We start from the raw sequence: 66482 nt of genomic DNA on the forward strand, positions 1-66482 counted from the left end.
GACAGAAGGTAGAGAATTAGATCTTTTACTTACACGTGAAATTTCATTTATCTATCTGAAATAGTACTCAAGTTATAGGCTTTTTAAAATTTCAAAGTAGAAAAAGTAGCACTTTCGGTTATCGGAAATCGCTCAAAAGTTGATACGGATCTACGATTTTGATAAAATACTTATATATGAAATTTCATCAACCTAGCTGTAATGGTACTCAAGTTATCGTGTTTACACACAGACAGACACACACACAGACATACGGACAAGATTGCAAAATTATGTTTTTCCGTATCAGTGAGATGTAAAACGTCGAGATTTGTAAAAATCAAATCTCGATTTTTTTTTTGCACGATTACAATACTTTCTCTATACTTCGTATATACAAGAAAGTAAAAATAGCAAAATGTGTATTCTGTTCCAGACAAAATAAGAATAAAGATACAATGTATATTGCATGGCAGCTGATTTTGTAATAAAAAAAAGAATCCACTGTTACCTTGAGGTCTATGGAGAAAAACTGGTAATGTAGATTCACTCCAGCCAAAATCATTAACAGCTCTAACTCTAAATGCATAGTCTATGTGGGGATTTAGCCCTTTTATTTCTGTTGTAAGACCTGAAATATGTGTAGCTTTCTCCATCCATTCAAAAGAGTCTTCATGACGAACCTGGAAATTTCATAGCAGTTGATTCAACATTTTTAATTTTTTTTTCAGAAAGATCACTTGGTAACTGAATAAGCATTAAATGATTGACAAAATGACAGCTTAAAAGAAATGTATGTAACTATTTTACCTCCACCCTATAAGTTGTAGGTGACATGGAAGCGGTGGAAGATGGAACTCGAGCAGCTTTCCAAGTTAATCGCACACTTTCTGGAGTGATTACTGTCATTGTTGGCTTTTCTATAGACATCCTTGGTGGAACTGTGAAAGTTAAAAAATGTAAAATCAATATTAGGAGAAAATTCATTATTTCCATACCTAATTTTTTAAAAGTAAGTAAAAGTGTATGCCATTTTATTTGAATTCAAAATGAAACAAAAAAACAACTCTCCAACTCATAATACTAATTGTCAACAGGTAAAATAAATGTAATTTAGAGGAAGTACAATAAAAGGAAATTATAAGTTTTTTTCTTATATTATCAAACTTTTCAACCACTTATTTCCCCTTCTTCAGTAATGTACTGCTATGTAAAAAATTTTTTCTTTTGATAATTTGAGAATTAAAAATGTTTATCGTAAGACTAAAACTAAAAACTATAAGACTAAAAAGTAAATCAGATTTAATTAACTACTAAGCCTGCTGGCACACTCTTAAGTAGCCAAAGTTAAGGAACCGATTCAAGAAATTTAGATAGTGAAAAAAAATCAAATGTTAGATTTCCTAAAATTATATAGAGCTAACCATAGATCAATTTAGTGAAATTTTCCTAAAGACCAGTTTCAGGGCAGTTGTACTTACAATTAAACATGGCTCAAGTCATAAAACTGTTTAATTGCAGATAAGAAGGAAATATATTTTTAGAATTATTTATATTTACCTCGAAGAATGAGTGTTTCTATATATGGTCTATTTAAAGGAAAATACTCTTCTGTTGGATAAGTCAAAGCAGGGATCTGGTTTATGGCAGAAGCTGGAAAATTATTAATATTTCATGAGTTTCTGTAAGTAAAGATAATTAATGTTTGTAAGGTAAGAATTAATTTGAATCTAGTAGTACTTGTTTAATGGGATATACCATTTGTTAAAAATAATTTCAATAGACCCCCCCCCCCCCCCCAAAGACTACAACATCACACTTCCCCCAAATATCATTACATAACTTTTTATATTTTATCTGTGATATTACTGATATTTAAATTAACTTATGACAACCAATCAAATTAATTAAAAAAAAAACGTTTGCCACATCTTTGCCAAAAAAGTTGTAAAGTGAAATTATGTATTAAAAAGATAAAAATGTGAGCAAGTCGAGTCAGCCTATTTGAAAAACAAAACAAACCAAAAGCAGTGTTATATAATTGCTCTCTATACCATCATTTAGCCTGTTATAGCAAAGTAATAATAAACAACCTGTTACCCATTTATTTTATATAATAGTAATAAGTAATAAGTAATATAAACATGAGTTTACCATTTCTGGTATTTATTACATTTAATGCTGAGCATAATAAAAAATATTCAGAAGCTGGACTGATAAAGCCAGTCTAAAAAGATTTCAAATTTTGCCATTCTCAAACCACCCGTGTTAGGCATAGGGTTGATCTTTGATTTCATGCAGTAGAACCCCGACATACTAAGAGATAAATAAGAGATTTTTGAGATATGACCAGTGAAAAGAAAAGCAGTGATGAAAATTAGGCGATAGTAATAAAACATTATCCAATAACATTGAGATTCAATTGTGCTTGGTGATGTTAAAGTTCTGTTAAGTTATGGAATAAAGTGTAGCATTAAGAGTGAAACAAGTAAGTGAATTAAAGTGACAGAAAGAGCTTTACAGGGAACAAAATGATTCTCCTCTTCCTTACACTAGGCCTATATCTACTCCATAAGCTCAAGTTGGCTGATTTTCAAGGTAAATACACTTTATAAAACCCCCTTTTTTTGCACTATCCTTGACTGTTATTAAATAATACTTGTCATGTATAAAAACACTTATCTTATTAACTAAACAACTGGGGTGGCATTTTAGGGGGTGGAACGGATTAACGGCACTTCAATTAATTTCAAGGGAGAAAATTGCTTTGAGATACAAGTAATATTATGGAACAAATTAAAGCGATAGATCTAGAGGTACCACTGCACTAATAAAAATTGTGCAACTTTATTCAGATCTTTTCAAAAGAAAAAACACGACAACCCACTATGCTTTTTTTTAGGGTAAAATTTGATTTGAATTAAAGCATTAATTTCATGTGTTTTAACTTTAGTCATCAAAAACAAAGGAAAATAAAATGATATACTTGGAGTTCTGTAAAATGGAATAGGAGCAGTTGGTGGGCTGTATTCTCCTGATCCTTTTTGGGCCTTGATTCTGAAAAGGTAGTCTTTTCTTGGGCTTAGATCTGGCACAACATAGCTTGTATTGGTAATGTCATGGGCTAGTAAATACCATTCATTGCTTGGTGGCTCTTGAACCTGTTGGATATACATTTTAGGGATGCAAGTTTTTATGCTTGATTTTATAGGGTCATTTTGTGATGAGTGTGCCTAGTTATTTGTTGTACATTCCAATTTTAGCTCTTCTTGAACTTAACATAATTTTTTTTTTACATTTACCTCAATGGTATACTTTAAACCTTTTGATGTTGAATAGGGATGGGAATAAACTGGATTCCATTGAAGATTAGCAGAATAAGGATGAACTGTATCAATAGTCACATTAGCAATAGGAACTCCTGATTGAACTGTAAATATGGTTACATAGAAAAATATTCTTACTAAATAAAATAATCAACAATATTTATAAATTAAATGATTAAGTTATAAATAATTTATGATAAATAAATTACTATTTATTTTAATCTTGTTAGTTGATGTCATATTCACTTACTGGGTCGCCTGTACAGTGGGGTAGGGGGAGAAGGTTGTGTCACCCCTAGTGATGTTTCACCACGCAAACGAAAGTTGTAGTCATGACTGGGATCCAAACCAGCTACCTAAGAATGTGTTATTTTACTCAAAAAAATTGTAATACAGTATGTTTTCTTCAAATAGCTGACATATAACCTTGGAATTAATAAGTTAAATGAATATTAATAATATTATTTATACTCAATGCATTAGAACTATGACGTGATAATACAAATAAAGTCAGCCGAAGCCAAGTTAATAATTCAACTTATAAGTCATACACCAGGAGAATTTCTTTTATACCACTCATATTGCATTATAAATTGTAAATAAACCTGACCATTGAAATACATGTGATATATAGTGAAATACACCAAAATACTTTAAAAAGTGATATTATTTTGTTTTAATGAACCCATTGTGTATCTCATAAATAATTCTAATATGAAAATGATCTCAAGACTAAGATTTATTAGCACTTTAAGTCAATGTTGTTCAAGAGTATTTTGCTATGATTTTCTGTTTTAAAATTTTAATAATTCATAACATTTAAAAAAAAAGTAGTAGTAAGAATACAATAGTAAAATGTGGTCACTCATTATAGGCTAAAATTATAGGCTATTAACTTCTGGAAAAGATTTTTATGCTACTGCTTATAACTAAATGATCTATAAATGGCTTACAAAAATATAAATTAATATTATACACCATCTTTAGAAAAAAATTAACCATAAAGCTTTTACACAAGCATTTTTTAACATAGAAATTGAAATTACTGCTGAACTTGAACTTTATAATAGTTGACATGTTAAACTAACTACTAAAAACAAAGACCTTATGTGACATTCCAGTTAGCCCTCTAGCTACAGGTTGCCAGTTATAATCTGGTAGCCGTTGAGCCTCTATCATAAAAGATAATGGAGTCTCATCTACATCAAATGCAGGGATATCAACAAGCTTCCAGCGTAGGCCAATATAATCATCACCAACATCAGATATTTCAGGTGGTGGTAGTGGAAAATTGGGAGTTGCTTAAAATAAATCAATGTTAAGCTCATGATTAAAAAGTTATGCAAATAAATAATTAATTAACAAATAAAAAGAAATCTTTTTAGTAAGGTTACAACTTTAATCAAGAATTTTAAAAATGCTATTAATTAATAATATTTACAAACAATAAAATTTTCTAATAATTAATAAAAGATATTTTTGTTCACCAGCTTTTCTGTACAAGTATACTGGCAATGAGGGCTCAGACATTCCACTTTGAGTTACTGTCCTAACTCTAAAGGCATAGTCTTGATTGGGTCTCAGATCTGTCACTTCATAACTCCACTGATCAGTGTGTGCTACAAGGGTTCGCCAGTAGCCATCTGGTAGTTCTTTTACCTTATTATATGTTATATTCCACATTTTTTGTATTTATAGAGAGATATTTACAATCATCATAAAGAATTATCATTTGAATAAATATCTTTTAAAATTTCATCATCTAAGATATCTAATACCCAAGGTGTTATTTCCAACATATATGAATAATAAGAAAACAATTGATTAGAATCTAATATCATGAGAGACATAATTATTTGCATTGCTTATTAAAGTTGTCATCGTTATACTTTATTATTGCACAGAAATTTTTTATTTTGTCTGATTTCAAATTGAGCACTTAGTGTTACTTTTATAGAGTTTTGGCAAAAAATAATATAAAAAAACAACCAACCTCCAATCTATAACTTTGAGGTAATTTCATAACATGGCCATAAAATGGTGTTGTATGCCAGTTGACACGAACTGAGTCATCATAAATATCAGAAAGTGTTGGTCGTTCCACTGGTACAGTTGGCAATGCTGCAAAGTTGAAAATTAAATCAAATAGAATTTTATTTCACAGTGCCAAGAAAAATATAAAAACAAAACAACCAACAAAATAGAATTTTATTTTACAGCGCCAAGAAAAATATATAAAAAAAAACAACAATCCACAACAACAGAAACATTGAGCCACCTGCATTGTTGCATATTACATTTCCATAGGCCACCACCCCTCATATGATGGACCATATTATATAACATATCTAGGACCTGCCTTACCTTAAAGCCACATTCAAAGTGACATACTTTATTTTATCACACTTTGTTATTTTTAGAGAAAAATAGCTTACTAGGGGTTGTTCATAAATGACAGTAAAGGGCAGAGGGTGGTTTAGACTTTTAAGATGATGTATGATGATGGGGAGATGTTCAGAAGGTGTGATGATATATGTTTGCATTTTTTAAAAGTATTTTTAGAAATTGAAATTTGCACTTATTTATAGAGGACTTTTGTGGTTTATAAAAACAAGTTGATTAACAACTTATTGTTGGCTGAGCCCAGAAAACTTTTTTAGAAAGTAATTGCTTGTACTGCAATTTGAGGAGGGGGGGGGGGGGGTGTTGTGACGATTTTTGATAATGGGGAGGGAAGAGATACATTTAGTTTTAAAAGGTTTAAAACGTTTTTATTATCTTTAAATTGTAATAATTAGAAAGATTATATTTAAACACTGCGAGTAAGTTATTATTTGTAGTGCTTTCTTTGAGAAACTTAAAATTAATTACTGAGAAATAAATATTGTTATCACATCCAGTTGGTGCAATATTGTAGAATCCCAGCAACTCTGTAACTGTGCAAGCAAAATGATTTACTGAACTTAAAAAGCATCTTTTTAAAAAAAATCCATCTCCATTTTGAGAATGTAAGTGAAAAAAAAACATTTTTCATACTTTTCTATTAATTAAGATTAAATCCATAAAAACACACATTTCAATGAATATTTATAATAAAATATATAATCAGCTGAAGAATTTAAAGACATGAAAAAGGGGAGGAGAGGTTCGGACCTGAAATTTTTGCCTAAAAATGCTAATTAAAAACATAAGTTTTTGGCATAAAATTAAATTTTAAATGGTGAATTTTACTGAGTAAATTGTTGGATGATGTAGATTATTTTAGTTCCAGGTTATTCTTTGCTATTAACTTAATAATAATGGCTTTTAAAAATATTTTAGAATGTATTCTAAATAATAATAAATATATTGACTATAACTACTAATTACATTTAAAATTATCATTTTTCAAAACAGAAAATGCAAGTTTTTAAATAAACCAAATGAATATTATTATTTTTAAAAAAAGGTAATTCAAAATGTTAATACAATTATATTTGTGTATCACTGGTTTAACATTAGTATAAGCATAATAAATTACTGTTTTAGTCAGTGTCATAGAAATGGTGAAGGAGTGTGAGGTAGGTGTTAAAACAAATGACACATATATTTAAACATATTTATATATTCATGTATATTTATATATATATATATATATATATATATATATATATATATATATATATATATATATATATATAGATATATATAGATATATATAGATATATATATGTTTATACACAACATAAATATATTTCTATACACAGGGGCAAATATATATGGATGAATATATATATATATATATATATATATATATATATATATATATATATATATATATATATATATATTTATATATATATATATATATATATATGAATATATATATATATATATATATATATATATATATATATATATATATATATATATATATATATATATATATATATATATATATATATATATATCTGTCATGGACAAACAGGGAACATCACCAAAAGCTTGGACCAACAGATGGATAGAAACACTCTGAAGAACTCCTAAATAGACCCATACCTCTGAACCTACCATTATGCAGCTTGGAGAATCAAACTAGACAGGAGGAAATCCTTCTTTTCAGATGTTACATCCACTCTTTGAGAGGATATGGGAGGAGGAACAAATACCAACAGACTAGAAGGAAGGCTACTTGATAAAGATCACCAAGAAAGGTGACCTTAGTAAATGTATTAACTACATTGGAATCATACTCTTCTCACTACCTTGGACAGTTTTTAATAGGGTCATTTGAATAGGATGAGTAATGCTCTTGACACAGAGCTAAGAGATGAGCAAGCAGTATTCTGACATAATAGATCCTGCAGGAACAAGATCCCAACCCTCTACATCATAATTGAGCAGTCAATATAGTGGAACTCATTAATGTTTGTAAATTCATTGATTAGGAAACTTTTGACAATGTGGATTGAGATATCTTCTGGAAGCACTTAAGCCACTATGGCATTTCAAAGAAAATAGTAAATCTCATTAAAACACACAGAATGTGGTGCCCTGTAGAGTTGTCTATGGAGGGCAACTTACAAACAATTTTCAGGTGCAAAATGGAGTCAGTCAATGATGCATGTTGTCACAAATCTTCTTCCTTCTTACCTTCAAATGGAACATGAAGACAACAGCTAGAGAACACAGAAATGGAATCCAGTGGACTCAATGTGAACAACTTGATGTGTTAAAGCAAGGATCAATAAATAGCATCCTTTGCACAGCTAAGAAACATCTGGACTTCCAGTGAGGTTTCCTTGACCAACAAGGTATGCCTTTATAACTCTGTTGCTCAATGGGGCAGAAGCTTGGAGGATGACTAAGATCTCCATTGAAAGTGTCCAGATCTTTATCAATAGTTGGCTCAGACAAATACTCAGGATCTGCTGGCCTGACACAATGAGCATCACAACCCTATGGGAAATGACAGGACAACTTTCCATTGATGAAGGAATAAGGAAAAAAAGGTAGAGTTGGATTGGGCACACACTGCGCAGACTGTTGCCAACCAGGATCACCAGGCACGCTTTAAGGTGGAACCCACAATCAAACTGCAAAAGAGGTCAACCAAGAAACACCTGGCAACTACAAACCTGAAGGCCTTAGTCAGGTTGAGAAAATGGCACTGAATAGAGGTTGGTGATTCATACCCCAGTAGGAGTGACAGGCAGTTATGAGGATGATATGAACATAAAGATAAACATATGTATTTATATATAAATATATAGGCCCTATATATAATTCCCACGCGCGCACACACACGCACGCACACACACATAAAATAAATTGCTGGCTTGTGCAGTGTAGTGAATAATATAACACAAATGTACAATACAGATTTGAAATTTTAAAACATAATAACTTTGTTAGCACAGAGGTTAATAGAATAATTTAGTTGAAAACTTGAACATGAAAATTCATTTGTCATAATAAGCATTTCCTATTTAATGATATAAAATTCTGAAAAATAAATTAAAAAGGTCTATGCTTCTTTTAGGAGAAATTGTGCATACTAAATAAGCAGATGGATCTAGGAAGCTAAACATCTCTTGTTTGCCCCTAGCTACACAAATGTATATTCAGAAATATTAAAACTTAACCTACATCAAAATATTGTCTGACAGGTCTACATTTTTCTCATTTTTACCTGAAAAACATTTTGGTGGCTCTCTCAAAGAACTATCTTAACACATACTTAAATACTACGGAATTTATGTATTGACTGGTAAGATAGTAGTATCAAAATTTTTCAGTACTTTTTCTTTAAAAATTTAGACCTCATAGCTATACTTATTCCCTTAGAAGAATTATCTTATAAATTGTGTGCATTGGTTAAATTTATTAATATGTGACATTGAATAAAAATGCAAAACTTGACATTGACTTAAATAAGTAAAGTGCAAGATGTGCTTGATACAAGTGCAATTTAAGCTACACAAATTATTATTAAATCTAAACCCTTACATTTCAAATTTGATTCAGTTTTTCCTGAAAGTAAAATATATAGTACAACAAATTGTTAAGAGTTATTTCAATTATATTTTTCATTTTCTACAAAGCTAAGAGATTTTGTTATTTTCATTTTTTTTTACTTCGGGACAATACAAAAGTGATCTTTTTAATAGCACTATTATTAGTTGGTTGTGTGAAAATAATTTAGACCATTTAAGAGACAGTAAAATTTATTTTAAAATCCATAAAACCAAATGGAACACAGTTACAAATCACTAGGTCTTTTTTCCTTAAGTAAGAAATAAGTCAACTTAGCATTTGTACAGACACTATGAAAACATTATTTTAAAAAATCACCAGAATGAGTACTCAACTACAAAAGAAAAAGTAAATTAAATGAAAGAAAATAGATTTTTGGAGAACATAAAAAAAAGAGTAAAACAGATTATGAAAAAAGGTGTGTGAATATATTTAACAATTGATGTAATTTACAATTGTGAAAATCCAAATTTTGATAACTTAATTTATTAAATGACTAAGATAACTTTAGTCTTTAGTTATTGGAAAAATGCTGTTGAACTGAAACAATTTTAAAATGGATAATATTTTGTAAAAAATTTTTATGTTCACCTCTTCGACTTGAAAATGAAATGGGTAAAGAAGGTTCACTGATGATAGAGTCAACTTCAGCTCTAACTCTAAATGCATAATCTTTTGCTGGTTGAATGTTGGTTATTCGATAACTGGGATGGGGTAATCGAGAAACTAGAGGTCGCCATTTCCAGGTTGATGGCTCAAGAGTCTCCACTGAATAAGTTGTTTTCTTAGACATAGGAGGCTGCTTCCAGGAAAGTCGAAATGCAGAAGCCTCCACATCTTCTATCTCAGGTGAGTAAATAGGACCTAAAACAATTCAAAAATATAACTAAAGCATTAAAAATCCTATTGATCGACTACTTTCAAACAGAAAATAAAACTCATTCAAAAAATTAAATCCTTTAAAATTTTTTAAAAATTTTATAATTACAAAGTTTTATATTTCTGTGTACCTTTTGTTTGACGATGAAGGCGTGTTGAAAAACTAGGTAGACTGGTACCAAAATTATTTTCAGCCTGAACTCTAAATGAATAATCACAGTCAGGTGACAATCCTGTTACATAATAGCTTGTGCCAGCTACACGCCTGGCTATTGGCTGCCAAGAAGTGTCTCCACCTTCCTAGAATTTGTAAAAATATTTTTTGCAGTGCTTGACAAGATAACATAATGCTATTTATATTAATCCTACTTGATTCCAATTTGACAGATACAAAAAGAGATATGTATTAAACATTTACTTTACAGTCTAAAAATGTAACTACTGATAACTCTAACCTGCATAAGTACAGTGTAAGTTATAGGAATACTGTCAGTTAAATAGGATGGTTCTTCTGCTGGCAGCCATGTAAGTCTCAATGAGTCTGATTTTACATCAGACAGAAGAGGCTCATGCTGAGGCATTACAGGAGGTACTGTTATATGAAAACAAGAATGAATATTAATGTTTTTTAAAAAATGAGACACATCAAGGCAGTCAATGAATAAAGTGAAAACATTTTACTAATTTTAGTTTAAAATAGAAGATATGTTCAAAATACTAAATGTATTTGAGTGCAGTAATAAAGTTATGCAAAGGTAAAAAAAAATAGACCAAAGTTATCACAATTATATTTTTTTGCATTAAAATATTTCTAAACATAAAATTAAGAATGTATTTTACCTGCTCTTTTTCTAACTACTACAGAATCAGTAGGGTCACTGACACCATATTCATTTTCTGCTCGAACACGAAAAGAATATTCTAAATCTGGTCGAAGTTTTGTCACATGAAAATGTGTCTGATTAAGTTGTCTTTCAAGAGGACGCCAATCAGATCTAGGGTGTTCTTGAATCTGGTAAGAAAAGTATATAGGCTACTAAAATGTTCTTCTAAAAAACATTAGTTTATAATTAAACTACTTAAAGTATCCATGTGGCAGGTGAAGTAGAGGTCATCTGTTTCAGAGATCTTTGTATTTGAAGAAATAGTGTGGTAAGAACTATGCCCAGTAGACTTTAGTTTCCCTAATGTGAGTCAGTTAGACCACCCATCAAAGCTGGGTGGACATCTTACAGACTCAAGCCTGGGATCCAAACACTCAGCAGAATATTTCTATAAATATTAGCCAATAAAAAATAAAACATAAAAACTACTTCTCCCCCTTCATATTAATTTCATCATTGATTCTGTTTTTAAAAAAAGTTAACTAGGCCACCCGTTTGCCCCATTTTTCTTTGACCTCTTCATATGATGGACATTGTGGTCAGCATTGTTACAGAAATATCTTTCCCCAATTTAAATCAGGTTTGCTCATGGAGGTTCTTATGTACTTAAGCCCATGAAATTAATTCAAGGCCTTTTAGGTTAATAATCATGCACTTGACCACACAGTCAGTTAATCTTAAAAAAGCTCTTTGATAAATTATTCAGGCGCATAGTGCTTAATACAAGACTTTCCCAACCAGTTAGACAACATAAATATAATAAATTTATCTCATAGTATTTCAGAATTTATAACTTATTTTAATGTCTTGTCTTCTTCACTTAAATAAATGTAATAAGATGATACAATTTTTTAAAAACCTCAATTCTGTATGTAACTGGAGAATAGTCAGTGATTCGGCTGGGAAGTTCCACAGAACGCCAGACAAGAATGACAGATTCTGGTTGAACACTGGACACATATGGAGCATCTTTTGGCATTTTAGGAGGACCTATTTATAACAAAAAAACAAAATAGCTTCACATTACAGAATGTTGTTTGTGATTCATCTACACATTAAAGGGTTTTACAATTAATTAAGTAACATGTTGATGGGATTGGTTTTGTATAATGTTGAGTAATGAAGAGTGTATCCCAAGGAACAGGTGATACAATAGAAGCTAAAAGGATATGATTTCATTTATATTCAATGTAGGCTATACAAAATATTTGGTTGGCTTGAATATGTTTACCATCATTATTATGATCTATAAGTTAAAAATTGACAGCAATAAAAAAGTTACAAGAATTTTTCACTAAATATATTTGCAAAAAAAAATATTCCAAAGTGTTAAATAAATATGAGACAATGAATCCATGCTTTTATATCAAACAAAATATATAGCTCTATATAACATACTAAAGTTTATGTTTGCATCTTAAAAAGTGAATGTTGACTCACCAGCTCTTCGTGGTAAATACACTGACATTGTAGGCTCACTCTCTACACCATCATAATCAGCAGTAACTCGAAACATGTAGTCTTGATCAGGATACAAAAACTGAAGGTTGAATGATGTCGCGGGCAAACGACTAGTTATTTCATACCATAAAGTACTAGGTGGCTCTCTGCCCTCTATCTTGTAGACAATGGGTTTGCTTGGCACCCCAGAAGACAATGATGCAGGTAACCAAGAAAGACTGGCAGAAGATGGTGTTACTTTTGTGAGAAAAGGTTCTTTTTTTGGCAGTAAGGGCGCTGTGAACAGATTCACACATACAATTAAAAACAAAGAGAAGATCTTTAAATATATTGGAAAAGAACAAATTAGAAACAACTGATTAATAAAGTAAAAGAAACAAACTGAGGTAATTCACCTATGCGCCTATGAACATGGACAGGAAGACTGTATTCTCCAGGACCATACTCTGTTTCAGGGCGAACACGAAAACGATAATCTCTGTCATGATGAAGACCTCGAACAGTATATGATGTGTCAGGTATTCCTTGAACTGCTTTCACCCAGGCACACTTTGGAACTTCCTGGAAAAATGAAACAACTTTGTTATACTTTCTTATTTTTGTCATTTTGTGAGGTTCTTTTATTAAGTAACATTGATATTACAAAACATAACTCAATGGTTTTGCTGAAAAAAAAATTCTATAACACAGGAAACTGAATACCTGGTAGTCCACTGTGTAAGTTATTGGAGTAGTATGTCGAGAATAGTAAGGCAGCTCAGCTGGTCTCCACTGAAGCTTAACATAGTCATTGCCAATTTCAGAAATCAAGGGTTCTCTCACAGGAAGACGGGGTCTCACTGTTGTTTTATTGAAAATGTAACAAAATAGTCATCATTATATATATATCATGATATATATATATATATATGATGATATATATATATATATATATATATATATATATATATATATATATATATATATATATATATATATACATAATATATATAATGTGTGTACTCCCAAGAGCTATAGTAAAAGAGGCAGCAACAATAAGGTGGCTGGTCACATGTTTCATATTTTCTTTATGTCTTTTATTGCATACCTTTACTTCTACACATCTTGAACTGCATCTTCAAACACCATTTATTAAAATAACTTCTTTTGGGAAACTTTAACGCAACATTTAAAAAATGCACTGCAAATATGACAGTCTGATTTATTGGCTCCTGATAAAAGTGTCTAAGTCATTTATTGGTAAATAAGACAAATCAGTAAGTCTCCATGTTTGGCACATGGGCATATGCAGCTATGTGGGTTAGGTGGTGTGGCTAGACCAGAAAATGTGCCATATATATATATATATATATAATACTAGACATATAGTCAAAAGAGGGGTAAATACCATGGGTGCTAGGCTGATAGAGTTTCTTTTTTTTATCCTAAACTAAAACCAATGTCTAAACATCAACCTAAATCTAAATCTAAACCTAAGCCTCTGAACTAGAACCTGAAATCTATCTGGAACCAAACTTTACCGGAATTAATAATTTATCTGGAAACGCAACTTTATCCGGAAAATCAGCCAAAACCGCATATTTCACTGGAAAATGGCAATTTAAACTGAATTGGAATCTGTATTTTTACTGGAACTTGAACTTTAAACAGAACTAGAACTTGAACCATAACTTTAACCGAAACCTAAATCTAAAAATAAACCTCTGAACTAAAATTGGAACTTTTACAAGTGTTGAAATTTATCTGGAATACATAATTTTACTTGAACAAGATATTTCATCGGATCTTTCATCGGATCTGGATCCGGACATTTGACCCGGAACAGAAAATTTTACTCTAACAGGAACTTTAATCATAACAGGTGCTTTAACCTGAAATGAAAATTTAACAGAGAATAAAATTTTATTCAGAAACAGAGATTTAATGGGAATAATAACTTTAACCAGACTGTAACTTTTACGGGAATTTAAACTTAAATCTGAACCACCATTTAAAATTAACAGAAATCTTAAGTGTAAATGGAATTTTAATCTGAACAGGAAAAAAATACATTTTTTTAAAGAACAGAAACAAAACAGAACACAAAAAAAAAAAACAACACACAAACCGTAATAGAAAACATAACAACACAAAATACATTTTACTTCCCAATTTTTCTATTGTTTTAACTAAATATTACTAATGAATTTAAGTAGGCTATTTTTTCCCTAGTGTACACAGCATTTAATTCATTTATCATAGTGATCTAGAAAACTGTAGTAAAAAGATTTGCAAGTGCCAACAATCTTCACCCAGATTAAAGCTTTTGTAGTTGAGTAAGAATGTAATATTTAATAAGCTTATTAAGGTATCACCCAACCCATATATTTGCAAGGTATCATAGATTTAATTTGCAATGTGGTTGTTTGAGGGTTGTGGCAAATTTTGCAACTCAATTTTTTAATCACTTCTAATTCAGCAATTTTGTTAAAACTTTCCAGGCAAGTGATTTTTATATGACAGAGCAAGAATATCTCAATTTTTATTGAATTAGATAGATAATTAGTCATTAAAATTTAACTGAAAAATTTCTAAATTTAGTAGCAGAATGGGAGATAACAACACAATTAGTAACAAACAATTACTAGATCAGTCTGTTTACAACAGTCAACAGTTTGTCATGGAAAGCTGGTTTTCACTGGTGTTAAGTAAGGGAAGATAACTGACTTTTAGAGAACATAAGCTACTTATTGAGTTTTAAAGGAAATATTTTTAAATTTATGTGGTATCTATTTAATTAAAAACAAATTAGTAAATAGGAGAAAGAAAAATTATAATAAGATTTTATATGCACTTAAAATTATTAAAAATAAAGCGAGAGTGATCTCCCCTTCTCACAATTTAAAAAAAATATAATAGAATCCTTAGAAAAAACAATTATGCACCAAAGGAACATAAGTAATGTTGTGTAAAATACAGCAGAAAATTAGTGCTTTATAAAGGGAACATCGATTGATTTTTAAAAAGTTAATTCAAACATCTAATTCCGTCAAAGTTTATGCCACAATGTAATATCATCAAGTCTAAACCTGCAAGAAGAGTTTTGAAGAAATGGCTCTGGTCTTCTTCTTCTTCATTCTTAATTTTAGTGTTGGAAAGGTCAACTGGATATGCGCCATAGAGGCCATTGACTCTAATTTCAGCCTGCTTTTCATTTTGGATTTGCTTCCATAGCCTTTGTCCAACCAAGAACAAACTACAAGGCAGCAGTTGTTTGATTTTGGAGTTGTCTCTCCTAGAAGATTGGCTGTCCCTAGCAAACAAGCCTCGAACTTGAGACTTTTCGTTTAGCAACCATGAGATATACCCACTCGATCATGCCAACCCCTTGGTCTGGTAAAAATGCTCTTTTATCAGAAATCGGAAATTGCATTAAGTAATATTTGTGTTCAGCAGAAATCACTCAAAATATGAGAGAACACAGAAAATAAGATCTTTTAACAATCAATGTTTAAAATTTTGTCCAACTAATTGAAATTTTTACTCAGAAATAAAGTTAAGTACCACTTCCGGTTACCGGGGGTCACTCAACACTAAAAACTAAAGAATAAAATCTTATATATGTCATTGTATGAATTTTTATATAACTAAATAAAATAGTACTCCATTTATAGTGTTCATTCAAAAATAGAGTAAAGTTCTGCTTCCAATATCTGAAAATCGTTAAAAATTTGAAAGAAATAGGCGCATACTATGTAAAACTTAAATGTGAAACTTTGTCCACCTAACTTAAATGGTACTCAAGTTGTTGGCTTTTGAGAAAAGAGAAGCAGAATAAGTACCACTTCGGTTTTTCTGGAAATCACACAAAAGTTGATACAGAACAGCAAATTTGATATAATAATTTTGTCAACATTACTGAAATGGTACTTAAGTTATTGTGTTCAAACAGACAGACATATGTCAATTGCTCATGAAATAGCTACATATTTTGCAATATGCTTTTATTGAAGAAAGCAAGTTTTATTTATGTTTTCAAAATAAAGTGCATTTAAAGCTTATTATGAAGTTTTTTTTAATAAATTGTTTTACTTAAGTCAGCTTACCTGGAAGTGATGTTAATGTGACAGGGGGTGTAGGATCTGCTAGACCTGAAGGAGTTTGTGCACGCACACGAAAAGAATAATCAGTTGATGATTTTAATCCTCTCAACTGGTAGTTGGTATCTTGCACATTCAAAGCTATGGGACGCCACTCTCTTTTTGGGTATTCCATAGCTTCAATTTGATAGGAGATTGGCTCCCCAGATTTGATTGGAGGAACTGAGGCTGATCTCCATGACAGCCTTGATTTAAAAAAAAGAATAAATATCAATGTAACAGTATTTCTATAAAAATAGTTAGTGGCTTTTAATAGTAAGTCAAAATAAATACAAATTAACTGTTAGGTAAAATTTACCTAATGCTTGAAGGTTCAAGATCACTAATGTAAAGATCTTGTGCTAAAGGCCTCAAAGGACCTAAAATGGAAAACAAAAGCAGTGTTTTGGAAGGAATATCAAACATATCAAATGCCAAAATTATTTAACTTAATTTTGTTTAGATTTAATTAATACAAAAGATAGGGTGCAATATTATGTATTTATAATTCTTCAGTATTGTAATTTATTAATCAAAGAGAAATAAGTTAAGGCAAACATTATTTAAAACAATAAACACAAATTTTGACTGTGTTATAATCAGCTAATTTTATGAAAAATAATTCATAGTTATTCAAATAACAAATTTACAATAAACAAATATAGCCAACATACTTAGATGTCTGTAGAGTCCAGTTGGATATGAAGGTGGGCTAATACCATAAGGACTTAGTGCTCTAACTCTAAATCTGTAATCATCTGTAGGAGAAATATCAGGGACTCTATAGCGTGTAGTAGGAATTCCACTAACTAGGGGGCGCCATCCTTCAAGTTGAGGATTTTTGTATCTAAAAATATATATTAAAAAGAAGATTCGTTACTTCTGAAGATAATAGCAACTTCATATAAAGATCTATGGAATTTTTAGAATTTGTATATATTTTTAGGAAATTATGGGAAAACATACTCAATCATATAAAGAAGAGGGTTTTCTGCATCACTATAAGGAGGGACTTCCACACGTCTCCAAGATAATCTAGCACTCTGTATTTCTGGATCATATTCCTCAATTTCTAGTCTGTCAATAGGGCTGTGTGTGAGGGCTATTTGACAAAATTGTTGTTAGATTTTTATTCATTTACACAACAGATTCCATATTAAAAAATCTTTAATAAAATTTGTTTCCATTATTTAAATAAATTTTATAACAAATATACCAAGAGTTCTAAAAACTGATGTAGCAGGACTGGGTTCACTTAGTAGTCCATCATGTGATTCAGCACGAACACGGAAGCGATAATCTTGCGCTGGTTCAAGGTCACGTACAATATAGTAGTTAGAAGGTACACGGCGAGCTAACTCACGCCATCTACATAAAGATTTTGCAATTTCATAGCTTTAATTTGTATACAGATAAACATAGTCATTACTTTGTGTATATGATAACTGCACATTTTCAGCAAATTGAAAAAAAATAGTATTAAATGAATAGCTAATAATTTTAATTTTATTCTTAAAACATTTATCAAGTCTACCTGTAGGAAGGTGGCTCTTGCATCTCAATCATGTACAGTAGTGGCTCATCTTTGTTATCAAAAGCTGGAATCTCTACTCTATTCCACTGAAGACGTGCAGTACCTTCCTCTATTTCAGTGATTGTTGGTCGAGTCACAGGCACTCCAGTGAAAACTGAAACAATGAATATTAATTACTTCTTTAATTTTGTCTTATACCTGAAAAGAAAGACCAACGTAAAAAAATCAAAATAAGTTAAATTTTTATGTCTGACAAATGAAAAGAAATGTGTTTGTGGCAGACCTTTTGCACGAGGTATCCATACAGCTTCAGTTGGTTGACTGACTCCATAAGGGGTTTGAGCTCTCACTCTAATATTGTAGTCACGATCTGGCTCCAGGTCTGACAGATAAAAACTAGGTCTTTTGATACGACTAGCTAATGGAACCCACTCTTCACTGGGTAGTTTTTGGGCCTCTATTCTGTAGGAAATAGGAGGTAGGGACATTGCCCTGTGGGTAGAAGGAATCTCAGCAGGTTTCCATCCCAGTTGTATTGTTTCTTTGCCAATATCTGAGATGTATGGTCTAGTTTTTGGTAGTATTGGTCTGGCTAAAAACAAAGAGGAATAACCATTCAAAATTAATGTTCCTATATGTAGGGATACACACACATACACTAAGATAAAAGTCTTTTTACATTCTTATATATAATGATGTGTATGTCTGTATTTAATTTTTATAATGGCAGTCCAGTTAAGCAACTGTTTTTAATTCAGTATTGAATAGCTTGACTTAAAGTTACTTACCATATGAATCAGCTTCATTAAATGCTGATTCTCTAGGTTTTGGTTGTTCTGTAATTCATTTAATTAATAGCATATAAAATGATTTATTATAATAATAATATAGATCTAGTCTTAAAGGTTGAAGTAATGAATCTTCTTTTCACCTTTTAAGGAGAATTTTAAAAAGAATCTGAAACTCAAAATTAGTTTCATAATTACCGTAGTAAATTTAGATCTAATTTTAAAAACATGAGATAAACAATAGAACATTTTTTAACTTAGTAAAGTTTCAATATTGTTAAACACTACAAAATAGGAAAATTAAAAATACCTCTTGCTCTTAAAGTGCAAGGCAAAGTGGGTTCACTGGTTCCAAATCGGTTATCAGCTTTTACCCTAAACATGTATTCCTTTTCTGGTTTTAGGTTGTAAGCATAATAGGTTGTTGAATCAATGCTACCATCAAGTCTGTTACAAATAATTACAATAACATTAAATATATTATATATAAAATTAAATAAAATGAACTGATTAAATTTATCAATCAATTTTTTAAACAGAAATGGCCATAGAATGTTCTGAGCTCAAGATAATAAATATGGTTTCATCCTACTTCATCCAAAACACATAGTTTTTTAATATTGTGAACAAAAATGATTAAAAACGATTTATACCTGACCCAATTTTTACTTGGTAACTCCCTAGCTTCTATAGTGTAGGTAATTCTTTGAGCATTGTCTGGCAACATGGCTGTAGGAGCTGGCATCCATGATAACTTGACTGAATTAGGCTTCACGTCCAATAAAACTGGCTTATCAAATGGCATTGAAGGTATTTTTTCTATAAAGTAAGTAACATAGTTAAAAAAAAACGTATGTGCTGTAGAAACTGTTTATGTAAAAATAGGCTCAAAACTTATTTGAAATAATTAAGGCATTCAGTCATATTGGCAGATCAAAATTAAGAAGTAATTAATTCCTCTATTCTTCTTAAGTTAAAATGTATTTTCCTTTTTAGTTCCAACAACAAAGAAAATGAATAGTTTGAAGCTTTTTTTTATTGAACAACTTAAGGATATTTTATTCAATCAGTGGAACGAGCAAAGAAGATTTAACCAAAATCAAGTCAGCTCTGTGGCACATAAACTTTTTTTAAATTCAACAACCATATGATTAAACTATTACAAATTATGCAAAGTATAATAAAATTGCTAAATAGTACTGCTTCAAAAAATTCTTTAAAATTATAATAAATTTTACCCTCTAGTTGTATTTCTCTTGCAACTGATGATCTTGGTGTAGATGATAAAGAATCTCTATAATTATCAGAAATGATGGGTCTAAAAGTTCTTGGAACAGACTGTTGAGATCTTTCCTCTAAAACATAAAACAAAAATGTAATTATTGATATAAAAAATACATTGACTAAGGTGGATTTTATACAGAATATCAGCCTAAACAACTATAACAATACAAAATTTAAAATGACTGAAAGAAACAGATATTTTTTTGCATTTAAAACTCTTAAGCTTAAGAGCAAATAATTAAGAACAAATGATTACCTTTTACTTTGAGGTGTGCAGAGCAAGATGCCTTGCCTGCATCATTGTAAATATTACAAGTATAAGTTCCAGAATCAATGTTTTCACAGTTTTCAACAACTAGAATTGTAGTGTGGCCTTCTCTACCAATTTTGTACTTGGGGCTTGATTTCACAAGCTGCCCATCTTTAAGCCTGAAATAATATAAAATCCAAATTCTTCATTATTTATATGTTTTTAATAATATATAAAAACTTCTAATTTTAGTGTATGGTTCAATGTCAATAGATAAGATGGGTATATTAATGATGTTATCATATGCAGCATTCACTTTAATCTGTAGAATTAGTACATGAGATTTTTTAAAATATTTATTATAAGTTTATTTGACATAAATACCATTCAACTTCAGGTTCAGGAATGCCAATAATCATAGCTTCAAGTCGCGCGGAACGACCTGGTAAACTTAATGTGTCCTGAATACGTCGTGTAAAAGATGGTGGGAAAGCATACTTTGCACTATCGAAGCTCATGCTGGTAACAAAGAATTATAAGATTAAACATTTAGACAAATGATTAAGTAGTGTGAAAACCACTGCTTAACATTTTAAATTATAAATGGTGACCTGAATAACATCAACAACCTTAGGATTGTTGAGCATAGCTCCCTTTGCAGTACTGTTCTGTTGTTTGAAATAGGATGTGAATGTGATGTGGTTGATATTAATGTGTGTAAATGTGTGGTTGTACGAAACAAGTATTTATTTTTTAAAATTTCAATAAGTAGAAATGTTTCAATAAGCTTTGTTGAACTTGCTACTTGCTACGTAAATAAACTTATATGAGAAACAGAGGGCTAAGGTTAATATGTTACAATGCAGTCCACACTGTATTTTGATTCATTTTGAATATATAAAACAGAATGCTGTTTAAAAAGTGATTTTGATGTGTTTTCAATGATGTGTTTGATACTGAGTTAACATTTCAAATATGTGTTATACCTAACACAGCATTTACACTTACGTGTATACTTTATGTGTATAGAATGCAAAGCCCACCCAAAGTTAATTTTATCTGGAAACATTTTCTCCATGGGAATGTAGAGTTTAGCATTGACACTTACAGAACATGGTATAGAAAATTTTTGAAAACAAACATGACCTTTGACTGGAGCATCTGCTATATAGGCCTATATATTTAAAACAGTAATCAAAGTAAAACAAAAAGTAGATAGTAGGCATGCAGCTTTGTTATTTTAAGTGTAGCCTACAATTCAACAATAAATTATCTAAAATTAAAGAAGATGCAAGGATGAGACATGTATTTTTACATTTCTTTATTTTAATTATGTCTCATTTTAAACAGAAATAATTATCACAAGTTATCTGCCTGTTTTTATAATCAGTATAAGTGTGATCCCACAAGCACCTTCTAAGCCCTTAGATTTACTCCTCTATCAGCTTTATAATACTTCAATTTTGATAACTCTGTAAATGGGGCAATAAAGATGGAACCCAAAATTAGTTGAATTACTTTAAACAGAATATGGGTTGAGGAAAATTGAAGAATAACTTGCAACAATAAATTTGGTTAAATTATATTTTTAAAATTAATTATTTCTTTATTTAAAATCTAAACTGCTTTTAATATTTTCAACTAAAACAACAACTCAGAAGAAGTTCCATATACCCATAACATATATAATAAATAGGTCATTAGTGTAAATGCTGTGTTACTCAAAACAGAAAAGAAAGATAAAAAATTTACTCTGTGTATTGTTCTTTGGCTGGTTCAAATGGCAGTTCTTTAACTGAAAGTTCCACAGCACAAGATGCATCACCAACACGATTGACAGCCTTACAGGTGTAAACACCTCCATTTTCTGAAATGACCTCATGGATTGTCAGGGTATACTTCTGTCCAGGTTTATGCCGAATTGATCGGCGTTTAGATTCATGCAGTTCACGTCCATTAAAAAACCATGTAACATCAGGTTCTGGCAGACCAGAGATGACACATTCAAAAGTTACAGATTCTCCTTCGCACACTTCAGTATCTGAAGGTTGTTCTAGAAACAATGGGCGATCACCACGTTTGCTTAAATCCTCTTTTACCTTAAGCCTAGCTTTGCACATGACCTCTCCAGAATCATTTTTCAGTTTGCAAATGATTTCCCCAGAGTTACAAGTTTGGACAGATCTAAAATAAAAAGAAATAATTTAAAGAATAGAAACAACCATTATTAAGCTAACCTAATGCATACAAGCAACAAAGCACTATTATTTTGCAAGTTTTCAAAATTCTTTTCAAATAAATTTAATTATGAGTGTCATTTTGTTGGTGTGCTTGATAGTACATCTATCTCAATAATAAATTTAGTTAAAGAAACTCACCGAAAAGCAAGCATTACTGAGTCTTCTTGTCTCCTGGTTAAAATGTCAGAACTACTCTCAACTTCTTGGCCATTCAAAAACCATGTAACAGAGGGCTCAGGGTTACCATCTATAACACACACAAACTCTACAGGGACACCCTCAATAGCTTCAATGTCATAAAATTTGGTAATAAAAGATGGTGCCACATGACCCTCTGTGATTTTCTCAATCTTTTCTAAAATAAATAGATAAAAAACAACAGATCAGTTTTAAAAATTGTATTCTATTACGATTGCTCTAGATTATCAGAAGGAGCAGTATAAAAAAATATTAGAATTAAGAAATAGCAAAAACAAAAATAACATTGGTTCAAAACTGACCAAGGACATTAAGAAGTGCTTCAGACTTTGCTTCTCCATATTCATTTCTTGCCAAACAGGTATAGCGCCCACTGTCTTCCTCTTGTACTTGTTTTATAAGCAAGGAAAATATATCATCGTGGAAACTCACCAATTCATGCTTTGCAGAGGGTGTGACTTTATTCCCATCTTTAAACCTAACAGACAGTGTTTACATCCAGTCAGTTAAGTAAAAAAAATTGAAGAAGATGAAGAAGTGACCCTTATTCTCCATGAACCAACTCAATACCACAAAGCTTATAGATCAGTTACATTGAAATTACTAGTTCAATTCTAAATTATAAAGGTAAATTTGTACAACAAAAAAGTAGTAAAATTAACTCAAACACACACAAAATAACTAGATATAAAAAGTTTATAGTATTTATTTCTAAAGGGAATGACATGGACTATGGAATCTTGATTAAAGTCAGTGAATTCAAGTCAGTGGAAGGTCCCTAACGTTAGGGAAAGTAAAGGTGGCTGGGCATAGTGTTGACACATTATCCCTTCATGGGTTAAGAAAAGAAACAAATGAACTCTACTTCATCTGCCAAATGGATTGCTAGGTCTAAAGAGGACTCTTTGCTTTTTAAATTTCAAATTAATGAAAATGTTGAATTACCAAGTAATTTCTGGATCTGGATATGCAGAAACACGACAATCGAAACGTGCCATCTGGCCTAACTCTGTCACACAATCATCCATGGTGCAAGAGATGTGTGGAGATTTCTTAACGTCTTTGTCAAAGATAGAAGATTTGTGTGCTTTAACAATATCTTTTTGATGCTTTGTTACTGTATCAACAAAAAGATCAGAATGTTCATGAACTGAATCATTGAATATACATGAGTCTCCAGCAAGCTGTAAAGATCTAACCACTGATGTCTCTTCAACTGTTGATTCAAAACTGTATTCAAGTGGTTTAGATTGTAAGTTAGAAGAACTATAACAATTTCCAAGAGAGGAATTGACATATAACTTTAGACTATCAGCTTCTTTCTGAGCAACTAGTTCAGCTTGGATGCTGTCAGTTTCTAATTCAGCTTGGATCCTTTCAGTTTCTTTCTTGGCTTCTAATTCAGCTTGGATTTTTTCAGCTTCTTTTTTGGCTTCTGATTCAGCTTGGAACCTTTCAGCTTCTCTTTTGGCTTCTAATTCAGCTTGGATCCTTTCAGCTTCTTTTTTGGCTTCTAATTCAGCTTGGATCCTTTCAGCTTCTTTTTTGGCTTCTAATTCAGCTTGGATCCTTTCAGCTTCTTTTTTGGCTTCTAATTCAGCTTGGATCCTTTCAGCTTCTTTCTTGGCTTCTAATTCAGCTTGGATCCTTTCAGCTTCTTTTTTCACTTCTAATTCAGCTTGAATCCTTTCAGCTTCTTTCTTGGCTTCTAATTCAGCTTGGATCCTTTCAGCTTCTTTCTTGGCTTCTAATTCAGCTTGGATACTTTCAGCTTCTTTTTTGGCTTCTAATTCAGCTTGGATCTTTTCAGCTTCTTTTTTGGCTTCTAATTCAGCTTGGATACTTTCAGCTTCTTTTTTGGCTTCTACTTCAGTTTGAATCCTTTCAGCTTCTTTTTTAGCTTCTAATTCAGCTTGGATCCTTTCAGCTTCTTTTTTGGCTTCTAATTCAGCTTGGATCCTTTCAGCTTCTTTTTTGGCTTCTAATTCAGCTTGGATCCTTTCAGCTTCTTTTTTCGCTTCTAATTCAGCTTGGATCCTTTCAGCTTCTTTTTTGGCTTCTAATTCAGCTTGGATACTTTCAGCTTCTTTTTTGGCTTCTAATTCAGCTTGGATCCTTTCAGCTTCTTTTTTAGCTTCTAATTCAGCTTGGTTCCTTTCAGCTTCTTTTTTGGCTTCTAATTCAGCTTGGATCCTTTCAGCTTCTTTCTTGGCTTCTAATTCAGCTTGGATCCTTTCAGCTTCTTTTTTGGCTTCTAATTCAGCTTGGATCCTTTCAGCTTCTTTTTTGGCTTCTAATTCAGCTTGGATCCTTTCAGCTTCTTTTTTCGCTTCTAATTCAGCTTGGATCCTTTCAGCTTCTTTTTTAGATTCTAATTCAGCTTGGATCCTTTCAGCTTCTTTTTTGGCTTCTAATTCAGCTTGGATCCTTTCAGCTTCTTTTTTAGATTCTAATTCAGCTTGGATCCTTTCAGCTTCTTTTTTGGCTTCTAATTCAGCTTGGATCCTTTCAGCTTCTTTTTTGGCTTCTAATTCAGCTTGGATCCTTTCAGCTTCTTTTTTGGCTTCTAATTCAGCTTGGATTCTTTCAGCTTCTTTCTTGGCTTCTAATTCAGCTTGGATCCTTTCAGCTTCTTTTTTGGCTTCTAATTCAGCTTGGATCCTTTCAGCTTCTTTTTTCGCTTCTAATTCAACTTGGATCCTTTCAGCTTCTTTTTTCGCTTCTAATTCAGCTTGGATCCTTTCAGCTTCTTTTTTGGCTTCTAATTCAGCTTGGATCCTTTCAGATTCTTTTTTGGCTTCTAATTCAGCTTGGATCCTTTCAGCTTCTTTTTTGGCTTCTAATTCAGCTTGGATCCTTTCAGCTTCTTTTTTGGCTTCTAATTCAGCTTGGATCCTTTCAGCTTCTTTTTTAGCTTCTAATTCAGCTTGGATCCTTTCAGCTTCTTTTTTAGCTTCTAATTCAGCTTGGATCCTTTCAGCTTCTTTTTTCGCTTCTAATTCAGCTTGGATCCTTTCAGCTTCTTTTTTCGCTTCTAATTCAGCTTGGATCCTTTCAGCTTCTTTTTTAGATTCTAATTCAGCTTGGATCCTTTCTGCTTCTTTTTTGGCTTCTAATTCAGCTTGGATCCTTTCAGCTTCTTTTTTAGCTTCTAATTCAGCTTGGATCCTTTCAGCTTCTTTTTTGGCTTCTAATTCAGCTTGGATCCTTTCAGCTTCTTTTTTAGCTTCTAATTCAGCTTGGATCCTTTCAGCTTCTTTTTTCGCTTCTAATTCAGCTTGGATCCTTTCAGCTTCTTTTTTCGCTTCTAATTCAGCTTGGATCCTTTCAGCTTCTTTTTTAGATTCTAATTCAGCTTGGATCCTTTCTGCTTCTTTTTTGGCTTCTAATTCAGCTTGGATCCTTTCAGCTTCTTTTTTAGCTTCTAATTCAGCTTGGATCCTTTCAGCTTCTTTTTTGGCTTCTAATTCAGCTTGGATCCTTTCAGCTTCTTTTTTGGCTTCTAATTCAGCTTGGATCCTTTCAGCTTCTTTTTTGGCTTCTAATTCAGCTTGGATCCTTTCAGCTTCTTTTTTGGCTTCTAATTCAGCTTGGATCCTTTCAGCTTCTTTTTTGGCTTCTAATTCAGCTTGGATCCTTTCAGCTTCTTTCTTGGCTTCTAATTCAGCTTGGATCCTTTCAGCTTCTTTTTTGGCTTCTAATTCAGCTTGGATCCTTTCAGCTTCTTTTTTGGCTTCTAATTCAGCTTGGATCCTTTCAGCTTCTTTTTTGGCTTCTAATTCAGCTTGGATCCTTTCAGCTTCTTTTTTGGCTTCTAATTCAGCTTGGATACTTTCAGCTTCTTTCTTGGCTTCTAATTCAGCTTGGATCCTTTCAGCTTCTTTTTTGGCTTCTGATTCAGCTTGAATACTTTCAGCTTCTTTTTTGGCTTCTAATTCAGCTTGGATCCTTTCAGCTTCTTTCTTGGCTTCTAATTCAGCTTGGATGCTTTCAGCTTCTTTCTTGGCTTCTAATTCAGCAAGACTTTTTTTTGCCTTTTTGTCAAACTTTGATTCAGAATCTGCTTGGACAGTTAATGCTTCAGGCAGATTGATGTCCTCAGTTGCTGTGTCGGAATCGGTTTCTTGGTATGTCAGTTCAGTTTTATTAGGATCTGTAATGTTAGAAAAGGTTTTAAAATAATTTTATCAAAATGATTCTTATTTCTTTTAGGTAAAATAAACTATTTCATTTCTTCAATTAAAATAGTTACAGTATTTATTAATTTTTACATTGGAGTACTATATTCCACTATTTATTTAGCATTTTTAAATGTTTTATTTGAGTTTTGAAGCTAGTTATCTTTAACTGACAATCATAAGCTTTTTTTTTTTTGAGTTGCTTCCTACATTCTCAATACAAAGCATTTAGTGCATACATTGAAATTGACTGATATTATATCAGTGGTTTTTAACCAGGGTTAGATTGAACCTTAGGAGTTCGATGAGTCAGTCTCAGGGGTTGGCGGAGGTAAAAACAACACACCCGACTTAGGGATTGGTGAGGTTTGGGTCGGTAAAGCTCACAGTTGCTAAACAAAAAGTCCAGAGTTCAAACCTCCGGGCAGATGATGCTCGATAGCTGAAGACTACAACCCATCTAAGAGAGAAAAATCCAAAACAAAACAACTTCTGCCTTATAGTTTGCTCTTGGATGCACAAAGGCTACAGAAGCAAATTGAAAAGGAAAAGCAGATAAAAATCAGATTCTATGGGCCATGTGATGCATCATAGGTCAACACGTGGTACTTTATAGTGTTGAAGGAAATACTCTTCAATGTTACAATTAAGAACAAAGAAGAAGAAACTCAACTCATATGAATTGTGATAGGATTTGTTTAGTGTGGTTGATAGAACTAGCGGCCATGGACGTTGACAGTTCAAATATGACTGCACAACACCACCACATATTAATGAAGAGTTGATCATGTATAGCATGATGTGAATAACATTCTTTTTATTTCTATACTAGTGTACCCGTTCAGAGTTTCTTCCAGAAACCCCCCTAAAATTTTTTACCGCCCCCCGAACAAAATGAAATTTATATAATTTATATAGAAAATATATTTAACAGTGTCCGCCCCCCGAAGAAAGTCTACCGCCCCACCGAAAATTTCAAGTGCCCCCCCCCCCCCCCCCCCCCCCCCCCCGGAGAAAAAAGTCTGGAAGAAACACTGTACCTGTTGCCGCAGGGATAGAAGAAAGTCTGATGAAATATATAAGAAGGGTTTCATGAATGCGTTACCAATCCTATGTTCTTAGATGCGTGACCTTGTTTGCTAAAAGTGAGATATTTAAATGTAAACAATGCCTGTGCTTGGATCATAAATACTTTTGAAGTTTTAACGCTGAATATAGTAGTACCCTTTACCCGCTATGCAGGACACATGATAAACGGATGCCAAGTGCTAACATAGCCGTCCTGGAACTCTGGGCGCCAAATTGTTTATTGACGAAAATCGCACCCTCCCGAGTCCCACTCATATCAAATTTTTATTATTTTGTTAACAGAAACCTTCATGATAGTATTCTCATTAATTCCTTAAAGTTTTATAGCACTCGGATCAAAGGTGTCAAACTGCATCTGACTTTAATTTTTTTTAACATACTGTATTTAGAGCGCTACCTCGCAAAATTTAAAAAAATATTGTTTTATAGAAACCTCCCCTGGAGTGTTCTAATCAATTCCCCAAAGTTTCATAGCACTCGGATGAACAGTGTCAGACTGCATTCAACTTTTATTTTTTATATACTGTATATAGAGAAAAAACAAATCGCGCCCTACCGGGGCTCCACCCCTGTAAAATTGAAATATTTTTTCCTCACAGAAACCTCCCCAGGAGTATTCTCAACAACTTCCTAAAGTTTCATGGCAATGCGATGAAAGGTGTAGTAATGCATAAAAGACAGACACACAGACAGACAGACAGACACACATACATTGCTTTATATATATATAGATAAATATAGATAGATAGATAGATAAATAGTGGTCCAGTAGTCGACTTGTAACTGTTATGGTGGTATGCTATGTGATTACTTTCTTTATTATTTTAATCAAATCATACAATGCTGAGTGAAAAAAGTGGTCAGATAAATATGTACTATATTGATTCACATGTATAATCAAGAACTTGAGCTACTATAATCTAGCACCTGCAAAACTAAGAGAACAACTATGATGATAACACTGGTTAGGTTCGGTAACTCCAAAAATGTTAAGAACCACTGATTTAGAGGCCTTTATGCAGTGAATTAAAAAACAGACCACTATTGTTAATAGTAGAAGTGAGTGAAAGACACAGGTGATGGAGATCCGGATTGGTCTTGAGAGTATTGAGGCTTAAAACCTAATACTGTGTAAATCTCAAGTGGTGGGCTTAACTACTATTAATTGAGGTGAAGAGATGACTACTTAAATGCAACTTGAACCATGCAATTAGTTATGATTCACTATTTATTAGGAAGGGGCATGCCCCATGAAGAATCTTATATAGAAAAAACAGTAACAAGGTATGAATTAACATATCAACTGAATAGAAGAGAAATGCAGCTTGTCCACTTTGATGTGAAATCAATGAACATTTATACTTATTTGGCAATATTAGAAGCCACTAGAGCACTTATATTAAACATCACAAGACTATAATGCTAATTTTTAAAAACATACCGTAACATAATAATTTGCACTATTTTAATATGAAAATAAGATTTATAAACTTGTTTTTCTCAAGATTTTATTTTTTAGACATACTGCATTGGTCCTCCATACAGTTCATATTTTTCTTGATAGCATACCTTTTACAACAAGTTCAACTTTTGTTGATTTCGAAGTTGTTTTATTTGAATCAAAAACTGTTACAGTATACTGTCCTGAATCCACTGCATGTGCTTCTGAAAGTAATAAGATGCTGGTTTCTTCTTTAAATGATATCTTCACTCCTTCTTTTTCTATAACACAGTTGTTGTCCTTGTACCAAGCAACTGAAGATGGAGAGACTCTTCCTACAACACAGTCAAGTTGAGCTTCACTCCCCTCTATAAAAAAAAAGATTGTACATAGCATTCAAAACACACCTTCCCGAGGTACAAAGTCAACTGGGGAGAACATATATTTTTATAACTGTATTGAACAGAGTAATTATTTCCTTTGTGTTGTTTACATTTTGATTTTACAAGGATGAGAAAACTGGTTCAATTCTGTTTTGTGTCTTATGTGTTCTTTTTTCTTCTTTAAACTGTTTATTAAATTTGCATATAACCAAACATGAATATCCATCTAGATAAATAAATATCTATATATATCTATCTATGTATCTTTCTATCTCTCTGTCTGTTGGTCTGTCTGCCTGTCTATCTAACTCTTTCTCTAAGGTAATGTAATCAATATTGTATCATATTTTACAGTATCATATTCCATCTTATATATCTATGTGTCTTTCTTTCTATTTATCTATTTATACATATTTGTCTACATGCTTACAAAAAGGCTCCATTATTTACAACTCCTGACAAAGGACCCATGTCAATATGGTTCCCATATAGACAATAAGGTTTAGATCTGAACCAGATGTGTTACAACTCATTCTGGGGCCAGGGGCAAACATTCTATTTGGTGCCCAATGTATGTATGTATGTATATATATATATATATATATATATATATATATATATATATATATATATATATATATATATATATATATATATATATATATATATATATATATATATATATATATATATATATATATATATATATATATATATGTTACGGTCAAAGCCCGAAGTGCGCGCACTGGCCGGGACGTACTGGCCAAAGTCCGAAGTGCTTAAACTCGACAGCGTATTTTGTACATTGGCCGGCCAATGCGTGCACTGGCTAGGGTGTCCTGGCCAATGTCCTATCTAGACTAAGTTGTGATCGCGGTTTCATTATTTTGGTTGCAGTTTCATTGTGAGTAACGTATTGTTTGGCTTTTGTTTGTATAGCATTCTATATGCAATGCGACATGGTCTAAAAGGACCGTCAGATCAAGAGACAGACATACCAGATGGCTGCCAAAATAAATAATCCAAATCCTAATGGAATAGAATTTGTGAATAAAGTTATTTCTGAACTAAAGAACATGTGGTATGAACTTAAACTAGTTCACAGAAAACCAAGGCATAGCCAAAGCCAAGGTTCAGAAGAACGTGCCAACTAAGATGTTCAAAACATGATGATGACAAGGATGCACACAAATGAATCAGCTTATTGGGCTAAGAGTCTTAAATTCATTCAATTTATGAAAAACCGTAATTTTCATAAAGGAATCCAACAATCGCCATACGAAACCTTGTTTAGATGCAAAGGAAAAGTGGGACTTAGCACTTAAAATCTACGAAGAGAGGCTCTCGATAATTTAGCTACTGAGGAAGATCTTGAGAACATTGAAAAAGAAATGGATGTTGCCATAAATGCAACGACATTCTCAGCAAACACATACGGGGTCATCCATAAATGACGTCACGCTTTTTTGACGATTTTTACCTCCCCCCCCTCCCCTCCGTCACACGTCGTCACAAAAAGCCAGACCCCCCCCCCCTAAAATGACGTCACACCTCAACCTACAACCCCCCCTCAAAATTGCAGTTGAATTTTTTTAAAACATCGATATTTTTTCCAAAATCTTGTCTAAACTATTACAACTTATTAAAACAGTTATCTAAAACGCGAAATAACGTCTAAAATTCGTTTTCTAATATTGCTTTTTTATAATGCAAAAATGTGACGTCGCAACATCTGACCCCCCCCCCCTCCCCCTCATCACATGTCACAAAATTACGGACCCCCCTCCCCCTACGAGTGTGACGTCTTTTATGGATGACCCCTATGCTGCCGTGGCGGAACGTCCAGACCAGTTGCATGGCAATAATAAGGAAGGCCAACAGATTCTGTGTAGTTTGTGAAAAATATTGTAGTGAAGCCCATTCTTGTGGATCCTGTGGCAACGATGTCCATATAATATGCGGAATAGCCAATGAAGCAGACGAAGGGTATGGAGGGAACAGTACTTGCAAAATATGTCACAATAAACAAGAAACCATAGACAACAGGTCAGCAGCTCATACTAGCTTGCAAACTAAAGGTGCTAAGATGCTAACAAAATCAGATACAAAATATAAAGGAAATACCAGACGTTGATAGAGGACGTGGTGATCCCTGAAGCGTCATTGCAGTTGTACTGAGCGTCGAGGGCGCTTTCTACAAGCTAGGAACGGAATAGGTGTACTAAAACAACTATATGCTATAAGTATAAGTGAGTTTTCATTTCTTCACGAAAAACTGCTCTCATTGTCGCCCGTTGAGGAACCATCGCATCTTCACAATCATTTACCGGCGGCCGTAACATTTGACCGTAACACACACACACACACACACACACACACACACACACACACACGGACGGACGGACGGACGGACGGACAGACAGACAGACAGACAGACAGTCAGACAGACAGACAGACAGACAGACAGACAGACAGACAGACAGACAGACAGACAGACAGACAGACAGACAGACAGACAGACAGACAGACAGACAGACAGACAGACAGACAGACAGACAGACAGACAGACAGACAGACAGACAGACAGACAGACAGACAGACAGACAGACAGACAGACAGACAGACAGACAGACAGACAGACAGACAGACAGACAGATAGATAGATAGATAGATAGATAGATAGATAGACTACTCTTCCACGGAACCTGATCTCCATGCTTCATAATATGTTGATAATGTGACGCCAAGGTATAGATTTGAAGTAAAAAAAAAAGGCATTTATACGCACTCGTTACAAGAATCCAAGCCTGGCTACAATGCAAAACCAAGCTGGAATAAATGCAAATGATAGCGAGAGCTCTCATTTAGGGATTACAACATGAAAAAAAATATCACTTCAAGACCTGGTTGTAGAGGCAAGAAGTTCTCTTCAACCTCACAACCTGAACACAAGTTGATGAATCAAAAGAAGAATAATGCAGGTGTTATGCACAATGTGCAAGAGAAATGATTGAGAACAGAACTGACGCTATGTGTGATGTTTGAAGTGGCTGAGGAACAGTGTTTCTTCCAGACTTTTTTCTCCGGGGGGGGGGGGGGGGGGCACTTGAAATTTTCGGGGGGGCGGTAGACTTTCTTCTGCTAAATGTGTATATTTTCTATATAAATTCTGCCCCCCCCCCCCCAACCCCGAAGAAATGCCTGGAAGAAACTCTGCTGAAACAATTTAAAAATGTTGCTTTGGATGCAAATACAATTGCCCTCCGTGTTGCAGATATTGATGAAAACATTGTGACCCAAATAGTGAAAACTGCTTGCAATTTTCGCAATTTGCAAGACAGCTGTTCCATGTTTTTTGGAACAAGTAAATCAATCCAGATTTATCAAACTTGTGGAGTTTTATGCGTAATCCAATCTGAAAAAACTGGTCTTTGCAATTCTGTCCGTATGTCTGTGTGTCTGTCCGTGTGTAAACACGATAACTTGAGTACCGTTACAGCTAGGTTGATGAAATTTCATATATAAGTATTTTATCAAAATCGTAGATCCTTATCAACTTTTGAGCGATTTCCCATAACCGGAAGTGGTACTTTTTCTACTTTGAATTTTTCAAAAGCCTATAACTTGAGTACTATTTCAGATAGATAAATGAAATTACACATGTAAGTAAAAGGTCTAATCCTCTACCTTCAAATTTTGAGTAATTTCCGTTGACCGGAAGTACTAATTTACGCTATTTCCGATTTCTCAAAAAAAAAAACACATGTAAATTTATAGAGTACTAATAATATAATATTGCGCACGATTATGCACATTTTGTTTTTGCTTGGTGCGCAATTCTTTTTTCTACGAGATTCTATTCTATTTTTAAAAGTTTAAGTAATTAAAAATCATGTCTATATTCCGAGTTATATAAAAATAGTCGAGAAAGTTTAGGGGAGATCACTCCCGGTTTATTATTGATCATTTTTTTAAAATGCGTATTATTTCGTTTGAAACATTACTTTTTACCTTATCGTATACGAAGTATAGATGAAGTATTGTAATCGGTCAAAAAAAACAACAACATAGTTTTGCAATTTTGTTCGTATGTCTGTGTGTGTATGTGTGCGTGTGTGTGTATGTGTGTCTGTGAAATGGAAGTTATTCTACTTTCAATTTTTCAAAAGCCTATAACTTGAGTATTGTTTCTGATAAGTAAATGAAATTTCACATGTAAGTAAAGGATCTAATTCTCTGCCTTATATTAAATTTTGAGTGATTTTCGTCGACCGGAAGTAGTAATTTACGCGATTTCCGATTTCGCAAAAAACGAATAGGAATTTATAACGTACTATTATTCCGTACTATTATTCAGATATTGTTTGCCGTTCAAATGGTGAGGGATTCTCTTTTACTACGAGATTCTATTCTACTTTTAAAAGTTTAAGTAATTAAAAATGGATTAAAATCATGTCTATATTCTGAGTTGCCATCTCCCGTAGTGCTATATAAGAATATTCGAGAAAGCTTAGAGGAGATTACTCCCGCTTTATTTAAGATGCACACCTTTCGACGCACCTCTTTCCACTTCTCTTTGTCACACATCATCACACTAGTGTAAAGCCCCCACCATCCCTTTTCCTTCTAAGAGTGTGATGTCCTTTAAATGTACATCATAAAAATAAAATCGAAACAATTTGCAATTGTTTTCAGCCGTTTATTTCTGCTAAATTTATCAAATAAAGTTTGCAACTAAGTAGCTTCCCTTTACCGCGATAAGATGTGAGCAACTAAACCAAAATAACCTAGTCTTGAAGCCTGATGTTAAGATGGAGTAGATTCTAGAAGGTGCGCTAAAAATTGGCGGAGTATTGCATTCCAAATGGTTGAGTTTTACCCCAGCACAGGTAGCTACAGATGAGCTAAATTTAGATTGGCCGGGGTAGGATGATAACACTGGTGTTTATATCATCACCTTGCGTCTAACAAGATAGGTATACAGAACTAGACATATTTTTCTAGAATTCGAAGTACAACTACTTATACAATGAGAGCTGATGAATAAACTTAGCACACGTTGTTAAAATGATTCTTATTCTATTTAATGCAAAGCTGATGGCCTAGACAACAGATAATGTGTAGGCTAAAATAGTATATCAAGTCAGACTAAGTAGTTCTGAGAAAGATTTGGCTAGGCAATAAAACCTGAGAAAAAACAAAACAAATATTGTGTAGTACTAGTAAGCCTACAGGTCACTTATCATCTTGCGAAAACGCAAATATACACTAGCAAGTTTTACATTTACTTTAACTAGTTGTTTTTCTTCATACTAAATCTACGTATTTGTAATATTACTAAAAGTTACAGTTTATGAGGTCAAGCTTACTTATTCATCTAAATTTTCTACCGTTTAGTCTTCGATACAATTAAAACTTTTGGTATCTTGCTGTGTATTAGTCTACCTAACTTTTCGTGTTCATTGCATTATTACACTTTTTGATATTTTTGTACTTCGTTAGGTCTTAAAGTTTACGTTAACTCATAGTAAACTCAGTAGGTATAGCCAATTCATTGCTTCATTAAACAATAAAACAAACTATTAAAAAAGAGACAAAACATTTTACCGTAATCAAATGATAAAACAGACATATTCTTTTTTTTAATTAAGCCCAACAAAGCAAAACTTTAATAAAGTAGGCCCTATCACAAGTCTTGTAATTAAGAATACAGTCCATTAAGAATTAGATGTAAAAAACAAAACTAACTTCACCTTGTCTGCAGCTCGCCGCTGGACCTTAGAACTGGATGCTGCTCACGTTTAAGAGAACACAGTAAAGGTAAATTCAAGAAATAAAGGCGTTATCGCTCATCAGCGTGTAGCTTGGAAGCAGCGTTAGGTGCACAGGTATGCGTAAACAGGGTAGGAGGGTTCGGAGGGCTGAGGGCACTAGATGCATCACATTGAGATTGAATGTACACACCAATGTGTTGTGAGCATAATTATAAGCAGTCATATCTGAATGCATACGTAGTGTAGGATGCACACAATTTAAGTGTATTAATCAATTTATGGTGAACACCGCAACTGTAGCCATTTGGCAATTGATCCAATCAATTTATGGTGAACACCGCAACTGTAGCCATTTGGCAATTGATCCAATCAATTTATGGTGAACACCGCAACTCTAGTGATTTGGCAATGGATCCAATCAATTTATGGTGAACACCGCAACTCTAGTGATTTGGCAATTGATCCAATCAATTTATGGTGAACACCGCAACTCTAGTGATTTGACAATTGATCCAATCAATTTATGGTGAACACCGCAACTGTAGCCATTTGGCAATTGATCCAATCAATTTATGGTGAACATCGTAACTCTAGTGATTTGGCAATTGATCCAATCAATTTATGGTGAACACCGCAACTGTAGCCATTTGGCAATTGATCCAATAAATTTATGGTGAACACCGCAACTCTAGTGATTTGACAATTGATCCAATCAATTTATGGTGAACACCGCAACTGTAGCCTTTTGGCAATTGATCCAATAAATTTATGGTGAACATCGCAACTCTAGTGATTTGGCAATTGATCCAATCAATTTATGGTGAACACCGCAACTCTAGTGATTTGACAATTGATCCAATCAATTTATGGTGAACACCGCAACTGTAGCCATTTGGCAATTGATCCAATAAATTTATGGTGAACACCGCAACTCTCGTGATTTGACAATTGATCCAATCAATTTATGGTGAACACCGCAACTGTAGTGATTTGACAATTGATCCAATCAATTTATGGTGAACACCGCAACTCTAGTGATTTGACAATTGGTACAAGTGATATCACTCAGAGATGTTTTTACGTTTGTAAGTGTTGAGGGGAGAGAACAACCAGTCAAACACATCTGTACAATATTAGATGTGGTGTTTGACTGTACAATATTAGATGTGGTGTTTGACTGTACACTATTAGATGTGGTGTTTGACTGTACAATATTAGATGTGGTGTTTGACTGTACCATATTAGATGTGGTGTTTGACTGTACAATATTAGATGTGGTGTTTGACTGTTCAATATTAGATGTGGTGTTTGACTGTACAATATTAGATGTGGTGTTTGACTGTACAATATTAGATGCCTTTGCGCTACCATTGTAGTTACTAATGTTGTCAGTTAACTAAAAAAAGAGAGTATTCTGGCGTATCGAGGCAGTCGTGTTGTGTTTAAGAGCATGCAAGCATACATCTAGTGCAGTGGTTTTTAACCTGGGTTCGATCGAACCCTAGGGGTTCGGTGAGTCTGTTTCAGGGGTTCGGCAGAGATCAAGAAACACTCCCGACCAGATTTTCTCAGTGCGGACGAAAGAACCGTTAAGAAAGGTTCGAAGAATTCGCATATGACACTGGTGTGGTTTGGTAGCTCCAAAAAGGTTAGGAACCATTGATCTAGTGAATGATTGTATAAAGGCAATATTTTGTGTGTATGAATATATAAAGCAGTATTTTGTGTGTGATTGTATACAGGCAGTAGTTTGTGTGTATGAATATATAAAGCAGTATTTTGTGTGTATAAACTATTAAGGCAGTAGTTTGTGTACATGACAGTTTCTTCTTCTTCTTTCTTCTTCGTTCTTAATTTTTAGTGTTGGAAGGGATCGAGCCTTATCTGTCAGTGGGTTTGAACTCAAGACTTTTTCGAATTTATCAACCATGAGCTTTTTGCTGACTCGACCACGCCTCCATCACAATTAAGGATACGTGTCAACTGGTTATGCGCCGTTGAGGCCCTTGACTCCGATTTCAGCCTGCTTTTCTTTTTGGATTTGCTTCCATAGCCTTTGTCCAAGCAAGAATAAACTACAAGGCAGCAGTTATTTGATTTTGGAGTTGTCTCTACTAGAAGAGTGGCTGTCTCCAGCTAACAAGCCTCATCTGCCCGAGCATGACAGTTTAAATTTTGGCTTATATCAATTTATTTTTTAAAATAAAATGTGAGCATGTGTTTACAGTTCACCACACATTTATGGGTGTGAGGCGGGATGGTGTGTATTTAATTAAAATTAGTGTACCAAACGCCTTCAGTGTACGTAATAATGTGGAAGACACACATCTGTATATATATATATATATATATCTGTATATATATATATATATATATATATATATAGGCCTATATATAGCAACCATCCCCACCCCCCACCAGTCATTCTGGTGAGCTGTGGTTCACAATTTATGAATTACTGTACATTTTAATTCTTCTTCTTCGTTCTTAATTTTTAGATTTTAGTGTTGGAAGGAATCGAGGCTTATTTGCCAGAGAGTTTGAACCCGAGACTTTTTCGAATTTATCAACCATGAGCTTTTGCCGACTCGACCACGCCTGCATCACAACTAAGGATATGTGTCAGCTGTTTATGCGAAATTGAGGCCATTGACTCCGATTTCAGCCTGCTTTTCTTTTTAGATTTGCTTTGTCCAACCAAGAACACGGCAGCATTTGTTTGATTTTGGAGTTGCTAACGAGACTCATCTGCCTGAGGGTTCGAACTCGAGACTTTTCGGTTTAGCAAACATGAGCTTTGCCGACTAGACCACGCCGACCCCTACATTTTAATTAAACAAGTACTTTTTGACTTACCTAGAATTTCTTTACACTTATATCCAAATGCGGGTAGAACTTCGCTCCCCTCATGTTCAGGTGCGGTGTAATAACTGCTAATATCGCTATCATAGGACTCTCCGTCTGAAAGTAAAAATAAATGTGACGGTTTAATTTTAAACTTAGAAACAATAAGACACTTTATTAGGAAGTTAAATAAGTACAATTAGAAATAAAGTATGAGAGATATCGCCTAAACTTTTAAATAAAGAAAAGCGTGGTTCACTTTAGTATCTATTGGATACCTTTACTAATATTTAGGAAGAGACCCACGCTTTTCTTTATAGTTATTTAAATAATTTATTATCTCCTTTTTAGTGCATTATTACATAAAACCTTGTTATTAAAACGTTTTTTTTAATTATTTTTTTTAGTACTTTACATGTTTTTATTTACAATAGAGTTACATGACTAAAAACCATTGTGCACCTATTGAACGTAATGACGCGCTATTGAACGTGATGACGCGAGTGGCGTGCGGCGTCAAAACGGCCAATGAAAAAACAGCCCCGTCAAAACGACCCCGACAAATCGGCCCCGACATAAGAGCCATGTCAAAAGGGCCAGCGATATATGGACCCCGTCATATAGGCTCCCGACAAATAGACTCCCGTCATTTAGGCTACCGACAAATAGGCTCCCGTCATTTAGGCTCCCGACATACAGGCTCCCGCCATTTAGTTTCTCCACAAAGCGGCCCCCGTCATTACGACAACCGAAAAATAGGCTCCAGTCATTTTGGCTCACGACAAATAGGCTCATGTCAATCTGGCTCCCGACTAAAGGACCACTGAAAATCCGGTTTCTGTAGAGACTAAATCTCCTGGCAAAACGGGCTCATTGAATATGACATCTGCCAGTGGGTCCCCTTCAACAATATTTTTTAGAGTTAGCTTATCCAACACTCTTAAGTAATACAACGTATGCATCTCTTGTTCGGCAGGCCTTATTTTAGTTTATCTATTATAAGAAATAGTATCTATGACCTCCATAAATGAGTCGGTTATAGGCTGTTCCAACTTAGTGTGGGGGGGAGAGGGGTCAACGCTGTACATTCCTTTCTGCAGTATGCTTGTAGGTTATCAAAACAAAATGCCATTATCATGTAAACATCATGTATATAATACATTTACACTTCTGTGCTCGCTTTTAAGCAACAGATCAGAGGCGTATCCAGGTTTTCGTTGTAGGGGGAGCGAAAAGAGCAAAAAAAAAGGCGCCGAATTTAAACACGTTCTAAACACGTGTATTATATATATATATATATATATATATATATATATATATATATATATATATATATATATATATATATATATATATTTGTATTATATATATATATATATATATGTATTATATATATATATATATATATATATATATATATATATATATATATATATATATATATATATATATATATATATATATATAATTACTAGATGTATGTCATTAGTTCGCTATGATGTAAAATAAATTGAAAGTAGCACTCTGAAGAAATAAAAAAAACACACAATGTAGGCCGACAAAACAAAAATTGTATCAATCTAAACAAAAAAAAACAAACAAAATATACACACACTACAACAAAAAACAATGAACGTAACACAATCTGTTTTGTAATTCTTGTAAAAAAATTTCTTACATAATAATTTCTGGGAAATTATTTAAGACAAGTGAAATAGGGGAAATAATCACTCTCTTAATATACATATGTATATATCTACACATTTAATTATAAATGTCAAAACGAATAAACAATTACTTTAGAATATAATGAAATTATTTAACACTATTCGTGTTTATAAAATGTTTTTGTCTATAATCAGAATTAAATATATCATTATCATAAATGCTAAAGCATTACAGCATAATGAAAGTTTTTGAATTCAGAGTTGGTATAAAACCACGCTTTTCGATACAATTGAAACACATTCGGAATAACAGCCTACATTTAACTACATGTCGGTATTTTAGTTCAGATCATATATTTTTTTTAATTAACTACTGCTTCTTTGTGTTCCTTAAAGATCATTTTTAACATAGTGATAGGTATGGGTTAGATCACTGTATTGCTCACACACCCTTTTACTGTCCGGTCACTTTAGGTCAATTATCCAACCTAGTGTATACCTAGGTGTGACATTAATGTCGCTCTACACAATTGTGGTGGTGAGGTGTGGGGGGGGGGGAGATAACCAACTCAGAGTGAACATAGCGTCAGTTTTTAGATGAATGTTCTAAACATACATATATATTACACATGTATACTGATTCAGAAATATATTTAAATAAGTAGCAGTGGTATTATGACAATATTTTTTTTTTACAGAGGGGTCCATGGGGGAGGGGGGTTGTAACTGTTTCATATAATTTGTAATCTTATCACTATCGCCCAAACTGTAAGAATACTACTACTTCATCGTGACGACGTTGTTGACCTTGTCAAAATTTCCCCACCGCTACGCAGCTTGCCCATAAGTAAATTTAAATAGAGGTGCCACATCAGTTGTATTTGTTTCTGTATAGTAATTTTTAAAAAATTAATCACACGATTCAAACTGTATATATAAAGTAATTTAAATTATGTGTGAAGTTTTATGTATAACATTTTCTAATGCAATTTTCGAAAGCAAATACATTATACAGTTGCCTTAAACTTAACACCCCTCTTGCCAAGTCTACCTGTAGAGGATTTTTAAAAATTCTAATTCTAATGCATCGTAGTGGTTATTTTTAGAATAGAAAACTGATGCAGCTATTAATACGTGTTGTAAACGTAGACACTACTAGACTAGTACAATAATGCTTAATTGCTGCATGAAAAGAAATCTTGTGATTTACATAGATGTGCCGACCAAAAATATTTTTTTAACAAATAACATTGCTTAAAACTTAGAGTTTAAAAAGTTTCCAAAAAAGGCGCCACTTTGCTAAAAATGGCCAGAGGGGGAGCGGCCGCTCCCCCTGCTCCCCCCCCCCCCCCCCTGCGTACGCTACTGCAACAGATCTTTACTTTTGTAAATTAAACATTATCAAAACTTTAGAATTGATGGAATTTAGCTGTTACGGGCTCGATTTGTTTGTGAATTGATGTTAGTTCATGAAAAACAATTTCATGCAGGTATTTAAAAGAGGTTATAGTGGTAGTGGAGGTAGAACAAAATGGTTACTTTTATGCCAATAGTGGTCATGCCATTCATTAGTTTGGAGTCAATATGTCCTGAGTCATTTTGTCGGAAGCCAATATGTCGTGAGCCCAATTGTCTGGAGCCAATAAGTCGGGAGCCCATTTGTCGGTAGCCAATATGTCGTGAGCCCATTTGACAGTAGCCCATTTGTCGTGAGCCCATATGTCGGGAGCCAATATGTCGAGAGTTCATTTGTCGGGAGCCTAAATGTCGGGAGCCCATTTTTCAGGAGCCTTTATGTCGCGAGTCAAGATGACGGGAGCCTATTTTACGGGGTCGTTTTGTCGGGGGTCGATTTGACGGGGTCATATTAACGGGGCTGTTTAGACGGGGCCGAATTGACGGGGCCGTTATGCCAGGGCACCCGCGAGTGGGGTAGTTGGATAGGACTGCCTACTAATTTGGTCAAATTTTTAATTAATTCATAAAAAATTAATCAATCGACCAATTAAGTCAAATTGAATGTCACAATGCATTGTCTTCATGTCTTGACCCACGTACCAATTACGAACCGTATCTGTCAAGTAGAAGTGCCTGCAATTTCGCTCTGGCGTTTCGATCTATACTAACGACAGACTGTCGACAGACTGTCGACCGAAGAAGTGAGTTAAATAAAAGCTTGTAAAAATAAACCGGGAGTGATCTCCCCTAAACTTTCTCGAATATTCTAATATAACACTACGTGGGATGTCAACTCGGAATATAGACATGATTTTTGTTTACTTAAACTTTTAAAAATAGAATAAAATCTAGTAGAAAAAAAAATTGCGCACCAAGCGAGCACCAACACCAAATGTGCGTAATAGTGCGCAATAGTATTAGTACTTTATAAATTTACATGCGTTTTTTGAGAAATCGGAAATAGCGTAAATTAGTACTTCCGGTCAACGGAAATTACTCAAAATTTGATAGAAGGTAGAGAATTAGATCTTTTACTTACATGTGAAATTTCATTTATCTATCTGAATTAGTACTCAAGTTATAGGCTTTTGAAAAATTCAAAGTAGAAAAAGTACCACTTCCGGTTATCGGAAATCGCTCAAAAGTTGATACGGATCTACGATTTTGATATAATAATTATATATGAAATTTCATCAACCTAGCTGTAATGGTACTCAAGTAATCGTGTTTACACACAGACAGACACACAGACACACACACAGACATACGGACAAGATTGCAAAATTATGTTTTTCCATATCAGTGAGGTGTTAAACGTCGAGATTTGTAAAAATCTCGATTTTTTTTGCACGATTACAATACTTTCTCTATACTACGTATATACGAGAAAGTAAAAAATTCATAAAAAACGTTTTAATAACAAGCTTTTATGTACTAATGCACTAAAAAGTAGAAAATAAATTATGACTACTATTTAAATTACTATACTGCACCATTGCTCCGTAGGAAGCCGAAACGAATTAAAAAGAATAAAATAAAAAAATAGTTTAGATCAGTGGTTCTAAACCTGTGTTCGATCGAACCTCAGAGGTTTGGTAAGTCAATCTCAGTGCTTCGGCGGAGGTAAAGACACACACCCTACTGATATAATTCACGATAGGATTTAAATCAGTGCGATTATAAAACTATTGTTAAAGATTCGTTGAATAGTGCAGTTTGAAGGTGAAAGCTTATTTGGTCTACTGTTGGTCGTGTCTTTAGAACAATTCGATAATAGTATATTACAGTTTTAACTTATCAGTTAGGTTGAACAAAGTAACAAAGCAGTAACAGTCGTCGTGTTATACAATTTTTACCTCGTTTAGTAGGTCTAGTAAAGTGGTGTGTGTGCAATACAGTGATCTAACCCATACCTTATCATTATGTTAAAAATGATTTTTAAAGAACACAAAAAACAGTAGCTAATTAAAAAATGTGAAATCTGTACTGTAAGATCAATATTTTATTTATGTGTCCGCTATTATTTACAATGTTCCACCTGTTAGATTAAATGTTACTATAAACTTGAAAAGCGTGATTTTATACCAACTCTGGTTTAAAAAACTTACATTATGCTGTAAAATTTTAGCATTTATGATGACAATATATTTAATTCAGATTGTAGACAAAATATTTTTTAAAAACGAATAAAATTAAGCTTCTATACTACATACTAAAGTGATTTTTGATCTGTTTTGACGTTTAATTAAATTTTTAGAAATATACTACATATTTATATTAAGAGAGTGATTATTTCCCCTAGTTCGTTTGTCTTAATATTCTAGGAATCATTATGTCAAATTGTTTTTTACAAGGATTGTGTTGCGTTCATTGTTTTTGGTTGTGTTGTGTTTTTGTTTTTTTTTTTGTTTAGAATGATAAATTATTTTGTTTTGTCGGCCTACATTGTGTGTTTTTTCTTCTTTCTTCAAAATACTACTTTCAAATTTATTTTACATCATAGCGAAGCAATGACATACAGCTAGTATATATATATATATATATATATATATATATATATATATATATATATATATATATATATATATATATATATATATATATATATAAAATGATGGAGAAAATGACGATCCTGGCTACGCTACTGGTTTCTTATCTAAATGTTAAAAGGATTATCTATTCTACAACCCAGTACAAATCCTTGCAATTTTCCAGTGGCGAATAAGCGCTACTCAATCCCAGAAAAAGTTGGAAAGCGGTTTTTGCCGGTCACCTCTACTGCGCCCTCCCAGGATCGGCGCCCGCTCCCCCCCCCCCCCCCCAAGCTACGCCTCTGGACATTGAAATTGAAGAGGACAGAGAGAAATGGAGGAAGATGGTCAAAACGAAACCTGTGGCGCAAGAACGGTTCAAGACTACGGGACAGATAGGTAGGTAGAAGTGTGCATACAACTGCCGGTAGTCTCTTTTAATCAAGGGCCAAGTTTGTCTTAGGTCAGGAGATGCAAGAGAGGGTCAAAGATTGGGCTAGTAATTCTACTTCTTTAAAAAAAAAACGTTAGCAAAGCAACTGACATGTAAAGAATTATTGTCCGACTTGTAGTATTAAGTCGGAATTGAACAAAACCTACAAATTATCATCAACCCTTCAACATCTTTTCTTACTCAAATGATAGAGCAATGGTTTAATTTCGACGGATACATATTACAAAAACCATTTTGAACCCCGCTACATCTCTCTTGAGTTGATATTGTAATTAATGTTAAAGAATTTAAAAATTGAATGATAGATTAGCTATTGGATGTTTTGAATACTCAAAGCATTGCATAAAAGGTTAACAATTTCAAGTAGCTTACCAACAACGATATTAGGTGTATTTACAATTGTTTACTAACGGCTTTTTCGATGTAGTGCTTTTGTCTTTACTATAAAAATGCCCGGCTGAGCAAATAAATTTTGTAGCTCCATTTCGACTAATTGGACTGCAAACGTCCATTCGTGCCTATTAGAAACGTCCATTTGTTCCTACTAGAAACTTACATTGGACACTATTAGAAATTTTCACTCATTCACTTATTCCACGTAGTTGGAAAGCTTGATTGTCTTTTAAATAACCATTACTATTGTGACCAACCAGTTAACAATAAATTGCTCAATGTTATAACATTGCTCTAAAAACAGCATAGACGGTCCCAAATACATTATTTTAAACTGAATTTAGGATCAGCTGCTTTTAAATAGTTGGTCCCAAACAGCTTTCTTTTCATTAAGGTTAAGGTAGTTTGCTCTTAAATATAGTATATATTTTTTAAAATTCAGGATTTGATCGACTCAGAGCTTCTTTCATAAACTTAATTTTTTTTAAAAATGTATAGTACAAATTAACCAGCCTCCGCTACCATCCCCTCCTGAAAATTTGGTTACAGATAGATTTTTGATGAAAGTTAAAAAGCAGCTCCTCTAATTACATAATGTAAAGACGCCTTTAGACAAAAAGTGTTTAAGCAGAATAACTATGGGGCCTACCTGTTTTTGCCAGCTCCGATTCACTTTCATCTTTGTATGTGAGGGTTTGCTTTTTGACATCAGATATTGATAGAGATTGAGATGATGACGCGTTCAGTGACTGGATTGCTGAATCATTTGTTTCACTCGCAATTTTCTGAGATGAGCTCTTCTTTGATAAGATACCTGTAATTTAAGTTCATTTTCCTGTATAAATATTATATTTAGATGTCTACAAAAGAGGGTTGGCGTTCCATGGGATACACATTTAATTTAGATATGTTTCCTAGGGTTCCATGACAAATGATTTCAGGACAAATGATCTCAGACAAAATATCTCACGGAAAAATGATCTCAGGGCAATTATCTCAAGGACAAATAATCTCAGACAAAATATCTCGCTTTCTAGAAACAGACTGTTCTAACTCCACTTTTTTTTTCCAGTTATTAGTGCTTTGTGTTCTTGATGTATCAAACTATCAATAATGTCATGCCACTTTGTTCTCACTCCATAACCACGACTCAGTTCCGAGACAGTGTTTTAACTCCAGCGTCTGATTTATAAAAGTTAACAGAAAACAAACTTCCACAGAACGTTTACACATAAGATTTTATCAGAGACAATATTTTTTTTAAAAGAATGTTTAATTTTTACCCCCTTTAAATTTACACGTGTTTTTTATTTACGGAGCTTCCTTTCAGATTTAGTTTTAGTTGTGTTTTTGACATTTTTTTTAAAGTTATAATAATGATGTTTTTTTTTAATGTAGCTCATATATATTTTTTGTTGCTTTATTTCTTCGAACATTTTTGTTATTGTTTATTTTTAAATTTAGTTTTTAGTTGTTTAAGGATTATTTGTTAGGTTAGGGGTCGTCCATAAATGACGTCACACTCGTTGGGGGGGGAGGGGGGTCCGCAATTTGTGACGGTGTGTGATGAGGGGGAAGGGGGGGGGGGGGTTAGATGGTGTGGTGTCACTTTTTTCAATATAAAAAAGCAATATTAGATAACGGGTTTTAGCCGTTATTTCGCGTTTTAGAAAACGGTTTTAATAAATTGTAATAGGAATTGATCTAAATACTCTATGTTGACAGAGTTCTGGCAAGATTTTGGAAAAATATAGATGTTTTAAGAAAAATTCAACAGCAATTTTGAGGGGGGGGGGGGGGTTGTAAGCTGAGGTGTGACGTCATTTTAGGGGGGAGGGTCTGGCTTTTTGTGACGACGTGTGACGGAGGGGAGGGGGGAAGGTAAAAATCGTCAAAAAAAGCGTGACGTCTTTTATAGATGACCCTTTAGTAATATTTTATTTTTGCGTAAATCAGCCATATCATAAGCGACGTCATGATTTTTTTACGATTTTTACCTTCTACCCCCTCCCTCCCAACGTAACATATCCTCACAAAAAGCCAGGACCCAACACCTAAAATGACATTATGTCTTAGACTACAGTCTCTCTTAAAAAACTGCACTTTGTTTAAAAAAAATTCAAAAATATTTACTGAGGTTGGTCAATGTTCATTAAGCCTCGATTGATTCATTTTTTTTATAGCATTTTACCAGAAAAGTCATCTACCAACGTGAAGTATCGATTTAAACTCAGTTTCTAACATTATTGCAAAAACGTGTTGTCAAACCTTTAGAAACCCTCCTCCTCATTGTCTACATTTTATAAAAGTCCTAACCTAAGACACGTAAAAAAAAGTAACTCTTTGGTAAGCGAGGAATGAAGTAAACAGAAATAGAGGTCATGAACCTGAGGAGGCCTTGTAACTTATTAATCTTATAAATGCTAATATTAATTTTTAAAATACATTCTACAAATACAGAATAATACTTTTAGCACCTAATTGTGCGTTTGGTTGGTAATGGGTCAAATGATTGCAATAAGATATTTATACTTTAATATTTTTAAAAGCATACTAATGTTTTTCTCTACACTCTAGAAACTCCCAAACTTTTTCGAGTGGCGACCCCCTTTTACAAAACGTAAGTCACCCGCGACCCCCATAGAATTAAAAAGTCGAAATTAGTGAGGAAATTAATAAGCACTAAATACGATTTTCTAGTAGACTTTCAATATTAATTATTGTTGATATCTGTTTTAATGCGATGGGTGAAATTGAATGGCTTTACATTCGCGGTTGAGTTTTTGTTAACACCAACCTCATGTGATTCTCAACATTTAATTTATTTCTTTGTTTTGTTTCTAATTGGAAAAGACACAAAAGGAAATAAAACTCAAAAGGCAATCGATTTCACGTTTGGGTATGAACGGTGCATACCACACCAAAAAAATTTTCAGCAGTTTTTCATTTAACATGATAAGTGACGCGGAATCATTCCGCAAATTTAAGAACTCAGCTTATATTCATCGGAAATGCTGGCAACATCCAGGGAAACAGAGGATGGGTAACGTGTTCTAAAGTATATCAAAAGGTCTTGTTTCCCTTGCATTTCCAAGAACAACTTGATTACATCTTTCAATTCAAAAACACGATTCACATTTCCTATTGACAGCCAGCTTACTCTAGTGTAGAACCTCGTGATCTTTATTCATGTCTTTGCACAGTTCTTGAAACAGACGGGTGTTTAGGGCTCCAGATTTAATATAATTTACGACTTTTATTAGCAATGGAGTCGGAAGAGTCTTGCTTAAGATGGCATACCGGTGAATCATGCAGTGGATTCCTCTTCATAAGGAGCTAATCTTTTACTTTTTGAAAGCCCAATTTTGAACCAAACATGACGCAACAACAATACAAACCCCATAGCCGTTTTCCCATTTTAATCATCCAGTTTTAAAAAAAAAACGTATTTATTTTCTCCATGATATCTTCACAAAATATCAACTCTTCTTTGCCATCATCGAATGAATATATTTCACAAAGACAAACAACGGGTAACACGAATATTCAAAATAATTTTTTTCAAAATATATTTTTTAACATCTATGGACATGTCTGCTAGATCTATGTGCCGCTGAATAGTATTGTTAGACAGAGATATTTGTTGCATCTTTACTGCACTGGAATCCCGAAGAATTAATTTCACCATCCTCAACATGCAGGGTTTGATGAGATTTTCTCCTATTGTGTGAGGATTGTTTTTTTATGCTTGGCAATTCATATGATGCTTGCACTAATGCTGTTTTCTTTGTGAAAACTTACTGTTCTGACGTTTGCAACTAGCTTGATGAAAGAACTCCAAATCTTTTTTGGTGTGTTCCGAATGACTAGTCTCAAAAGGACGTTTTAGCTTTGAAATCTTCATAGACTCATCACTAAGAACAACTTTGCACAATACGCATTGTTTATTTTTTATTCAGATATTCTTCTAAACATATGTGCTTTTTATTTCATTGCTAATAATACATAATCTTTCGACTTAGAACAGGCCATAACAGACTAAATCAACACATGCATAAAAAACTAAAGGTTGGGTGTGGCGAAATGTGCCCTTGTGGCAAGGCCCCGGAAAATACGGAGCACGTCCTTCAGGAATGTTTTTGTATAGCCAGGCGCGAGTCAGACACTGGCCCCTGCTCACACCACTCAGGGAAAAATTGTATGGGGAACCTGCTGATCTGGAGACCACAGTCCGGTTTGTTCATGAAGTTGGACTTGTTGTCTAAATCCTCCACCATAATCTCAATTAAGAACGAAGAAGAAGAAGATTTCATTGCTAGGGTTTAGTCTACCAGTTGGCGACCCCCCAGGGGAGTCGCGACCCCCAGTTTGGGAACCCGTGCTCTAGATTATACATTTAATATTTTGGCCTAATAACAAACATGTTAATGTCACATTCACAATAATAAGCATTACTTACGGGAAAAAAAATCAAATAGGGTTTCAGTTAATCTATATAAGTAATATATATAATTCTCTTCATAGATGGACCAGGCGGGACAAGACGTAGAGGCACGCCAACCTCTCTCTCGCTCTCCAGGCATGCTCAACAGACCATATCGCTACCACCCCCACCCATCACTCTGGTGAGCTGTTTGCAATCGTAGAGCCGCGTTCAATTAGTGACGCTTTTATTTGGGGCAGATAATTTAGTTTTTGAACGATTTGAAACTAAGGGGAGGTAATATCGAGTTCTGCATGATCTTTCAATTGTCGCCTGTAAACTGTCGTCACGGACGGCTGCTTTCACGGGGAGGGGGGGGGGGGGGGAGTGGAAAGTGAGGGAGAGGATATTCGTCCTTCACGAGCTACTGATAATTCACAAATTATGAATTACTGAAAAATAGAAAATAAAACAAATAAATAGCGGCGTAATGCTACGTCGCGAGTCAGCTCGTAGATTATAATACATGTTATTAATATAGTAAAATGGTAGTAAATTTTGAGATGTCTACTAAATTTTTGAGGACATTCACATAGAGGTGGGGAAGGGGGGGGGGGAATAGTTCAAAGCAGACAGAGGGGGTCTAAAATTCTAAATTTGTGTAGGCGTTATAAAAGGATGACCCCTAAGAGTAATCACGGCCTTTAAGAAGCGCCAGGTTGGCTAATCGTGTTTAAGGGATAGTAGTCGCATGTGTGTCTACTTCATTAAAAACGAATTATTGTTAACTAGAGAATAAAGCAAATATTATAAAAAACCTAACTTACTTTTTAAATAGAAGCATTGGCAAATCTTGAAATCTCTTACACAATTTAGCGCCGATGCCAAATGACGAAATGAATAAAACTATATCATTTATTGAGAAAAAATATACATAAACGAACGTCCGTGTACCCCGAAATTTGCAATGCCACACTTACCACCTGGAAAAAATGTTTGAAAGAAACCATACATGTAATCTCATAATTACCTAAGTTTCCTAGGGCATCTCGAATATCCTTTAACCAAGCCACTTTGGCGAACATTGATCGAGCTTGAAAAGTTACTTTGCTACTTGAAGATTCATCAAGGCTAAGTTCAAATCTTCTTTCATCTTCACTGGCGTCTTCAATGAGTGTAACTTTTGAAAGCTGGATGAAAAGAAAAAGTATTTTATAGTAAATGTATAGATTTAAGTGTTTAGGATACAAAACACAAAAGTATTGTTTAGAATTCTAAATGTTTAGGATAGTCGTATTCAATACAACACCTTATAGTATTGTTTATACACCAGTGGCGTAGCGAGGTCGGGTGTCACACGGTGCGTCACTTAATGGTGTCACCCCCAGAGGCGTAGCGACCCTTCCCGGGGACAAACTTTCAATTTTCGATTTGCACCCCCCCCCCAAACTTTCGATTTGCACCTCTTAAAAGACTATTAACACTCGAATTAATCACTTAATTAAGTGGAATTATCATTTTCCTCTATACATTTTGCTATTTTTTGTCTTGGTGTCACCCCCCTAAATGGTGTCACCCGGTGTGGTCCGCACCCCCCGCCCCCTCGCTACGCCCCTGTTATAGACCAAGATTCTGCTTACTTTATATTATTATTAATATAGGCCAAGTGGCGTAGCTACCGTAAAGCTCGGATAAACAAGGCATAGGAGCCCAGGGCTCATAGGGGCCCTATTCCGTCTTTAAAAAATTAAACCTTTTACAATGGAGTTTTAGTATTTGCTTTACATGAATAAAATTTAAAAAAATAAATAAATTGGTTAGAAGTTCTAAATAGGCCCCCAGTCCTTTTTTACTGTACAGGCAGTGGGATTCAGTGGTGGTGGTGGAGGGGGGGGGGGTCGAACAGGGAAATCCCCCCCCCCACCTCCCAACTGTTTGCCGTCCCTGAAATTCCATCATACTACTTGGTTCAACGGTCAAACTGCAACAGTGGTGGCTTTCGACGCCCCCCCCCCCGCCCGGGCATACGGATGACACCAATTACCCGAATATGCTACAATAGGGACAAGGTAGGCCTCTACCCAGAGGCGTAGCGACCCTTCCCGGAGCCCGGGGACAAAAGACTTTTCGATTTGCACCCCCCCCCCTCGAGATTAAGATTTCGATTTGCACCCCCCCCCCCCCCTCAAACTTTCGATTTGCACTCCCTCCCTTGAGATTTCCATTTGCACCCCCTCCCCTCAAACTTTCGATTTGCACACCCCCCCCCCCCTAGAGATTTCGATTTGCACCCCCCTCAACCTTTCGTTTTGCACCCCCCTCAACCTTTCAATTTATTTGTCCAACCCATTTTGGCGCCCCCTAAGGTCGGCGTCCGGGGACACGTGTCCCCCCGCCCCCCCCCCCCCTCGCTACGCTACTGCCTCTACCTTTGATGATCAAAACAAACCAAGGGGTGGCACCAGGCTACCAACGATAGTGTAACCGGTCAACTCCCGCTACGCCTCTGACATCTAGGCGGTCGTTGAAAGGTATTCAACCTCCGTATTACGGAGGATGATTAACGTACACTCAACGCTTTCATACAGCACGCCCAAGGGCGTCTGAGTGGTAGTGTGAACCAACCTGCGCCCCCGGAACAAGGATCCGAAAAAAAAATAGCTGTGGCGTTGTTTATATTTTAACTATCTCAATTTTTAAAAAAGTTCACACGACTAAAAATACACAATTGGTAACGCGTTGATGAAACTCTTACAAATTGTTTTGTTACCCTGGTGTGTAGGACTAGGGTTGGTTCCCAGAAAGAACCGCAACGGAAAAAAGCGCAACGGAAAAAAGCGCAAAACAAAAAGCGCAACGGAAAAAAGCGCAAACGGAAAAAAGCGCAAAGAGAAAAAAGCGCACACGGAAAAAAGCGCAAAGAGAAAAAAGCGCACACAGAAAAAAGCGCAAAGAAAAAAAAGCGCACACAGAAAAAAGCGCAAAGAGAAAAAAGCGCAAACGGAAAAAAGCGCAAAGAGAAAAAAGCGCACACGGAAAAAAGCGCAAACGGAAAAAAGCGCAAACGGAAAAAAGCGCAAACAGAAAAAAGCGCAAACGGAAAAAAGCGCAAAGAGAAAAAAGCGCACACAGAAAAAAGCGCAAACAGAAAAAAGCGCAAACGGAAAAAAGCGCACACAGAAAAAAGCGCAAACGGAAAAAAACGCAAACTGAAAAAAGCGCAACGACAAAAAGCGCAACAGAAAAAAGCGCAAAAAAAAAGAAAAAAAACGCAAACAGAAAAAAGCACACACAGAAAACTGTGCACACCGGAAAATGCAAAAAGAGCCATTTTCGCACAAAGACCTATAAGGACTAGATGACACATTTATACATGATTGTTAGGGCTGCTGTGAGAGTGTTGTGTTTGACCTGACGCGATATACTACCACTTAAAGCATACCACTACCATGTGCATTCACATCACCACGATACAGGCGATAATCGCTTGACACAACGTCTATTTTTTTTCTTCTTCACTATTTATTCAACGACTATTCTCGAATAAATAAACATAAAACTATCCTTGATATTGGCATTACACGGAGTATCTCGTACATGCTCCCTAGTCCCAAGCTTGCATTCTATAACAACCCGTTTCTATCGCAAAACTTCACTCTCTTTCTTCCGAGTCATCAAACATGCATTCGCTATATCTCTCGCACCAACATTCATTCGCATAAAAATACCCTGATAAAACACACATCATAATCATAACATTTTTATAACATTTAAGCTGAGAATGAATATTATTTGTGAATACTAAAAACACTAACTCTGTAGACTACACTAAGTATATAGTAAGAAAAGTAGGTCATGTATGATGTGTATATACTAGGCCTCACCAAAAAGAGAATGGAAAAACAGCCGTGTATTCTAAAAGAATTGTAACACAAACAATGGAATGAAAGCGTTTTCTTCTGTCAGTATGAACACTAAACATGTATTCAAATCTGGCGCGCGGAAAAAGAAAAGTATGGGCGACGGTCGTTAGTTTCAAAAACTGCACGAGATATCATTTTTTTTTTAATGAAAATTCATTCACATATGTTACATCTTTTGCGACAGCCTTAATTAGTGCGTTGGGCTTGTATGAAAACTCGCTATATCTCTCGCACCAACATTCATTCGCACAAAAATACCCTGATAAAACACACATCATAATCATTATGTATTTAATATTATTTCATCATGATGTACCTATATCTACCTACCTATATCTACCTACCTACCTACCTACCTACCTACCTACCTACCTACCTACCTACCTACCTACCTACCTACCTACTTACCTACCCAATATATATATATTTATATTTATATATATATATATATATATATATATATATATATATATATATATATATATATATATATATATATATATATATATATATATATATATATATATACGGGTAGGTGGGTTAGTTGGTGGGTTCGTGGGTAGGTAGATTTTTTGGTGGTGTGTGGGAAGATGTGTGTGGGGGTAATTAGGTGGTTGGGTGTTTGCGTAGAAGAGAGTTTTATCCAGACATCAGTTCGGGGTTGGGGGGGGGGGGGGGTCTCGGCCCAAAGAGTCTACCGTCTAACCCCCCCCCCCCTTCCCCCCGAACGAAATGGAATTTATATTTTTAGATTATGCACATTTCCTACTGAGCCAATAGAGCACTACATCAAATAGTTAATCAGTTTAACAATGTAGACACCATTGAAGTAGGTCCGAGTCAAAGCCTGGTGTTATAATAAAACTACATCTCTCTTTGTCTATTATGCTGTTCAACACATGCTTTGATTGGTGTTAGGATTGTTACATATAAGTATTTGCGTAGATTTAGAGTAGCGTCCTATTTGTTTACATGTTTTCATTACCCTTCAAACTATAGTCTTTTTTAGTTATATTGAGATTAAAGAATGTAAATAAATAGTACAAACGTCTAATGTAGCATAGAAATGATTGGTATGGAAGTGACATAAAGCGCAGAAAACTTAGAGGTTAGGTAGGGAATAAAAGGTGGGGTTAGGAAAGTTTGGGGGTCCATTCTCTAATAGGCAGTCTATGTCTCGTTCGTACTTTCAAACAATAAAGACGTTAATTGTATACAGACTTTGTGTTGGTTAATTGTTGACCCTGTCCTCACCTCACATCACAACAGTTGGGTGACGCTTACCTTGTCATGTTAAAATAAGTAGCATGTAATTGATTTAGTTCGAGGTGAGTTTTCATACAAGCCCAACGCACTAATTAAGGCTGTCGCAAAAGATGTAACATATGTGAATGAATTTTCATTAAAAAAAAATGATATCTCGTGCAGTTTTTGAAACTAACGACCGTCGCCCATACTTTTCTTTTTCCGCGCGCCAGATTTGAATACATGTTTAGTGTTCATACTGACAGAAGAAAACGCTTTCATTCCATTGTTTGTGTTACAATTCTTTTAGAATACACGGCTGTTTTTCCATTCTCTTTTTGGTGAGGCCTAGTATATACACATCATACATGACCTACTTTTCTTACTATATACTTAGTGTAGTCTACAGAGTTAGTGTTTTTAGTATTCACAAATAATATTCATTCTCAGCTTAAATGTTATAAAAATGTTATGATTATGATGTGTGTTTTATCAGGGTATTTTTATGCGAATGAATGTTGGTGCGAGAGATATAGCGAATGCATGTTTGATGACTCGGAAGAAAGAGAGTGAAGTTTTGCGATAGAAACGGGTTGTTATAGAATGCAAGCTTGGGACTAGGGAGCATGTACGAGATACTCCGTGTAATGCCAATATCAAGGATAGTTTTATGTTTATTTATTCGAGAATAGTCGTTGAATAAATAGTGAAGAAGAAAAAAATAGACGTTGTGTCAAGCGATTATCGCCTGTATCGTGGTGATGTGAATGCACATGGTAGTGGTATGCTTTAAGTGGTAGTATATCGCGTCAGGTCAAACACAACACTCTCACAGCAGCCCTAACAATCATGTATAAATGTGTCATCTAGTCCTTATAGGTCTTTGTGCGAAAATGGCTCTTTTTGCATTTTCCGGTGTGCACAGTTTTCTGTGTGTGCTTTTTTCTGTTTGCGTTTTTTTTCTTTTTTTTGCGCTTTTTTCTGTTGCGCTTTTTGTCGTTGCGCTTTTTTCAGTTTGCGTTTTTTTCCGTTTGCGCTTTTTTCTGTGTGCGCTTTTTTCCGTTTGCGCTTTTTTCTGTTTGCGCTTTTTTCTGTGTGCGCTTTTTTCTCTTTGCGCTTTTTTCCGTTTGCGCTTTTTTCTGTTTGCGCTTTTTTCCGTTTGCGCTTTTTTCCGTTTGCGCTTTTTTCCGTGTGCGCTTTTTTCTCTTTGCGCTTTTTTCCGTTTGCGCTTTTTTCTCTTTGCGCTTTTTTCTGTGTGCGCTTTTTTCTCTTTGCGCTTTTTTCTGTGTGCGCTTTTTTCTCTTTGCGCTTTTTTCCGTGTGCGCTTTTTTCTCTTTGCGCTTTTTTCCGTTTGCGCTTTTTTCTGTTTGCGCTTTTTTCTGTGTGCGCTTTTTTCTCTTTGCGCTTTTTTCTGTTTGCGCTTTTTTCTCTTTGCGCTTTTTTCTGTGTGCGCTTTTTTCTCTTTGCGCTTTTTTTCCGTGTGCGCTTTTTTCCGTTGCGCTTTTTGTTTTGCGCTTTTTTCCGTTGCGCTTTTTTCCGTTGCGGTTCTTTCCGGCCACCGTAGGACTAGATCGCAGCAATTCCCGCTTTTTAGTTTAAACATTCTTTAACATTCGAATGTGATCGGCAAGGAGATTTTGATGAAATTTTTAAATCTTATTATTATAATGTTAATTTGTTATGAAACAAAATTGTAGATATGCCCATTGTGTAAGTAGCTTGGCAATCCTAAGTATCTTACATACAGAAGCAGCTAAAATAGATCTCAATGAACGTATTAACCATTTTACAAAATTAAAAGCATTAAAAGAAGACATCTAAATAAATCATAAGCAGTTTAAAAAAAATTGTTTGGTTACTGGCATCACAAGGTCCGATGTACCCTTGTGAGTTTACTAAAGGTGTTACCCCATCGTCCTCAAAAAATTTTCATTTTTGGTGGGGTGTCATCCCTCTCTCACAAATCTTTTACTATTTTAGCTGGATACAATATAGTTTGGCAATAAATTTTACAATGTTTTGTCAAGGTGTCAGGCATAATTGTTATCATCAGATGCTTACAGCACCCTTGTCACCGCCTTGTGACGCTACTGTGTTTGATTACTTACAAAAACAACAAATTAACTGTAAAACTACAGGGTAGTAGCAGTAGTAGGCCTACTTAATAATATAGTATAAATATATAATCAGGACGTACAAAATACAAAATGTACAGAATATTTATATTATTTAAAAGTATCAATTGAACATCGTAAGTGGCAAATGATTTCTTCGTTTAACTCCATTGTAGCGTAACGGCTGATAATTTTTGCATGGCTGTGGGGAAATTGCGAGACGCGAGAAGCGAAATGGTGAGGCGGGAAAATGCGAGAAGGGCGCGAAAACGGTCGGTCACGTGACTTTTTTGTCTCGCATTTTACCACAACCCGATACTTACGCTGGGTGGTGTTGAAATGCGAAGATTTCTGCGAAAAATTTACCGCACCCGATTTTCAGTGGTATTTGGTCCAGACTTCAAGGACGTTTCGTTTACATTGTTAAAACTTCCGATTTTTCCGTCACTAGACATACTGATGATTTGTCAACTCCCCCCATCTTTTGTGTCGACTTAGAATACCACCTTGTTCGAAACCGACGGAAATACCGCCAACGATAGATCAACTGTCTTTTGTGTGGAACGCCGAGGCCGCCTGATTTACCGTCTTTGAAGATCACCGTGCCCGGATCCGCTGCCGCCGCAAACATATTTTATATTGTTGCATAGAAATTTTGTATTATAGCCGCCGCCTACGATTTTTTCTAGCTTTTTTACCATATAAATCTAAGCACAAGGAAATGCTTACATCATTTGGATACAACTATTCTGGAGGTAAGAACTACTTACTGTGTGTTTTCTCTTCCAATGTTCCTTTACACTAATTTATATTAGATTTTATATCACGGTTGTGACTTTTCCGAATTTTCCCATAAATGTTATATTATTATTTATTAATTAATTGTATATATATGTAACTAGGGTAAGTTACGACAACAGTGGCCCTGCTGTTTTAGGGGTGGGGACAGCGCGACGCGACGTATCACCTATACCCACGTGTCAACCCGGGCGTGGCCAGAGTGACCATAATTGCTGTGGCCCCCAGAAAGACGATCGCTGACAGCATTGTACTGGACAAGCTGTTAAATTGAACACAAAGGCATGCTCGCGGACTACAGGACGGCTGACAGTTTACGACACGATAAACTCTCCGAAACTGACCGGGGCGTGACAATAGGCCGGGAATAGCAGGAACAGGTAACCTACGGGGAAGACGAACTGGCACTTTTACAGCTAGGGTATGACCTGACCTTCAGGAACATTCTTAGATTCTAGTGGTAGCGTATATATACGGACTCATCGACACAAGACCGGCCCTTTTTAACCAGAAGCTACACGAGAGACGGGAGACTAGACTTTGGTCGTGGTACGAGTTGTAAATCCAGACCAAGATAGAAGGAACCAGTACCGACTTGTTTACGGTTTACCGGACTTAGGGACTTTGGAGGTCTGTTGGGTTTTTTCGTTTTAGTTTGATGTTATTTGTCAATAAAAGATCGAACCTACCATTGAGTAGAAGACAAAAGTGTTCACTTCATTGGTTACATTTGGCGCTGCGAGCAGTAAAACCCAACAAGACTAGCCTTTAACGGCATCCATTGTTCGCTGAGTCAACGGTCGAGGGCAACCTAGGCCTACCTGACGAGAACACCCTAGGCCTACCTTACGGAGGTACCCTAGGCCTTCCTGACGAGGAAACCCTGAGCCTACCTGACGAGGGCACCCTAAGCCTACCGGAGGAGCGGACAAGACCGACGGCGAGGTTGTGTTAGGACCCGTGCATGTTGGACGTGCACAAAGTTCACTGTCATCAATCGTGGAGTATCAACACAGGCATACATTGGTGACTGAACTGTACTAGTGGATTGTTTTATTTCCCCAAGATTTAGAAGTTTGAACTTTGTGTGATGACATTCTTGATTCCTGGGACCCAGAGCGAGTTTTTCAATTAATTAACGGTGCCAAATCTAGAACAATTTCGTGGAGTATTAGGACTGTAGCAGAGGTGATTGCATTATTTCTTGGAGTATTTGAACGTTAGACGTGTATTGGTTTACTTTTTTCAGGAACAGGAACTTTCAACAGTTATAAGTGACATTTCAGGAGGCAAATTCAAGCAAGTAATTAGTTAATTAGTAATACCAATGTGTGTTATTGCTAGACTGATTTAGTACATAGATGTTATTTTTAGCTGCTATGTTAGATTGAAAAAATGGCATATACATATGTTGTGGTTGGAGCTGGAGAATACGAAGTAGACACATTTTATGGGGACAGGGACCGCTGTTTAGATTTTTGTGAAGAAATAAAACAAGTATGGGCGTGTCGACCGATGACAAAAGAGGAGAAACTTATATTAATACTTAGAAGTGTCGGAGAATTGGTTAGGGCTGAAATTCGATGTCATGATATACAGGTACAGAAAGATCCAGAGGCGGTACTTGAGTTGATCGCCGCGACGTTTGGGGACAATAGGTCAGGTGCTCAGTTAATGCAGATATTTTGTGCATGTAAACAAAATCCCGGTGAAGGGGTGAGGGAGTTTTCACATCGGCTAAAGAAAGCATTCGATGCTGTTCAGTTAAAGCTACCGTCGGTGGATGCTACTTTATTAAGGGATCAGTTTATAGAGGGTCTAGCTAACCGTACGTTGACGCGGCAGCTTAGAGAAGAAGTACATAGAAACCCTTTTCTACGATTCATTGATATACGAAACATGGCCTTGCGGTGGTATGATGACGTCATGACTACCGAGTTGATAGATTCACCTAGGCCTTCAGATAACCAGCAACATGAGACAAATGTCGATGTCCGTAGTCCTGTAGAGTCCATGTTGTCTAAGCTATTCAATACATGGCAGTCATTAGAGCACAGGCTAACATGTATAGAAGCAGGTGTAGAAAGAGGGAACGCTACTGATACGGGGGTCAATCGCCTGGAACGGCCTGTGGTGGCCAGGGTACCACCGCTAGTGGTCGGAGATGGCAGACCACATTGTTTGATTTGCTCAGTACCTGGACACACCACTAGACAATGCCGACACAACTGGAGGAACCAGGGTTATTACCGGCGGGTTGATGCTCGGGTCAGATATCAGGGCGTGTCACAATGGCAGAGGAAGCTAAACGACAGAAATGATAGGATGGCTCGCGCAGGTAGCGACATAAACCTGAACAGGCATGAAAGTAGGGATAGGTCTAGAAGTAAGGAGGAACAAGTAAGTGGGGATACTAGGGATAGGGTCGTTAATCAGGTGGTGAATAGCGCCCCTCACGTTCAAGATACTATTAGAGTAGTTGTAGATAAGGTAAAGTGTGGTGTGAGAAAACGCCCACTTAAGGCAGTACAGTCAGGGGACAATAGAGCTAGGCATAAAAAGGCTTTACGAAAACCATGGTTTAGGGAAAAGATCAGAAGGAATACAAACCGTTCACACGGGTGTAAAATAACTGCCGGTAAAGAAAAGGCCTGTCAGGTTGAAGATGTAGTAGAACAGCTAGGTAAAATAGTCGATCTATTAGCTAACACGTTAGAAAAATGGAGGGGAGGAATGGGACATTTCAAGTACAAAATCTAACTGGTTTAAAGGGTTAAGCAGTGTTCGAAACGTCAAGGAATTTCGTCTGTGTGTGTTAGACGAGGATATGTGTGAAGGAAGGATAAAAGTAAGAGACTAATATGGTAGGAAATTGTCAAAGGTTTTCTTTATTATATTGTATGTCATGAGATATGAAAGGATGTAATTGATAATTGTTTTTGTAGATAATTTAGATGTTATGTTTAGGCTTTGATGTGGTCATCAAAGAAAGTGGGAGGGGGAGGATGTAACTAGGGTAAGTTACGACAACAGTGGCCCTGCTGTTTTAGGGGTGGGGACAGCGCGACGCGACGTATCACCTATACCCACGTGTCAACCCGGGCGTGGCCAGAGTGACCATAATTGCTGTGGCCCCCAGAAAGACGATCGCTGACAGCATTGTACTGGACAAGCTGTTAACACAAAGGCATGCTCGCGGACTACAGGACGGTTGACAGTCTACGACACGATAAACTCTCCGAAACTGACCGGGGCGTGACAATAGGCCGGGAATAGCAGGAACAGGTAACCTACGGGGAAGACGAACTGGCACTTTTACAGCTAGGGTATGACCTGACCTTCAGGAACATTCTTAGATTCTAGTGGTAGCGTATATATACGGACTCATCGACACAAGACCGGCCCTTTTTAACCAGAAGCTACACGAGAGACGGGAGACTAGACTTTGGTCGTGGTACGAGTTGTAAATCCAGACCAAGATAGAAGGAACCAGTACCGACTTGTTTACGGTTTACCGGACTTAGGGGTGAGTAAGATTGTGTTTAGCTGTCATTGTTAGTGGATATATTGTGAATGGTGTGTATGAATTGTGTATGTTGTGCGTTGTTAGTTGATACTTTGGGATGTGGAGTATGAATGTAAGTTGTTAGGTTAATAGGTTGTTGAAGTGAAAGACTAGATGATTGTGAGGATTAATTGTTATTTATTGTTTATTTCTACAGACTTTGGAGGTCTGTTGGGTTTTTCGTTTTAGTTTGATTTTATTTGTCAATAAAAGATCGAACCTACCATTGAGTAGAAGACAAAAGTGTTAACTTCATTGGTTACATATATATATATATATATATATATATATATATATATATATATATATATATATATATATATATATATATATAATTTATTATTTCCATAAATAAGTCAGAAAAAATAACATCAAATTAATTATGCGATTACTGCCCTATGTGAAGGTGAGGACTAGATTAACCCTCCCTTATGTGTTGCTTATTCCTAAGCTTTTATGAACTCTCAATGCCCCCAGTTATTTTTCTCTTACTTGCTGTTTGGGGAAAAAAATAAAGTGACGTCACCGATATTATCAGTTGCTCGTGCTATATCGTAAGTTATGGGCCTACTTCAAATATTTTTAAAACCAAGTTGAACTTATCTGAATTTTTTGGTTTTGGTGGTGGTGTTATTTGGGGTCTTCCATAAATGACGTCACACTCGTGACGGAAATTACTCAAACTGCAATTTTGAGAGGGGTTGTCGGCTGAGGTGACATTTTAGTGGGGGGAGGGGGGTCTGGATTTTTGTGATGATGTGTGACGGAGGTGAGGGGGGGGGGAATCGTCAAAAAAGCGTGACATCATTTATAGATGACCCCTTTTAGCTATTAAATGGTAGTTTTGTCGATAGCGCACCTTATTCAGATTATCTACAGACGCACTTTTTTTTCATTCTGTTCATATTCGTGTTCTGTGTTAGCACATATATAAATTAACATCAGTAACTTAGTTTATCTTTTTCCTCAGAAAAATGGAATGAGTTATTTAACTCATTACCTGTTGAATTTTTGGTAAGACATAGACCCCCAAGTGGAACCACCTATATTTATACGTGGACAGAAGATAAAAACAAAGGTGAGCAATCTATGGATTAAATCCCAGACAACATTCATTCATGACGTCCAAAACAGAACCCCCACTACCCCCATTAAAGGGTCAACAGACCCCAGGGTGGTCACCCTTTTTCCAAGGGAAACATGCTCCTGTCCGGCCGTTGGTAACTGCTATCACATCGTGGCGGCCAGACAGGCAGTTGGATTATCAACAGTTAGCAACAAGAAATCAATAAATCTAACACAACTAAGAAAAGCTGCAAGGAAGCGACAGGATAAAACTTCAGGGCGTAAACGTCCACGCCCCGCTGACGTTGATCCGGCTGGTGACAACAATTAGCAAGACATTGCCAAAATTACAGAAATGATAAAAAATACAAATTATAAAAAACGGAAAACAGATGTTGAGCGTGCGGATGATGATGATGAGAACATGGGTGCCAGTGTTGTTTGTGGGATGAACGAGGAGGTCAACTGTGATGAGAATGTGACATGTTGTGACGATGTTAGGATTTTTAAATAGATAGATCTATCTTCTTAGTATCTAGATAAAAAATAACAACATACAACACTCGTGTTAAAGGGTATGGCTAAATGCTTGTTTATTTTAAAACAAAAAAAAATAATTTAAATAAATAAAGATGGAAAAAAAATGAAAAAAACTTTTTTCGCAAAAAGTGTCTCGCTATTTACCCTTAATTCCACAGGTATGTCTCGCATTACCTTCTCTCATTTTCCCGCCTCGCCATTTCGCTTTTCGCGTCTCGCAATATCCCCACACCCTTTTTGCATAGGGGCCCGAAAATCCTAGCTACGCCACTGCATAGGCCTATCGTAATAAGTAAATGCGAAGTGTCCGGTGGAAATGACTCGCCTCATGCCACCCTCATCTGCGATAAATTATTTCCTTACAGCCAGGTTTTAAATCATTTTCATAATCATCACTGATATAAATCATGTGAACATCACCCGAAACGAAATGTCTGAATGAAAATCCAGAAAGAAAAGTAGGCTGAAGTCGGAGCGAACGAAAAAGGTCAGGTCATATATTGTTTTTATCCAAAAAGATAACTAACTTCGAACATTTTTTAAGTATTATCTAAAATTAAAAGTATTGAAAAATCATTGCTTTTTTAAAAGAAGAGCCCAAAGCCCAAAAAGTAAAAAAATAAATAAACCGGGAGTGATCTCCCCTAAACTTTCTCGAATATTCTTATTTAAAAAAAAAACAGGGGATGGGAACTCGGGATATAGACATGAATTTTAATCCATTTTAAATACTTAAACTTTTTAAAATAGAATAAAATCTCGTAGAAAAAATAATTGCACACTAGTGAACGCCTAATAAAATGTGCATAATAGTGCAGAATATTATTAGTAGGCCTACTTTATAAATTTACAATCGTTTTTTGAGAAATCGGAAATAGCGTAAATTACTACTTCTGGCCAACGGAAATTACTCAAATTTGATATAAGTTAGAGAATTAGATCTTTTACTTACGTGTGAAATTTCATTTATCTATCTAAAATAGTACTCAAGTTATAGGCTTTTGAAAAATTCAAAGTAAAAAAGTACCACTTCCGGTTATCGGAAATCGCTCAAAAGTTGATACTGATCTACGATTTTGATAAAATACTTATATATGAAATTTCATCAACCTAGCTGTAACGGCACTCAAGTTATCGTGTTTACAGACACACACACACATACACATAGACATAGGACAAGATTGCAAAATTATGTTTTTCCACATCAGTGAGGTTTTTTTTTGCACGATTACAAGACTTTCTCTATACTTCGTATATACTAGAAAGTAAAAATTAACTTAAACCCAAGTAAGAAATATCTAGTAAAGAATATTTTTGGCGCATTAAAACAATAATTTTATAATTATTACACGACTCAACATAAGTAACTGCAATTTAAACGCAAAATATAAACACTTACACGTTTAATGATATCTTATATAGGCGAATCAGCGTATAAATACCATATAGAACTCACATAAATGTGTTGGTGAATCAGTAGAAGCTTTAACTAGAGAGTCGTTAGCTAACAACATCGTGTGAATTATGTGAACAGAATGGAGCAAAGATGTAGCAGCATTAAGCAGAGCTTGCAAAAATTAGCAATATCAACATAATGTAGTGAGCGGTTAATAGGGTGATGTTTTGGGGATGAAAAAAAAAGTGCGTATGATAATGTAGGTAAATCTAATAAAATATATAGGCTACATGGAGCAATAACAAAAGTCTTTTTATATTATTAGAGGTGTGCACTTACTTAGTTATATAAATAAATAAATAACTGAATATAAAATAAATGAATAAATAAATAAATTATATATATATATATATATATATATATATATATATATATATATATATATATATATATATATATATATATATATATATATATATATATGCTACGTATGTATATATGCTTTCTTTGTAAAAACAAGTTTACGAAAGATTTTTCTCCGCAAAAATGGCAATTATAGTGTAAATAGTAGATTTTCTAGCAACAGCCAGAGAGAGGTGGTGAGGGGGTACATGACCTCATTTTTTTACGCCTGTGAAACAAAAGACGGATGAGATGTAGTAAAGTAGGGCACAAGGAAGGTAAAACGCAAAACTGTTTTATGTCTATCCTATCTAAAAAGAAAAAGATGATTTTCAAGCTTGTCATAAAGTATACAGTACGCGCAGTAGCGTACGCGCGGGGGGGGGGGGGAGTTCTGTCCTACGAAGATTTTAAAGTAGCGCCTTTTACGGAGAATAATTAAATAAAATTTTAAAAAGTTCTGCAACACACACACACACACACACACAAAGGAAAAAAAAAACACAGAAAACAAATTACTTAACTCCGAATTTAAAACTAGCATGTTGTGTACCCTAAATATCACGTTTTAATAGCTCATCGCAAGTACATCTATAGCCTATTTCTTGGCTTACTTATCGGCGCCTAGCTCAGCGCCAGGCATGTGAGGGGCTCTTTTTTGTCATCACAATGTCAGTCCATTTTAGCGTATGTACATATGCTGTTTGTGTTATTTCCGCTGGATATAGGCCGCCAACCACCTACAGGTCGATCTTAATTCACAGGTTTTAAGTGTAGTTCTTGAGAATATTCCTGGGGAGGTTTCTGCGGAAAAAAAATTCAATTTCGCACGAGCGGAGCCCCGGCTGGGTGCAAATTAGCCTACACTAGTTTTAAACAGTGCGATAGGCTATAAATAAGATGGACACGGGACACGCTAGTATATATATAAAGCAATGTATGTTTGTTTTCTTGTCTGGTTTGTCATTATAGCATTACTATTACCTTTCTTCCGATCGCCATGAAATTTTGGGAAGTTGTTGAGAATGGGGAGGTTTCTTAGAAATTTTTTTTTTTCAAATTCGCAGGGCGCGATTCGATTCTTCTCTATATAAGGTATATAAAAATAACTCCCGAGAAGGTTGCGATTTGTCCCCCTGGGCTTTCCCGTGAGTGAAATGGCGCCTACGTTCGTTTTAGACATTGCGAGAGACTATGCATGAGACGGGATTTAAGGGCTTATCTTGTTTCTAATGAGACGATTTTAAGAAGCACCCTACAATATTGACACGGCGGCACACAACATTCAATGATTAAATCGAGCACGGGGCCGTACGCGACGCGACGCCCTTGCGGTAGTGTAATCGCGGGCTCACGAGAGCTCCCCTCTACTTCGCCGACATGGGGCGCGCTGTGCGATATTGTAGGTAAACCTGTGCCTCGGTAAATCATGATTCAAGCGCAGGCTTTGTTTACATTTAAATAGCTCAGTTTTTAAAAACCTTGTAGGGTGCGATTCGCCACGGGCTATCCTCCGGGACGGGCACGCTAGTATCTAATATATAAAGATGAAATGTGTCTCTTCTTTTCCAGGTTAAAAATAAAGTGTTTATTTATTGATTAAAATTAGGTACCATTCTAACAATACAGCTAAAATACAAAAGATTCAACTGTCACACACATATACAGGGGAGCTACATCGCGAATTCCATAATAGCAATAACTTAATACGATATCATTGTTATTATTTTTGAACAGCATTGACAGCCGTGTCTGTGAACATGACATCTTGAGTACCATTACAGCTATGTTGATGAACTTCATATATAAGTATTATATCAAATTTGTAGTTCTGTATCAAATT

General features: G+C 34.9%; 1 protein-coding gene across 2 annotated transcripts; it reads right to left on the reverse strand.

Annotated features, from left to right (window-relative positions):
* Positions 1 to 490: 490 nt before the first annotated feature.
* LOC131932584 (muscle M-line assembly protein unc-89) lies at positions 491 to 50775 on the reverse strand (the record flags this gene model as incomplete). Of its 2 annotated transcripts, XM_059289504.1 has the most annotated exon segments (39): positions 491 to 662; positions 790 to 920; positions 1540 to 1632; positions 2966 to 3140; positions 3282 to 3409; positions 3556 to 3661; positions 4410 to 4606; positions 4793 to 4964; positions 5299 to 5426; positions 9294 to 9317; positions 9912 to 10184; positions 10331 to 10499; positions 10655 to 10791; positions 11040 to 11211; positions 11943 to 12073; positions 12524 to 12820; positions 12940 to 13105; positions 13247 to 13383; positions 16630 to 16868; positions 16982 to 17042; positions 17337 to 17509; positions 17629 to 17764; positions 17879 to 18030; positions 18197 to 18350; positions 18480 to 18788; positions 18985 to 19032; positions 19295 to 19431; positions 19638 to 19803; positions 20223 to 20339; positions 20525 to 20697; positions 20903 to 21037; positions 22271 to 22702; positions 22897 to 23113; positions 23259 to 23434; positions 23902 to 27109; positions 29793 to 30032; positions 38678 to 38782; positions 45818 to 45982; positions 50622 to 50775. In XM_059289504.1, coding segments are annotated over 39 exon segments (9406 nt in total), but the record flags the coding sequence as incomplete, so codon positions are not given.
* Between the last annotated feature and the right edge of the window lie 15707 nt (positions 50776 to 66482).

This window comes from Physella acuta, unplaced genomic scaffold (genome assembly GCF_028476545.2).
Source record: "Physella acuta isolate Inbredline_101_S28 unplaced genomic scaffold, ASM2847654v3 ptg002222l, whole genome shotgun sequence".
Classification (NCBI taxonomy): Eukaryota; Metazoa; Mollusca; class Gastropoda; family Physidae; genus Physella; species Physella acuta.